At 48.4% G+C, this 56,762-nt stretch overlaps 1 protein-coding gene across 1 annotated transcript; it reads left to right on the forward strand.

The window, feature by feature from the left end:
• The first annotated feature begins 5,884 nt into the window (after nt 1-5,884).
• LOC133350016 (inositol polyphosphate-4-phosphatase type I A-like) lies at nt 5,885-54,209 on the forward strand. Its single transcript, XM_061563967.1, has 24 exons — nt 5,885-5,953; nt 10,270-10,575; nt 19,095-19,139; nt 19,250-19,368; nt 20,662-20,778; nt 21,093-21,172; nt 21,509-21,614; nt 22,067-22,157; nt 23,231-23,378; nt 24,944-25,074; nt 26,233-26,337; nt 27,794-27,902; nt 29,378-29,561; nt 29,702-30,067; nt 31,498-31,657; nt 32,903-32,941; nt 33,561-33,736; nt 35,983-36,106; nt 36,822-36,951; nt 37,781-37,921; nt 38,894-38,991; nt 39,365-39,477; nt 40,019-40,173; nt 49,396-54,209. The coding sequence occupies exons 2-24, from the start codon at nt 10,395-10,397 to the stop codon at nt 49,526-49,528; spliced, it is 3,051 nt and encodes a 1,016-aa protein (XP_061419951.1). The 5' UTR covers nt 5,885-5,953; nt 10,270-10,394; the 3' UTR covers nt 49,529-54,209.
• Nucleotides 54,210-56,762: the final 2,553 nt, after the last annotated feature.

Consider the following 56,762-nt stretch of genomic DNA (forward strand, 5'->3'; position numbering starts at 1 on the left):
CAGGGCCACCTTGAAGGATTTCTCAGAAGTCCTGTGAAAAAAATATCTCTCACGGTCCTTTCTCTGACGCACGGGACATACTGCTGCTTTGTGAGATTTCAGAATGAATACTTTACTCACAACATGATTGCTGATAGCGCAATTGGAATACATTTGGGTAAAAAAGACCCCCCGCCCCCCCGAACAAAACCTGAGTCAGTATTAGTCTGACTACTGGTGACATGTGTTGAGAAAGATCATCCAAGCCCTTAATTATTTAACTTGTATACGTTTTTAATGCTTAATAAAGTCCAAATGAAGAGGGTCTTGCTGAAATGTTGGTTAAAAGTGACTCTCCCTGTTGGGGTATGAACGTAGTTTATTGGCTGCCTGCCGTGCATGTTATCACAAACCTCGCTTTCTGTGATGTAGATAACGAAGGCAAATGTTGTGCTTCAGCTCTCATGCATTATCCCCCATGTCTTAAGTGCCGTCCTCCTTGCTAGAAGGTGATGCTTTGATATGCACGGTATGTATGTAATCGGAGTAAGATTTGGAGGAAAACGTAAAGACGCTTTGACTGTGCTTTTCTTGGTGGAAAGTACTCGTTAAACCCACGGTCAGATACGCAGGCCCACAATTGAATTTCCATTGCATCTTGTCGGTAGAGGGGAAAATTATAACCCATTAGTGGGCGCAAGCACCGGATTTAATATCTGAATTTCCGTCAAAACCACAAAGCGTGAGCCAGCCTGATAAGCAACAGCGTTCGGTGCTGCATAGGGGCAGTTTTCAGTTGGGAGCTGCTGTGCGAGAGGGCATATAATTTCGATTTAAAGCTTTCGTGACTGCAGGGATTCATTTTCTTGGTTTTTTCGGTAAAGTCACGTAGAAGGAAAATAATAAAATAATAAAAATAAAACATAATAAAATAATTCTCACGACGTTTCGGCCACAACGCAAGCACGGCTGCTTGCGTTGTGGCCGAAACGTCGTGAGAATTATTTTATGTTTATTTTTATTATTTTATTATTTTCCTTCTGCGTGACTTTACCGAAAGAACCAAGAAGAGAGCATATAATCTTAGCAGTTGTGGCCTGTGAGCGATACGTGCACATGCAGAGAGGTCTGTTAACATGTACACGCGCGGTGTACAACCCTTTTGTCAATTGCCGCAGGGCGAGGGCCTCCCCACGCCATGTGCGACATCATTGGGCAATGTCTGACAGCACTGGTCAGTGTGGGTTGGTGAAGGGGGAGAGAATAGCTATGGATGCATAGAAGTACTGTACAACATTGCCCTCTCGTAACCACGTCGAGCCTGAAATCCTTGTTTACGAATCGTGATCGCCAATCTCGGCAGTATTCCAGCAACTATATCCAGGTTCAACCCTGGGAGTATATAAGTAGAGTACATAGGTACACAGTACAACAATGCATTTTCCCGCACTGCCCTCTGCTGTGCACCACGTGGTCCTGCAGCCATAGCACGTGCTGTGAATGATCTTCAACCCGTGTCAGCACCAGAGGTCGCAACCGGGTACCCGATACCCGTACCCTACCCGATACCCGGCTACCCGTACCCGGCCAGGTACGGGTACGGGTAGCCGTTTCCGACCTTGGTGCGGCCGGTTACGGGTGCGGGTAGGCCATGAGTCACTGGGGAGTAGCCGTTTGTCACTCATTTCGGGTAGGGTATGGGTAGGGAACGGGTACCCATTTGCGACCCTGGTGCTGCCAGGTACGGGTAAGGAATCAAAACCCGTTTGCGACCTCTGGTCAGCACTCTACAAGCGCTTCATCCAGGCCCAACACCACCTGCCACGTCTAAATATTGACGGGAAATCAACAGCAGGTGGGCAGGCCTTGTTGCCAATAAAAATGCCTCGTGGCATTTCACCTTCCGTCACCTGTCGAGTGACTTGGCGACGCGTTTGTGACGCGGTGGCTGATAGAGATCTGAGCGTCCAGAGGGAGGCACATTTTTACCATTGCTGTTTGCCGGAGGACACAGCCTTCTCGAACATCATTACTCTAGCCAACCATGCTACTGTGACTTAGAACATTCACTTCTCTGTGTTTGTACAAACTGGCCTTTTGACAGACTCGTCCACGATGTACCCGATCTCGGTAAAGCTAAGCTGCTTGGAGCCTGGGTTGTGTTTGTATGGGTGACCATAGTAGTGTATTGTTTTTTTCAACTTACAGAGCGTACATCAGCATGTTGATGCCATGTGGCTTGTGCGATATTTTCCCATACTTCACGCTGGTCAGCGCAGGCTATTGGAGGCAGGGAGAATGGCCATGTGGGGTGGGGCGTGGGGGCACAGTAGAATCGTCGATTTTGCTGTACTGCCCCCTGCTGTCCACCAGACAGCCCTGCAGTATGCACACTTTATACTGGTAGGAACCTCCTGGTTACACCAGCCCACAGGGGATTATTGTGTCCGTCCGTCGTGCATCCAAAAATGGGAGGGGTGGAGAGGGGAGGGGCTGGGTGAGGAGGGGCTGGGTGGGGAGGGGCTGGGTGGGGAGGGGAGGGTGGGGAGGGGCTAGGTGGGGAGGGGCTGCGTGGGGCTGGGTGGGGGATGGGAGGGGTGGGGCTGGGTGGGGAGGGGCTGGTCACCCCGTGGTGCCCTTATAAAACTCAACGTTTAACCTACTCACGCCGGCTTGTGCCCGCCCTCACAGTCGGGCATATTTGCGGAATACACCACGCCACCGTTGACCCTGGCCATTGACCGAGCAACCCAACGTTCCTACCAGCTCCCTCCGCAGAAATGTATTTTTATCGCCAGTTGTATTGCTATGCGGTTCAAGACTTCTCGGGGCATGACCCCTTCGTGCTGCATGGGGTTAATGTTGTGTTGCATGGCACGGCTTTTCTACGACCTGCAATTGGCTGGTTGGTTGACGCACGGCAGTTGTGACGCCTCCACGGCTCTCGCGACGAGGCTCTCGCTGGCCATCATTGCCGGGATTTGAAAGCCCGAAGGCTTGCCCCTTGAACGTCCCCGCGTCGGTGCGAAGCCGGGCAAGGGGAATTGGAACGCAGGCTCGGCTAACTGCGCTGCCAAATTTGCGTTCACGTTAATGGAGCTGCCGTCGGGTAAGGGATAGGTATTGATCTTTGGCGTACATTTAAATCGGTGGTGGTGAGCCTCTTCGGAGGGAAGGAGGCTTCGTGACCTGAGAGCCGATGTATCTTTTCTTCTTTCGGTGCTTTCACCGCATCAGCAGTGCTCGCAGATAACAGCGTACAGTGCCAGTCATGCAATTAATGTTCCTGCTCCTTGGTGTAGATTTGTCCCATTGTTTCGGTGACCAATGATCAATCCGCTGCTGCGTAAAGGGCTTCACCCAAGTGTGCCCTCTGTCTCTCACAGTCTTGTGTGTTGCAACAATCCTCCAGTTAAATTGCGATTTAAAGCTTTCGTGACTGCAGGGATTCATATTCTTGGTTTTTTCGGTAAAGTCACGTAGAAGGGAAATAATAAAATGATAACGATAAAAATCTCACGACGTTTCGGCCACAATGCAAGCAGACGTCCTCAGGTGAAGAACAGAGCTGTCTGAAAGACAGCGTCTTTATATACAGCCCTGTTCTCTGAACCAAGAATATGATCCTGCAGTTGAGCTAATTTTTCATGGCTTCATTTCTGGGTGGTGGACGTGCTCACCGGCATGTTTCCCCTTCTTCGGCAGCCACTCTCTTTTATTCTGATAAATCCAAATTGTGAATGCATTGTGTCCTAAATGTATTTTACTCGTTCACTGATACGCCACGCTCATGCTCATAAGCGATCTCATATAAAGCTAATGCTGTGCCCATTACTCCCCAGAGATTAACGTTTACTCTCGCGATTTCTACCCAACGTGAATGTATTCACTCAGTACCCACCCGCAAGGGTCAACCGGGGCACTTGTCACAATTCACCTCCGCAGAGATTTGATGGATTGCCAAATTTTGGGATGGCGATTTGATTAAAGAAGAAGTATTTTATTCGTCTTCCGTTTACTGTAGCTGCGTTTTTTTTCCTTCGTACATTATTTTTTTTGTGGGATCCTGCCGTGGTGTAATGGGGTTAGCCACACCGGGCTTGGAGTTCAGAGGTCACAAGTTCAATTCATTTGAAAACAATACAAATTCAAATGAGATTTATATGCAGTATATAAAGAGGCTGAACAATCTCATCCGCACCTCCGTGTCCACCCAGCGCACCACCTCTTCCAAGATGTCTGGTCTAGCATAGAGCAGTAGGCCAAATACTCCCTGGATCCCTTTCATTCAACAGTGGGACAAGCAAAGCAATTGCACAGCTGGCGAATTTCCCTTTACCAAGGAGAGTTTTGTTCATGATATGAACGTGACATTTTCTTGAGTTGTAAATGCTGTCGACGATCCTCACTTGTATGAATCCACGCATGTGTCTTGCTCTTAAGAATTTAATTTGAAATGATGAACTGCTTCATTGTTACATGCCTAACCAGCCAGGATGCTTTCCGCCTTACGGCAAAGATTAAATGTTCTTGTTCCAACACGTCAAAAACAGAATAGGTCAAATCGTCTGAGAAAGTTAGTTGAGTAAGGCTTTTCTCAGTAAATAAAGAATTAAGTTAAACAGGCATTAACGCTGTTAATACCTCCTATAATCACCCAGGAATGTCTGTTCTTAATGCTCGTGACGTCACTCCACATGAGCCCCCCCCCCCGCGTGACGTCACTCCACATGAGGCCCACTCCCCCTCATTAATATTCATGAGTGGGTGGATTTTTACACTAATGCAGGTCAAGCTGAATAAAATAATTTATGGCGCATGAGCAGGTGACGTCCTTCACATGGACCTTCCCCCCCCCCCCCATTATTACCGACTATAATGAGCCGAGAGTGTCTGTGTGCAACGCTCGTGACGTCACTCCACGTCGAACAGCCCCCCTCATTAATAATCATGAACAGGTTACGTCCTCCACATGGACCCCCCCCTCATTAATAATCATGAGCAGGTGACGTCACTCCACATCGAACAGCCCCCCTCATTAATAATCATAAGGTGACGTCCTCCAAACGGACACCCCCTCAATTCATAATAATTAGCGGCTGACGTCACTCCACATGGGGGGCGAGGCGCCTCCTCCCCCCTCCTCGGCGTCAACTTACAACCCTCACTACAAAGGCAGAACCCTCACGTCATCACGCGATCTCCGTAACGCTGTTGAGACATCAAAGTAAAAAGGACGTCGTGATGAACAAGGGATTATAACTTTTACATGAAATAGGTCTGTGTCACCGCGCCCTTACAAATTGCACACGCATTGATGCAATGAACATCACGTCGCGGTCTGATTTTCGCTTGCAAGTTTCAGATTTACTGCAATACACCCGTCTTTGGACTGGCAAAAGGCGAGTAAATATGAGTTATGTAATTTTAAGGAGCCGTCACAAGAGGTGGTAAATGCATCTTAAGCTCATGCCGCACGTTTATGCGCACTGAATTGCGTGTAAAGTATTCACATGCACACTTGTACATATCAGCCTATAACCAAGTCACCAGGAATCTGCCCAGTCTTGTCAGATCGCGTAAACTAAGCAGGTTTGACCCCAAGTAGCACATGGATGGGCAACAGCCACCACACACAAAGAGAGCCAAAGTGTTACAAAGGGTTACGTTTTGGGCAGCAGAGAAAGCATCCGTTGCTGCGTTGTCCATCTATGCTGCCCGCCTTCACCAGCCCGCACCGTCGAACGCGGTGAAGCTCGATTGAAATAACCCCCGCGGCATTGACGGCGTGAAGGAAGGCCCGCATCCAGCAGTGGATTGACATAGGGGGCTGAACATGTACGGTGAACATTTTCCGGCTCCACGACTGGTGGCGGCGGGCTCCTAATGCCTCTGTGCTTTGTTCTCAGGGTTCACGCGGATACATCTGACTTCACCGTGAGGGCATGACCCCGGAGGAACAGCCAGAGTCACTGTGAGTTCTCTCCAAAGCAGCGATCGGAAACCTTTACCTTACCGAGGGCCGAATGGGACTTTGACCTTTTGGCGGAGTGACGCATGAACACACACCTGAGCGCTATTTAAGAATCACGTGAACAAATTATTCGGGCTCGCTTTTACGGAGTGCGCCAAATCTAGAAACACAGTATCGACAGGTTGAAAATCTGTCCCTCTAGTACCCGATTAGTGTGGCTAAGATGCTTTGCTGTGACAGGTAAAATTTGGGCCATTTTGTAAGTGGCACACCTCATTTGAATTTATGGGGAGAGACAGTCATGGGCAGAGTTGAACAGAATGGTGTAGAGCCTGGACCTGAATAGGGCCAGGTAGCCGACAGCACGCGTGGCTTGGAGAAGACCACAGCAGAGGCGAATGAGCGACCTCTCACTGAGCGAAGGCTGACCGAGGGCTTCAACAGAAAGCCTTTGGTTGATTGAGCAGAGAATGCATGGAGGAGGGACTGAGAGCGAGATGAAAGAGGGAGAGGTGGCCAGGGGCGTTTGAACAGCAGACGCGGCCAAATGGACGACCGTAGACGAGTAGATGAAAGAATGTGGAGAAATTGCATTTGATTGTAACATTCCCCAAATATAATAATTCCTTGACAATGTAATGGTAATAACGTGCGCACAGGATGACGCATCACAGCTTGACGTGGCGCGCACCATTGACGTGGTGTTGCACAACGGAGACGTGCAGCATGTGTCTGCCAAGCTTGTGTGACTTGGACAGGTCAGAGCATCCAATTACATCGCATAGCACTCACTGTTCAGCAATGTCGTTCAGGCCATTGTGAGACTTTGGCTGTGGGCATTCGATAACAGTGTGATAGATTTTTTTTTTTTTACGGCTCTGGCTGATGCATGGGTGGTGTGTGACTGCCAAATAATTACAGTGTTTGGAAGCAAAGTCGTGTGATGATTTGTAGCTCCTAGTCTGTAATCTCCACGGATATGGTTGAACAAAGTCCAGGATTCACCTGTCAGGGACAAAAGATGCATCCCTTCCCTGTTGCGCTGGGCTGTGTCCCCAACGCATAGTGCCACACTGAATCTGTGTGTCTGAGCTTTTGTGATAATCTCCCACTGTAATGCATCATTAACGGGGTAACGTGCACGCGATTGTGCCGATAAGCACTGTACGGATTTGGATGCACATTCCAGGATACTGTGTACGTACTGTGCTGCACGCCTAACCAGCTCCATTGCCCATGATCAAATCGCCCGCAAATGTGCTCATTCTCGTCAGATCGCGGAAGCTAAGCAGGTTTGAGCCTCGATGGCACATAAGGTTGCCCCCCCCCATAGTGCCGCAGGCTACACGATGGGCAGCAGAGGGCAGTGAAGAAAATTGATTGTTGTGCTGTACTTATATGCTGCCCCGCCTTCACCAACCTGTGCAGCGAGGTGATGAAGTATGTTCAAATAAATCCCATTACTCTGCAAAGTGTGGGGAAGCCCTCATATTAGCATTGGATTTTCAAAGGGCTGTACAAACACATGGAGAGCTCACGAGAACAGAAGTGATGCTCTGCAAGGGAGATGTGCGGCATGATGTGTTGTGTTCCAAACTAAAAATGGCTGCAAACAGTCAACTGAAAGGATTTTTCCAGAAGGCACCGTCAAAATACTTTGCGCTGCCATCCGTTCTCCGATACATTTGGTTGTAGTTGTTGAGTTGTAGTACTGTCCTGCAAAATGTTTCTATATATTCCTCATTTCATGACATTGTGTCGGTAGCAAACTGGGAATAAAATAAAGTGGAAAGACCAATAAGATAAACTAAAAAAATAGGTGCAAAATAAATCGATGGAAGCAAAACGAGATGCAAAACAGTGCAATGATTTGTTTATTTTCAGCATTATCACTATTAAAAGTTTCCTATGTATAGATTGTTTCCTTTCTGTAACCTTCAAATCCCTTCGTAAGAATACATAAAAATGTTTATTCTCAGAGAAATAATTTTGGTAAGTCGTGTTCAATGGAATGAAAGAGTGTGTGTTCTTCTATAGGTTTTATCGCACAGCACACAGTTTGCACTGGTGATGAATTTTGATTGATTCTCACCTCCGTCCTTTGTGCGGATGAACATACAATATTTCTAACGAGATAAAAAATATATACAGTAACCCTTGTTTTAATTCGACACATATGGGGTTCTGGCCTTGCAGAATTATCCAATATTCCGAATTATGTGCAATGGTACTCCCCAGTGACTCCTGCCCAAATAATTTATTTTCTCCCGGCTTTTCTTGATGTCGTAAAAGGTGCTTGATTTTCACACACCATACGCACTGACACACCTGCATTAATTCCAGACTAAGGGATTTATGCTTCAGTCCCTTTCAACTACTTCTCTATGTAGGTGTAGACGACATTTCTGAGAGGGTTGGCTTGCACAGAGTGCATCAACAAGGTAAAGTCCATAAACAAGGTAAAGTCCAAAGCAACGGGTCTGCACTGACGCTCACCACGCGCGCTGCCACGAGACTGAGTCACTGTTTTGGTTGTGGCACGTGGCATCGCTCCACGCGTATGCCGAAATTTGATCATTCAGCATGGCAATTCGGCTCGTGGCGAATTACTAAAACTGTATATATGCCGCAAACGCAGCCGTGCCGAATTATCCACAATTACGAATTGTCAAGTACCAAAATGACGAGGTTTTACTGTCCATTTGAATTAAAGCGTGATACAATGTAAAAATGTGCAACAACAAAAATCCAACACTGCAACGTAGCAGCATTAGGTTGTACCACGGTGTCGCTCGCTTTCCCATGTTTCCCTGCTGTGACGCTCCCTCCCCAAATGTTTATTTTCCTCCCGTATTTCTAAATCGTCGTGAGATGCGATTGCATTTAGTTGCTATTTTAATTGTAAATGGTTGATATAATCAACTAGTTTTTTTGCCCATCCAAGGAAGGGTGTATATTATAGTAAATCTGAAATATTCAAGCGAAAAATTGTTCAGCTCATGATTATTGGGGAGGAGTTCGGCATGTGGAGTGACGTCATCCGCTCATGGTTATTGTGGAGGGGTGCGGCATGTGAAGTGTGTAATGAAGGGGGGGGGGGGGCTCATTTGCAGTGACTTTACGCACGGATGTAGCACTGTGCTGCTTAGATATTTTTTTTAGCGTCACTTTCTGTGAAGCGACTTTGCGCAATTAATTATTGAATTCAGCTCGAACTTCTGAGTGAGTGTAAAATCCACCCACTCATGAATATTAATGAGGGGCGTGGGCCTCATGTGGAGTGACATCACGCGTGGGACAGACAGACATTTCTGGGTGATTATAGCAGGTAATTTTTTTCAAGGGGTCGCAATGGTGGCGAGATGTTAACTACCTCGCCTGGTATGCAGGAAGTCGTGGGTTAGATCCTGATGCATGCTGTATATGTGGAGATTGTTTCTCTCTCATCATCATCACGGTGGCTAGGAGATGTTAACTACCTCGCCTGGTATACAGGAGGTTGTGGGTTCGACCCGAACCCTGACGTCTGTTGTATATTTGGAGTTTGCGTGTGTCTCTCTCTCTCCCCGTGCTTGCGTGGAATTTCTGTGGGTTCTCAGGTTTCCCTCCCCACATTAAGAATCAACGCGCGTTCAGAGTATTTGGCTGCTATAAGTTTCCACACGATAAGCCACTTCGTTGAGCTATCATTTGTGGCCAGGTCGCTCAGTTGGTCTTACCTGGTAAAGGAAAATTAGTTCATAGTTTCATTGATACTAAATATGCAACCGCTAGATTTTCCATTCGCTTGTACAGTGCACATAGTCCTCTAAACAATTGCATGTATTTTTGCCAGTATCAAAGAATGAAAAAACAAGAATAGGTTTCACCCTTTCTGGCAATAAATCAGGAGGTGTTTCGATGTTCAAACGCCAAATATAAACATTTTGCAAGGAATCATGTCTGCATTAACCACACGTAGTTTTGGTGAACGTGCAAACACACATGCTCTGATAATATACTTGCATATTTGAAATGGATTGGCCTATACCAGAGACAGCCTTCTTTATTTTCAAATACAAAGCAAGTATATTATCAGCGCATGTTTTTTTGCATGTTCACCACAAGTAGCGTGTGCCGTTAATGCAGACTTGATTCCTTGCAACAGGGTTCTATTTTGGTGTTTTGAACATCTTAACCACCTCCTGTTTTATCGCCATAAAGGGTAAAAACCTATTCTTATTTTGTCATACACACAGTCGTCTGTTTACAATGTCTCCTCCTCCCTCCCCCTCCGTTGACACGAGCGTTCCCTTCCTGCCCCCTCTACCCGCTAGCCCCTAAAGGTCGACGGACGTGCGGGCGGTCATTCTCGTGACGTTCAGGCCGCCGCCGGCAGCGGCCGGGCGACCCGCCTCGGCCCCCCTCCCCACTCCGGCTGCCCGCAGCAGCGGCCCCCTGCATGGCGGGGGAAGGATCGCAGGGTGGTGGTGGTGGTGGCGGCAGTGGCCTCGGTGGGGGGTGGGAGGAGGTTGGGCTGGGGGCGGCCGCTCCCCTCCGGAGGTCCCCCGTGGGCCGGTCCTCCCTACTGCGGGCGGCCACGGTCGATGTGGCAAGCGAGGCGCGCGGGCTGCCTCTAACGCGTGAGTTGGTACACGCGCAACGCGCACCGCGCACGTACACACACGCACGTACACACACGCACGTGCACAAGGGCAAACACACGCACGTACACACACACACGTACACACACGCGTGCACAAGGACACGCACGTACACGCACGCACGTACACACACGCGTGCACATGGACACACACGCATGTACACACGCGGACACACGCAAGTACACACGCAAGTACACACACGTAACGCGCACGTACACACGCACACACGCGCACGTACACACACGCGTGCACACGGACATGCACACACACCCGAACACACGCACACACAAGGGCAATCATCCCCCCCCCCCAGTGTAGCATTTACAGACTGTTCGGGAAAGTGCTGGTATATATGTAAGTTGAGTGGCCAGGATCACATCCGGCCACCTTTGTTTCCCCGGTGATAATGCCGGCACACTACACTAGCTCTTCATTTAACGCTGGGTCTATCTACGTGGGGAGTGCCAAGACCGATTATTCTGCCTGGGTGAACGGATCATGGCGATCAGCAATTGCACTACCCACACGCCTCACTGCACACACCCAAACCACACACACGGTATTCTTGCTTTTTGCGTTTTGCTTTTTTAGTTCTCCATTCCCCCGCACCTCCGATTATCACGGTTGGCTACGTACGGTGTGACAGAAGTTCGACACACGTATTTACACACATGTGCACATAGCGTAGGGCTAAAGCCTTCCTCAAAGTTTTTCCTTGAAGTGAAAATAAATCTCGCCCACACGTGGTCTGAGAAGCGGCGATGGTAAAATGTCAGGCTATGCAGATGAGTTTTAAAAGAGTGGTATTTTTTCTGTTTTGCTTTAAGGAAATGTTTTTATGCATGCACACCACGTACCAGCACACTTGGCTATTATGATAGTCTGCTATTCTTGTTTCCAGCGAAGCCATTCAATACTTAGCATTTGAATTGGTTTCGTGTCACTATTCCATCGGCGTCCGGCACCCGTGGCTTATGTGTGTTACTGTACCGCTGTGCATGCTTGTAAACACTGTACGTTGAATATCAATGATTAGAACGCCAATCTTTGGCCAGCAGCCTCTTTGTCCAACGGGGAATTTCCCATCAAACTCCGGATGGGTCTTCGTACTGTTCACACATTTCAAAAAGCCACCCTGTTGGTTTGCGACGTTCGTCGTCGCGACGCGGCACCGTTACATTTGTAATGCGGGCGCGGGCGACCTCCCGGATGTGACGTCACGGAGAGGTGGAGTTAGGTGACGTGGGAGGAAAGGTTAAGGTTCTTAAGGGAGGAGACCGGAAGAGGAAGGCAGAACGAGTGGGACTGGACCAGAGTAAGGCCACGTGGGCAAAGCCAAGGGGTGGCAGCGGCGGCCAGCGGTGGCCAGCTAAGGGAGCAGCCAGCGGAGCTGCGAGAGAAGACAGCGGTGGGGCGGCTGGAGAGAAGGCGGACGAGGAGCTGCGGGGAACACAGCCGGCGAGGCTGTGTGTGAGGGAGAGGCTACGAGAGCGACGAGAGGAGAGAGAGGCTGAGAGAACGACGAGGGGAGAAACTGCAGGAGAGCAGTATCAGTGTCAGTATAGAGTCTTATAGAAGGACAGCCGTGCGGGTTAAGAGAGAAGGACCGAATAAAGGACACCAAGCCAGACATCGTGGTCGAGTCCTTTATTACATTGGTGTCGGAAGTGCAACGGCATGTCGAAACAAGTGAGAAAGAAAAATGTTCCAGCGCCGGCATCGGCTTCTTCGTCCGAAGACGAAGACTTCCCTCCAAACATGGATCCTGCCAGGGTGGTGGAGGAGAGCCCTGCTGAAACGAGTGCGGGGACGGGAGTGGAAGATGTAGCCACAGTGTCAGGGCCGCCGACACCATCAGACGCTGATCGGCGATGGCTGCAGGTGGCTGAGCAACTGGAGACTCTCAAGGACGCCCTGGGCCAATTGTGTCATCTCGTCACCCCAAGCACGGCGACGGAGAGAGCGGAGAGTGCTCCACAGGCCGCCACGGGTTCTTCACTCCCGGCGCCATGGGCCACGCGGCAGGAGGCCGCCATCTTGCGCGTGCCGCGGCGGGAATCCGCCATCTTGACCACGCCGCGATTCGACGCCATTTTGAATTTGCCTCCGGAGGAACCATCGGCGGAGGGCGGAGTGAAGCGAAGTCGGAGTCGCCATCTCACCACGGTCAAGGAATTCGCCATTGGGGGCGACTGGAGCGCTTTCGCCTGCAGATTTTTAGCGGCGGTCCGTTCTGCGAGATGGACCGATGCTGAGGCCTTGGAAGTGTTGCCGACTCTTCTGGACGACGAATCTGTTCGTTTTTTTCGCTCCATTAAGGCCGAGAAGAAGAGGACATTATATGGAGTTTTTCAAGAAATGGCCGACGCCTACGAGCCACCTGACGACGCGCATCGGCGATTCGCTCAACGACAACGAGCGCCCGAGGAGTCGCCTGTGGCGTACAGGGGTGCAGTGCTTGATTTGGCTATGGCCGCGTATCCAGATACAACACCTGACCTGCTCGAGCCTCTCATCTTGGGCAAGATGCTCGAGCTGTCGCGGGATCTTGGGATTCCCATGCCGGTGTGCGGGCATGAGAAGCTCACCTCCCGGGCGGCGGCGAAATGTCTGGATGCACAATTCAACCTACGACGATGGAAACAGGTCACGGCGTGGACAGGGGGGCCCGTCGCGGAGGGTGGCGCTCTGGGTTGGGACCCTACGAAGTCGGTATACGTGCCGGATGAGCGGGGCCCTCAGGAGCTGACGGCCGCCTCGGTGCCATGGTCAGGCCGCGGTGGACCGGCCTCTCGTGCTGCACCGCCGATACGCGGGCGGCGCGATGCAAGGCCTGCGCTTCGGCGCAACGACGCCGATTGCTTCCGCTGCGGACGGAAGGGCCACTACGCGAAGGACTGCTGGGCCCGCATCCCGGGTCCGCCACAACAGGAGGCCTCATTACCGGCCAAGCCGCCCAAGGATCCACCGAAACAGGCAAGTCGGCACGCACCAGACACCCGGCAAGGCTTTACACCTCACCCATCACCTTCGTTGTGCGGTCATAGTGTTGTTGTTAAAGAGGGACCTTCGACGGGGCCTTGTCGCTCTGTGACGCAGTGGCGCAAATTGGCACGGAGGGTTGTTGCGGCCGCTACGGGTTCGTCCACCGTGCCGGGGTCTATACAAGGGGTGGACGTGCGCATTTTGGTCGATTCCGGGGCGTCCGCGACTATTATTTCGGATGTCATTTTTCATCTGTTAGGCATCCCACCCGGGGCCGTGCGTCCGGTTTACGGGTCGTGCGTCGCTGCGAACGGGGGTAGTATGGGCATCGTGGGCCAGGTGGACGCTAAAATATCTATTGGGGATGTGTCGGCCTCGGGCGTTGTGTTGATTTCAAGATCCTTGGCAGTTCCCTGTTTATTGGGCACTGATTTTCTGGCTAAGATGCCTATTTTGATCAAAATTAATGAGAATTGTATTGAACTGCCGGGTGGCCGTCAAATTTCGTTTCTGCCGTCGCCCTGGGGGCGACCTGCTTCGGCCGTACAAGTGCAGGCGCTATCCGTGGCATCTGTTGATATTCCACCTGGTTCACAGATGCTTATTCCCCTGCGGTATCGGAAGCCCCTGCCTGGTCGGCTGGGAGCGGTTGGGATCTTGTTGTCACCTTCAGCCTCGATAACGGCCGGATCGGCGCTGGTCGGAGCGCAGACCATCGTCCGGCCAGACCAATTACCGTTTTTGCAGGTGCTCAATGCGGGTACGGAAAATGTCTGTGTCCCAGCCGGCACGGTTGTGGCACATGCCACCACGGCATTTACGGCTCACGATTGTTCGCATAGCCAGGGAGTGGTTGCTGGTGTTTCCGAGCCTGTGGCTTCGGATGACCGCTGGATTGCTAGCTTATGTGACGGAAATTCTTCCCTGTCTGTGGATCAACGGGGTGCGCTTCATAAATTGTTATTGACGTATTCCGATGTGTTTAGCTCCAATGATTTGGATTTGGGACGCACCTCATTGCTTCACCATCACATTGCTACAGGCGACGCTGCCCCTATTCGGTTGAATTCGCACCGAATGAGTCCGGCCGAGCGGGAACACGTTCGGGGGGCAGTGGAGGATATGTTGGCTGCGGATATTATATCGCCGTCGAACAGCCCATGGGGCGCGCCTGTGGTTTTGGTTAAGAAAAAGGATGGCAAATTGCGATTCTGTGTTGACTTTCGAAAATTGAATAAGATATCGGTGGCAGATGCGTATCCCCTGCCGCGTATGGACGACTCCCTCGACGCATTGTCGGGGGCTAAGTATTTCTCTACACTGGACCTCTCTTCGGGATTTTGGCAGCTTCCCCTTGACGAGCCCTCACGGGAGAAGACCGCATTCCGTACGCCGCAGGGGTTGTTTCAATTTAACTGCCTTCCGATGGGGCTGAATGCGGCCCCTGCCACATTTCAAAGGCTCATGGAACTCGTTTTGACGGGGTTGCAGTGGGAGACATGTCTCATATATTTGGACGATATCATCGTCTTCAGCCGCACATTTGATGAACATTTAAGGCGGCTGGAGACGGTGTTCGCGAGGATGCGCTCCGCGAACTTGAAATTTAAACCAAAGAAATGTCACCTACTGCAACGGTCCGTCCGTTATTTGGGGCACATCGTGAGTGCTGAGGGGGTGTCTACGGACCCGGAAAAAACGGCGTGCGTCCGAGATTGGCCGACTCCGGTCACCGTGGGGGATGTACGTCGCTTTCTGGGATTTGCCTCGTATTATCGAAGATTTGTACCGAATTTTGCGACCATCGCGAGGCCCTTGCACCTCCTTACGGGTAAGGGACGTAAGTTTGCGTGGGGACCGCCGGAAGAGGCGGCCTTTCAGAGTCTGCGTAATCTGTTGGCTACCGCCCCAACATTGGATTATCCGGATTTCAATCAACCGTTCATTCTTGATACGGATGCGAGCGACACAGGTATTGGCGCGGTGTTGTCTCAGTCTAAAGGGGGCGTAGAGCGCGTCGTTGCGTATGGTAGCCGGGTCCTGTCGCCCGCGGAAACACGCTACTGTGTCACTCGCAGGGAACTCTTAGCCGTTGTTTTTTTCCTACGTCAGTTTCGACCGTACCTGTACGGCCGTTCCTTTATCGTACGTACGGATCATGCGGCCTTGCAATATGCCCTTAAAATGGATCAACCTTCCGGCCAGCTGTCGCGTTGGTTGGACACGCTGCAAGAATTTTCATTTCAAATTCACCATCGTAAAGGGGTGCGCCATGCGAACGCAGACGCACTTTCTAGGTTGCCGCAGCGCTCCCCTTGCAAATGTGCGTCGGGGACGCAGAGATGTGCGCCCAGCCTACCCCCCCCTCAGCCGGTGGTATTGGCTGTGGAGAAGTCGGATGCTACTGTGGAACCGGGGCCGACTGATGGGGTTTTGAATCTGCCACGGTCTGTTTGGATAAGGGAGCAAATGATGGATGAGTCGTTAGTGTCCTTGCGGAAGCGATCCAAAGTGGAGGTTGGGGGTCCGGTTACGGAGGGTGCGCCGGAAACCGCGGTCCGAGATGGTCTGCTTATGTGGAGGGAAAGTCTCCAGGAACACTGGCGTCTAGTGGTGCCTGCGTCCCTCCGATACGAGTTGATTAGAACTCTCCATTGTGACACGCTATTACATCTGGGTGTGCAGAAGACCTTGTTGACGTTGCAACGTCATTATTTTTGGCACGGCATGTCGACGGATGTCGTGGGGCACGTCCGCGCGTGCCCTGACTGTGCCCGGCGTAAGCCTCCTAAACATCCTTATGTGCCACCCTTACAGTCAATTCGGGTGTCTCGGGTCAATGAATTGGTGGCACTGGACATTTTGGGACCTTTCCCACCTTCGGCGAGGGGTAATAAATATTTGCTGGTCGGGGTTGAGTACCTCTCCCGTTGGCCGATGGCCTGGCCGTTGCCCGATCAATCGGCCGCGGCCATTACCGACGCCTTTTTGTTCGGATATGTTATGGACAAGGGTGCGCCGGAGAGACTCCTTACGGATCAGGGCCGAAATTTTTCTTCGAAATTATTGGCGGAAGTATGCGCGGGCCTAGGGACTAAGAAGGTCCGGACATCCCCATACCATCCGCAAACGGATGGTATGGTTGAGCGGCTAAACCGGACATTGTCTGCCATGCTGTGCCACACGGTGAGTGAGCAACAATCGGATTGGGACCTGCACATCCCGGGGGTGCTTTCGGCGTACAGGATGACTCCTCATGCGGCTACGGGTTATTCGCCATTTTACCTTATGTATGGTCGGGAAAACGTGCCGCCAATGGATGTGCAGATGGGAACCGGTGTGAGGGGACCTTGTAAACCGCTTCCTGACTACATTCGGGACACTGTTCGCCGGGTCTCGGAGGCGCGGGAGAGTGCCCGTGTGGCTACGGCCAAAGCTCAGGCCCGAAATGAGAGGTACGCACGGCGTTCCAAAGGGGAGTGCCCCTGGAAGGTTGGGGACCTGGCCTGGCTCCATTGCCCGCAGGTGCGGCCGGGTACCTCTCCCAAATTTCACAAACCTTGGCGAGGGCCTGTCCGCCTCATTGAGGTTCCTAATCCTCAGTCGGCGCGTGTTCAAATTGGTTCTCGCCGCTGGTTTGTCCACACGTCGCGCTTGAAACCGTATGTTGCTCCCCTACATGATGCATCATCTCCCAATGTTGCCTTGCCGGGGTCTGTTGCTGCCGACTCTCCCCCGCCTGCGTCCATTGATCTTGCTAGAGCGCCTGTCGTACCTGTTCCAGGCAGGCCGGCCTTGACACCGGAGGGGACGAGGCGCTCTGCTCGGAGGGTGCCTGCCAGATCTGCGGGTCCTTCGAGCCCTGCAGCCCTTCCGACCCCGCTGCAGACGCATCCGCGGGACAAGCCCAAGACTGATCCTTCAAGGACACGGGACGTTGGTGGACTTCCAACAGCGACAGGGGGATTTCACCCTGTCGCTCCTCAAACTCAATCACGTTCCCGTTCCGCGGATGGGCCGCCGACCGTCCGGGACGGGCCGGCGACCCGCACACGCTCTAAATCCCTTGTGTTTCGTTGATTGTTATGTTGTATTGTTCTTACTGTGTATTTATTGCCTGCTTCTGCTACGTTATTGATTGTTGAGTTGTGTTGATTGTTCTTACTGTTATATTGCATGCTTGGTGTCCTTTGGTGTGTTACGCTCGGGTTCGCCCGCATTACTGTTGGTGTTGTTCAGCCGAGGTCGGCTGGGTTTTTCTCCACGGGGGAGGGTGGTGTAATGCGGGCGCGGGCGACCTCCCGGATGTGACGTCACGGAGAGGTGGAGTTAGGTGACGTGGGAGGAAAGGTTAAGGTTCTTAAGGGAGGAGACCGGAAGAGGAAGGCAGAACGAGTGGGACTGGACCAGAGTAAGGCCACGTGGGCAAAGCCAAGGGGTGGCAGCGGCGGCCAGCGGTGGCCAGCTAAGGGAGCAGCCAGCGGAGCTGCGAGAGAAGACAGCGGTGGGGCGGCTGGAGAGAAGGCGGACGAGGAGCTGCGGGGAACACAGCCGGCGAGGCTGTGTGTGAGGGAGAGGCTACGAGAGCGACGAGAGGAGAGAGAGGCTGAGAGAACGACGAGGGGAGAAACTGCAGGAGAGCAGTATCAGTGTCAGTATAGAGTCTTATAGAAGGACAGCCGTGCGGGTTAAGAGAGAAGGACCGAATAAAGGACACCAAGCCAGACATCGTGGTCGAGTCCTTTATTACACATTGAACGGGCGGCGCAGTGGCGCAGTGGGATCGCGTCAACTCGCAATTTGTAAGGTCGTACCAGCAGGGGTAAGACTCATAATCGTTATCCTTCCGGATTTGATGAACAAAGCTGTCCTATTAGAGATGCTGGTCTCCGTCTTTGGACCGTGGCATTTCCACCACTGACCGGGGATCGCCAACGCAGAAACGGGTCACTCGTTTTACTCGTGCACTTGCACCGGGTATGGGAGAAATATTGTGACGCTATACGCGGCTGAAAGGCATTGCCTTGCCGTTGTGCCCTGTTTTTAAATTAAAATGGGAACATGTGCAAATATTGGATCAATTTCCATGTTGAAATAATTATATGGATGTCAGAAAAATTAAAAATTCTACAAAATGCAGAAGTTGTACAGTACAAGAAGAAGGACTTTACCGAAAGAACCAAAGAGTAATTCCTGCAGTGACGAAAGCTTCAAATCAAGAAGGAGCAGTTCATGCTCTTTATGTCAGGTTGCACGTTTTTTAAAGAGACATTGTTGCATTTGTCAATACCTTTCTACTGCGCGTCATACCAAAGCAAAACTGTCAAACGTCGACTCTTCCGTTACTTGCAGGCACTTGGATCATTCGTCCTGTTGTGTCTGTGTCCACCATAAAATGACGGTAGCCAAGTTGTTGTGAATTAGCACCGGTGGAGGGTGACACCGTAACCAAGTTTTGCTGACGAATGTAAATAACAATTATGCAGGATAATTATTAACCTTTTGTTTTCCAGCCAACAGCAAAGATCCGGATGAACCAGTTCTGGAGTTCAGTCTTGGTGAGAAGCCAAATGACCGCATTTCTCCTGCACTTTGACCAGTTCTTTGGCAAGTGTCTCAACTCTTAACCACTCACCGTTTAACCCTTTGCCGATTTGCCGGCCGGCAGCGTGCAGCGAAATCGTGACATCGTCGCTGGACCGGCGACCGAGCCTGTTCGTATCCGTGAGCGTCACGACTCCGCCGCAGGCTTTCTGGACCAAGCACGCGCAGACCGAGATCATCGAGGTGAGCGCATAGGGCGCGCAAACCCTCGCCGGAGACGCGTAACGGTGCGGAGGGTGATAGCGGTGGTGGTGATTGTGCCGCCTGGGCCTTACGCGCCCAACTCCTAAACTAACTCGGATTGAAATGGTGACTCTACCTCTCTGGCCTCTCTTTGTGCTGTGAAGAAAGGCAATTGCCTGAAACGTCACCGATGCTCCAGGTTACCCTCTCTTTTATTGCGGTAGATGCATTCCAAATAAAGAGCGCACAAAGCCGAATTGCACAGCATAGACTGCACAGTCACCTAACTGCACAATGCATCACACAAGACAGCTGCCTGCCCAGTAGCGCATACAGCGCACACACAATGTTGTCCCACGTTTCGATCGCGCAGCCGCATATGTTTGAATTCAAACCGCATATCGCGAATTTTGTGTCATGATAAGTTCGCCACATACATATGCAAAATTGCGCAAAAAGAAACTTATATAAAGTGAGGGAAACTTATTTATCTATAAAGGCAGTGGTTATGAAGAATGTGAGTGTTGTTTTTGTGCACTACTGCCAATGCAATACCTCCAAATAATTTGTCTGATTAAAATGATTGGACACGAGGTGGCCATGTGGGTTAATGTGAGATGGTGGGTTTGAATCCAGGCAAACATTGGCTTCTTTTGAGCTGCACTTGAGACAAGCAGCAGCCTGTGTGCATGCGTGCAACTTCATTTCCTACAGAGGGGACAGGGATTGGTTGTTGTGGCTCTTGTGCGATTGCGGTGGGGAAGGGAAGCGCTTTTCACCCATGTCATCGTCGTGGTACGTACTCCTTGTGGTTTAACATTCAAGGGAATGTTAGTGTAAACAAGCGATTTTTTACAAAACGTACTCAGTGTCGAGTGTAACCTGTTTAGTTTTTTTGAATATTGTTTGCCGCTTTTTTCCATCTATGAAAGTTGTCTGCAATTTTTGTTGCATATTTCATCATCGACCGAAAACATTCTTGCTTCCCCCTGCTGCTTTGTAGAAGCAGGAAGTTGACGCTTTCATAATCGTCGCGACATGAAAACGTAGACGAGATATTTTTGTTTATGTTAACGGTCGCCTACATGTACATGCACAGTTCTTCTGTCAATCTACTGCTGGACGGGGAGACAGAGGGATGGCAACAGATATACAGCGTGCGAGTGTGGATGCGAATGGACATGAGAGTTTATTTTTTTAACAAAGGCGGCGAGTCACGCCATTGTAAGTGTGCGCACGCTGTGTGCTGCGTTTCTATCACGTTCCGCCCTTTCCCCCCCTGATGCCTTGCAGGGAACCAGCACTCCTATCTTCCTGAGCAGCATTGCGTTCCTGCCGGACTCGCAGGCCACGCAGCTCACGCGCGTGCGCCTCTCCGTCTACGATGTCAAGGACAGGACCCAGGGAATGGTGCGTGCGTGCGGACGGATGGTGCCAAGTGCCACCCTCCCCACTCTTCGCCCCAAACACAAATAAATTAACCCACAGTCATGAAAAGTCAAGGACGTGTCCAAGACGTGATTCATATTCTCGGTTGCTAAGCACTTTTTAAAAGAGACTCGTGCAAATTGAAAAAAAAACTTCCTCAAGTGTTTGGCGTTTGCAAGTATTTCTGCCTCTCTTTCGTTCTATTGGTGAATAATGGTTAACGATTGACAATGCTGACGATGGTTGTAATGTTTTACTAATGACAGCCTTTGTTCTTTAATGCTGTCGCCTGCTAGATGTACCTACTGGGAACAGCATTGTTTACCATCAAGGACCTTTTGAGTTCCAGAAACCACCGCCTGCATATTACATTAACGTGAGTCCTTCCTTGTCTCTCCTTTCCTTCCGCCTTTCATCCTGTTCACCCTTGACACACACGCCAGCCCAGTTACTACTCCCAACGGACGCCTGTGCCGCTTTGCAGGCGTCCCATGTTTATATTTATAAATTTAGCTCGGCCTCACTCTCGCTCAAATCCCTCGAGAAATCTCAACGGCCCGGCCCTCTCGTGTCAAATTACCACCAGCCGTAACATTTGCGCTCTGGATATAAATATTAAAAAGAAAATCTAAACGGGATTGGCCGCTGCTTGGGGGTTTGGTCCTGCTGATGCTTGGGGGGGCGGTGCCCCGCCGTGTCACCCGCGCCACAGATCGCCGGAGAATGAGCGAGTAGGCAACATCTCAGTACTCGGCTGGCAGATGGAGAGACACGAGGAGTCTCGCTCCGCACACAGGGGCTCTCCCGACAACAGCCGGGTACGTGCGTGTGCGTGTGTGGACGCATGCTCTCGCCGCCATCAGCATCCCACCTCGACGCCTCTGATGGTCAACCACTTTTTCACCGTCGTCATTGCTACTGGTATTATCATCGTTGTCGTCGTCGTCATAGCAGTGGTAGGCATTTTCTCACAGAGCCAAAGTTTGTCAATGTGTCACCTGATCATCGAATGATTGATCTGAAATAAGTCACTCTGGAAGAACCATTGCAGGGTTGTGTAAGACGGACCTGTTGGAGTGATTTTATAAGTACAGTATTACTGGATGTCCTCTTTCAGAGTCGTGGCTTGAGTTGATTTCACGCCCGCTGTGTGGATCTGTAGAAGGAAATTTCTTTGGCCAATAACAGGATTCGGTGCGTTAGGGTTGTGGGTCACGTACTACACTTTGATTGTTATTGTTACCATTGTTGTGATCGCCTGGTCCTACAGACGGTGCTGACTGTGGATGAAAGCTTGGCAGAGTCTATGGGTGTTCGGGCCAAATACTCATCCCTACGCAAAGACACGCTGCTGAAATCTGGTAATTCGTGTGCGTAGAAGAAAGCCAATGAATGATTTAAAGAGAGATGAGTATCATCATAGCTTTGTTTTAAATAAAATTTATAAACTGGAATGTTTACCCCTTTTCAGAGGTCGCAAACGGGTTTTGATTCCTTACCCGTACCCGTACCCAGCCGCACCAGGGTCGCAAATGGATACCCGTACCCGTACCCTACCCGTACCCGGCCGGGTACGGGTAGGGTACGGGTATCGGGTACCCGATTTCGACCTCTGGGATGAAGCCATGTTGCAGGCGCGGGTGGGTTGATTCTAGTAACTTGAATTGTGAGAAGAGACAAGACGTTGGGAAATGAGTGACAAACAGTTACTCACCAGTGATTCACGGCCTACCCGTACCCGTACCCGGCCGCACCAGGGTCGCAAACGGGTACCCGTACCTGTACCCGGCCGGGTACGGTTAGCCGGGTATCGGGTAGGGTACGGGTATCAGGTACCCGGTTGCGACCTCTGCCCCCTTTCCCCGCTCCGAGACGTCTGCAAGTTGTGCAGGGTGGGGTCTCGGAACGCGTAAGCAGTTCGTCGTCAATTTTATTTAGAGAGGCATTGCGCCGTTGTTTTCAAAGACATTGTACTCACCGCAGAGAACTGTCGCGACACGGGCGCACTCTATGATAGCTGGCGCCAAACTGTGCCACACGCTCTCCCGCAATGGCCCCGTGGGAGCCTCGGTACGTCTTCCAACCTGAACAATAATAACAATAACGTGTATTTTATAACTTTGTCATACACGTTTGTCATCGGAATGGGAAAGGGTGCATCCATTTATACTGCTGGGTGGACAGGAGGGGGGGAGGGTGTTATAACAAACTTGGCCATTGTTTCAACTGCCCCACCAGGAGAATTAACCGGTGAACTCTGATAATAACCATTACACCACTGGCAGCATCCCCTTTGTACTTGTTACAAAATACATTTGTACCTAAGTGGTGTCTTTACCTGGGGAGCGTAAGTGAACAACACGATTTTATTTGATTCGTGCAAATGCGTTTGTGCTTTGTTAACGATTTATCAACTTTTTTGCGGGGGCGGCAGTGATCGAGGGCGTGATTTACCGCACGTACCGTCTCCCCACGACGGACGGGAATCAGCTGCGCGTGCACGAGCAGATGGGCGAGACGTTGCTGTCGTTCCACGTACCTCGACAGCTGCTGGCGCTGTACGTGGAGGAGGACAGCGCCCGGTTCGTGAGCGCACGCACGCTGGCTCGCTCGCTCGCCGACACACACGTTTACACGCCTCACCTTTACTCCCGTCTTATCAGAATCGGAGTATTTATTGATGCTGGAGGAATGCGATGAGCTCGAAAGCTCTTTCTCACAGATGTCCAGTAGACGGGTGAGCGAATATGCACCGGCATATTCGCTCGCTCATCTACACACCTAACAGAATACCCACATAACCATGTGTATTCGCATACCCGCTCGCCAATCTGCACACCTAACCACATAACCACACAATTGCGTCACGCACATACTCATCTACACGCCCGACCACATACCTAAGCAACCAATCATGCCCTTACGCACGTACACAGCCTTGTAAACACCCATTCAGGCGATAGCATATTCACCACACACGATGTCTGCTTGTGCACCCAGATAAACACAAGTATGCCTTAGGAAGCATCAAACAAAAGATGCATGGTGTGCGCACACAGATGAATTCCTGTACCAGTGGCAAGCACCTGTGCTGGGTATTAAATCGATATCCGGTCTAATTAGTCACAGGCACAGACGCTGGCTCCAATTCCAAAAAAGTCGCAGCTGTTTAAAAAAAAAAGAATTCCTAACTCCCCCCCTGTGCCCACCCTCCGCCACAGGCACGTGTCACTTCTTGATAGCAGTCCTCTGAGGTTGACGGCTCACAGTTGTTTGGGTTTTTTTTCCCTTCCCTGCAGCCCTTTTGGGATGATTGGAGTTGGGGGCGGGTTTCTATAACCGAGGCTGCAGGGTCATCCTCGTAGGGTTGATGACAGCTGCTCTTGAGCATCTGTGTCCGGTGCCGGCTTGCCCCCGGAGGTCATTGCTGGCTAAAGTCAGCACCGTACCTCATTGGACCTGTGGTTATAATGGCAGTGCCCCGGGGAATTGATGTGGCCGATCTTTTCTTCCGGCCACTTGGCCCCCACACGTGTCCTACTGGCCTTAATTAGTGCCGGCCTTGCCACTGCATTGCCAACAGGGGAAGGGGGGACACTGTGTTATCCGTTGTTCATGTTGATATACAATTACTACTTCTAACTGTCGTGCACACGAAGGTAAGCTATGCCGACAGGAAGATAAACTGTAGAAGCACATTTTACTGTATGTTACAACTGCACGATAGTCAAAGTCTACATTATAATGATTATATTACCAATCGTTAAAGGCGCAGTTGAATCTACTATACAAGTTATGTGAGCACGTGATACTACAGTGGATATGGAGCAGTCGTTAAGTGGTTTGCACACTGCGCTAAGAACCTGGTGACGTGTTCAACAACGGGTCATGGATAACGTCAGTGGCAAGTGCTATCTCAATCTGTCCTGGAGCTGCCGCAGGTTGACTCTGCCTTAAAAGGAGCACCTGGTGCAGTGTATCGGCGTCAGAACCGGGGTAACAAAGACGCTTTAGTGTGTTTCTGGCTACACCGCTTCATTATGTTCTCGCCATCAGCCATGGTCAATCCACTGCTGGATTAAGCGAATAGATCGTGCACCATCAATCGGTGTGGCCGCACTGGTATGTCGTGTCTGCGCGTGTGCAGAGTCTTGGCTTTGGAGGAGCTGGGCGAGTTGTCTCCTCACTGGGAGGGCCTCCGCAGGCAGATGGTCATGCAGTACACGTCCGTCATCAACACCTACCAGGAGAGCCAGCGCGAGCTCAACAGATACAAGGGCACGTATTGCACCCACCGGCGTGCAGCTTGTTACTGACATGACCCTTGTAGAATATACTACTCCATATATGTACACTAGCCCGTACGCCATCCCATACATCGATCCCACACACGTACGCTCTCGCGACACCAGACCACCACACACTGCTCAAAACGTTATCCTGCGCACAAGGACACAGATCCCCTTGTATAGCCTTTAACAGGCTGTTGGGGCACGTGCTATTTGCTAGCACCACGGCACATGATGGGGTCGGTGGCCAACACCACGTGTGGCTGTCTTCGTCTCCCCAGTGGTGATGTTTACACACAGCACCAGATACTCCTTTGAGGCTGAGTCTACCTAGGAGAGGCCCAGGATCTGTTTAGATAATCGTCACGCACTACACACTTGCACATACATTGACCCGCACGATGCCCCCACACATATCAACTCCACCACAGCAGTCGACACGTTATCTAGGGCAGCGGTCACATGGCCGAGCGAGAGCGCGTTTGTCGCTGGCTGCGGTGGTTTGTAATTTCGAGCCCCAAAGCCACGCTGGTTAATACTGCGACTGTGTTAACCAGCGTGTGCTAATCAGCGTGTGCTAACCCAGCGCAAACTGATATGCGCCGTTTGCTTCGCAGTGGGATGTTAACGGTCCTGTGATGTTATTTGAAAAACAAGTGGTGCACCTGTGCTGGCGGTACGGGTCAAATTTTTGCCCATGTTTGAAAAACCACTCGCAAATTACTTTACTTGGGTCAATTCACGTAACAGTGTCACACCTGACTGGCAGGCTGTACCCGTCTGGAATATATGGTGTTTTTCGTGATAGCTGTGCACTATGAGAATGGTGCTAACACGAAATGTATTAAATTATTATGTTTCAACGCACTACCCAACACACCACGAACTACTGATCCTCGTCTCCACACCAAATTGCATAACCACCACGTCACTCAGCACCCCCACAACCTACCCCACTGCACCGCTCGAAACACTGCCCTGTGGCGGCAAGCACGCACCCTCCATGGCAAAGGGGCACGTCCCGCCATGGCCCGGCGTATGAGATTAGCAGCGCTGGCGACGGCAGGCTGAACGCGAGTATCTAAAGCTCCGTGTTGACGTGCTTCTCTCTCTGCCGGCGGCGGCGGTGCCGGCGGTGGCGGAACAGGCCCGTCATTCAAGCCGAGCCGGCTGCGCACGGAGCGAGGCCTGGAATTCGTCCCGGTGAACCTGCACATGCAGCGCATGCGGGTCATGGACGACGTGCACACAGGTGTGCCTCCCCCCGCCTCGCAGTGGCTCGTCCGTTCACACTATACACGTGGTCACCGTCAGCGAACATCATGAAAATTCTAGATTTGAAGCTTTCGTGACTGCAAGAATTCATACTCTTAGGTTTTTTCGGTAAAGTCATGTAGGTAAAAAAATAATAATAATAATATAAATTAAATAATAAATCACGACGTTTCGTTTTGTTGCCTCCGAAACGTCGTGATTTATTATTTTATTTCTATTTTTTTCTTCTATTATTTTATTATTATTTATTTTTATCATTATTTTTTTACCTACGTGACTTTACCGAAAAAACCTAAGAGTATCATGAAAATTCTTCGGCACGTTTTCGTGACGGGTGCTGCAAGATTTGTCCGTGTCCGTCCGGTGCTCGCCGATCTGCATTGGCTACTGGGTTTTCTAAACGAATGCATTGTGAGGTCACACTCATTGCTCACTAAGTGCTTAACGCAAATGAACCACAGTACTTTGCATCAACCATCACGCAAACTCCGGTCACCCTCGCAGCAACTTTTGGCTAACCATCGAACAAAGACGGTCACTGCATCGCGCACTTTCAGATGTGCTTCTGCGGCCATCTGGAACGCTCATGCTTCTGATATTAGGAAGCCATCGGAGCTGTGCACTTTTAAATCTAGATTGAAAACGAATTTCTTTAGAACTGCTCCTTTGTGTTTACTTTGTTGTCCTTCCCCCACACCTTCGATATTAGCACGATTGGCTACGTACTGTGCGAAAGAAGCTCAACATACATACTTCCACGAAGTAAAACAACTTGTCAAAGATCCAAATTGTAGTCGGAGAAACATCACAATCCATACTTAACCAGTTGCCTTATATTAGGGTCGCTTCTAATGTGTCTGTATCACAATTTCCTGTGCGACCACAATGCCCACCCGCACAAAGCTAAACCCTTTCTTTGAAACCGCATCACAGTTCTATCTATGAAATGTGCGTGTGGCATTTCCTTAAAATAAATACATGGCCACTGCTGCGATATGACCGCAGCAGTTTGTGAGGAAATTAATAAATAGAACATGCCACATCGCACAACCATGCTAAACTGTACAGTAATTACTTATTGAAAAGCTTATTACAGTGCACATTTAAAATGGTAAATATGTAGCTAATTGTCATCAAGTTCATAATGTAATTCATGAGGGTCACTGTAGGTTGCTGAAGTTACAGCAGACCACTGTTGACATTGATACAATTCAGTGTAAGGGCCTTTAGCAACTCGTTGAATATCCAAACATTAGTGAGAGGGGAATCATCCCAAGCCGTCTTGCACACCTGCCTTGTTTATGTTTCTCCGTCTCGGCTCAACGCATGCTGCAATATGGTCAAACGATTGTGAATAATTGCACGTGTAAGTAGCTGACGAGAGAGCAGAAGAGCCTCTTTGGCGTTTCATTCTTGCCGTTGTTACATTTCAGACCACACGTATGACATCGTGACGGTGGGAGCGCCTGCAGCTCATGTGCAGGGATTCAAAACCGGGGGCCTGCGGAAGCTCGTGACCAAATTTGAGGAGTCGAAGAAAAGGTGAACGAAACTGGATTGGAAGCGCGCACACATGCACACGCGCACACATGCACAGGCGCTTATACTCGGATATACACATTCGCACACAAAGACAAAGATCCCCCAGCCAAGCTTCAACAAACTGTTGGGGCAAGTACTGTTAGCAAGCACTTGCCAAGGGGAGCAAGGCATACTAGGGAGTGGTGTAGCTATCATCGCACCCAGCAGCCTTTTGTCACTCTAGTGCTGATGTTTGCACACTGGACTGGGCTCACATTTTAAGCTGACCAAGTGTCAAACTGTTGTCACCCGGGTTCGTAGCGCAGTGCCCTCACGCTGCGTCACCGCTGCTCGAATTCGCACACAACGACACGCACGCAAATATACGTAGGCACAGGAAAGCACGCGCACTCCCACGCAGCATAACGCTTTCAAAGTCAGCTGTTTGTATTTCTCCACATTTGCAATGATTTGTTAGTTCACTAAAAATCTATTTAAACTGCAATCATTGAGTGTTAGTTTCCAGCACTGACACCTTCAAATTTACTTTCAAGCAATTCATGATGTGTATATACGACATTTTTAGCAATAGCCCAGTTTACACGGCTGACGTCAGAGGTGAGTGAAATGTAAACTGGTCCCGGGCCCCATTATGCCTTGGCCAGCACGGTGAAACAAGTCGAATGGCTTGGGGAGCCCATTATCCAGCAGTGGATTGGCAAAGGGCTTTAAAAGAAGAAAAAAACTGCCGGGTTGGAGCTATGGTTGTTACACCGTGTTCTGCCTGCTCTGGGTCTGCCAGGCGAGAGTCAATTGACATGGAGCGCACTGGAATGACAAACCACGAGGGCAGGAAGGTCTCGCTGTTAGTCACTTCTGATTAATTCGATTCATCCTAAAAATGCTCCTGCTGTGTTGCACCATGCTCCCAAATACACTCTATTGCATTGCCTGCTTTCCGGTGCGCGTCTGCGGCCATCTGCCACGCACTTCCTTCCAATATTAGGAAGCCACTGGAGCTCCAATTAGCGTGGTTGGCTACATACGAAGTTCAACATACATACAATCAATCCCCATGTGCTTCCCGTATCCCATATTACTCGTCTCTCGCGTATCCCGTATCCCTCATGTTGCCTCCACACGCCTATGTGACTTCAATGAGTGCCTGGTGCAGTGAAATGTTGTTATGCTTGTTTACCCATAAATGAGTCGCTGAGTCTCAAAGCGCTTAGTCCAGAGGATCCTGCAAATTTTTTGCAGTAAGGCTCCATGTTGCTGTGTGCAATCCAATTTGACTAACATGCAGATAATTTTCAGTTTCGTGGATGTTGTGGCCAATACAATTCACGTTGTGTGTGTACATCATAAAACATCACAAACATGAGCACCGGGGAAGACGATGGTAGTCGGGCAGTGAATCTAGCCACACCACTGACGCTCGCCTCCCCTATGCCACGTGTCCCCCCTCGTGTCATCGCTCTTCCCGCCGCGGCCAGCCCGGCGATGGGCTCGCGAGCGAGCGCGTGGCGGCCGCAGGACGTGGTGAAGGCCCGCGAGCTCAACGCACAGATCACGGCGCTGCGCACGCAGGTGGCCTACTACGCCGAGCGGCTCTCCCGCGCCGCTCGCGAGCATTCGGCGTGCGGCCTGGAGCGCACCCTCGCCAGCCTCGCCGACAAGGTGGGGCCCGCGCTCGGCGCACGCGTCGTGCAGAGTGGCCACCGAACGTGGCCGGTTTTTGCCAGGCTGATGACGATAACGATAATGACGATGCCGACGTTTTGTTGTTGCCGCTTCGGCGTCGTCGCGTCTTTGCGCAGACCCGCCAGCTGGTGACGGTGTGCGACTGCAAGCTGCTGGGCGGTGCCGTGCACTCGCTGGCGTCGGCGCGCCCCGACTTTGTCGCCTCCGTGCCGACCCCGCCCGGCGAAGCGAGCGGTAGCAGCGGCAGCCCCAGCGGCAGCGCCGGCGGCAGCAGCTGCGGGGGCGGAGAGGAGGGCGTCGAGGACAGGGACCGCGTCGTCCTGCGCAACGATCGCGACTCGCTGGCGGCTCGCTGGACGGGCCGGGAGAACCGCGCCTCGCTCACCTTGTCCATCGCGTCGTCGTTCGCATCCCTGATGACGGCCGGGAACGCGGCCGGCACTTCGGCGGTGTGCGGCGGCGAGTGGCCCGAGGAAGAGTGGGTGCGTGTGTGTGCAAGTGTGTGCGTGTGTGCGTGTGTGTGTGCGTGTGTGTGCAAGTGTGTGCGTGTGTGTGTACCAGGCCTGGTACAAGCGTCGTGGTGACGTCACTGCCACTTAGTGGCGAATGGCGGTTGTTGTTGTTGTGTGTGCGTGCGTAGTGGGGAACGGTCGTGCAGCGGTTGGTGCGCTGCGCTGTGAACCCGGCGACCCGAGTTCGATTCCCGCTCACGGCCAACACTAGCGACGATTATCTGCATGGGTCCTGGGTCTCTCCCCGAGGTTGACTCAAATGAGTACTTGGTGTGATGTGTAAACATCACCACTGGGGAGACAAAGACGGCCGGGCGTGGTGTTGGCCACCCACCCACTCGCATGCCATACTGGCCTTCATCAGTGCTCGATAACAGCACTTGCCCTAACAGTCTTTATGGCTTTGTGGGGAATCTTTGTCTCTGTGTGTGCGCGTGTGCCTGAGTACATACTTTGCATGTTTTTGTCATGTACCTACGTACATGTTTTGTGTGTATGTGCATGGGTAGCGATGACTTAGTGGTTAGCGTCGTGCACCGTGAACCGATCCTGGGCCTCCCGGAGATTGATTCAGCTTTAACTGAGTGTCTTGTGCGGTGTGTAAACATCAGCGTTGGCCACATCACCAACATTTTACATGAATAAGTTTCATCTTTATATGGGCATCCTGAGAGGTCTATCTATGGGCATCATGAGAACTCTATATATCAATTAATTAATGCATCCAAGCTGAAAACATATCTAAGCAGTAATGTTATCTTTAATGCAGACATTACATTAAATTTGACTTCATGTATATTGATGAGCTAAACATCACAAACTAATCTCACTTCCTTAGTTGCAGGGGAGTGGTGGTATAGTGGTTAGCGCAATGCGCTATGAAACCGGTGATTTGGATTACAATCGCGAGCAAATCAAAATCAGTCGTGATGGGCGAGCGACGAATGCACCACTCCTGGGGTTTCCCTCCCACACACCAGTCGGCACCGACAAGCATGGTGAAGTATGATGGCGTGGGGAGAGGTAATCCTTCATCCAGCAGTGGACTTTTGTCACTCCTGAACATACTTAAACATCTTCTTGGTTCTTTCAGTAAAGTCACGTAGAAGGGAAGTAATAAAATAATAAAAATAAAACATAATAAAATAATTCTCACGACGTTTCGGCCACAACGCAAGCAGCCGTCCTCAGGTGAAGAATGAAACACCACCAAGCTTGGAGCGTATATTTAAGCTGGGTTGGAGGGGGGGGGGTGGGAAGAAGAGCGCCTAGACAAAATGAACACTTGCGACCAATCAAGCGGCTGGATTTGTTGTTGCAGCCGTGGAGCGGTTTGTGAATGAATAAACAAACGGGACGTGCGTGCTGTTTTGCGCCGGTCTTGCCCGCGTGCCCCGCAGAGCAGCGTGTGGCTCAACGTGGACAAAAGCCTGGACTGCATCATCAAGGCGGTGGATCGCCTCCTGCAGCGCGAGCGCCGCTGCGGCCAGGAAGGCCAGGCCAACGCCTCCGACGACGTCTTCTCCTCGGCAGAGCTGTCGGCATCGTCCCGAGTTGGGAGTACGGTGCCCCCCACCTTCCCCCCCCCCCCCCACCTCCGTTTCAAACATTGCGTCAGAGCCGGAATGTAAAAGTTAGAACCAACTGAACTGAACTACGAGCTATTTTTGTGTTACCAAGGCAAGGCCCACTGAGCTATATAGGTCGTTTTCAGAAGCAACCTGAGCACAAAAGATAGCTCAATGAAGTGGCTTATTATGTGGATATTTATAGCAGCCAATACTCTTAAATTCATCTTTCTAAATGTGGAGGGAAAAACCGGAGGACCTGGAGAAAAATCCACACGACCACAGGCATCAGGGGTTGATCCCACGACCTCCTGTATACCAGGCGAGGTAGTTAACATTTCGCCACCGTGGCGCCCCAAAGTGGGGGTTACAAATATTATCATAGCCTTAGCAGGGGTCACTAATATTCTTGAAGTTGGAGCCGTTCTCAAGCAGGTGAGGGAGGCTAGACTTGCTTGGATGGTGTGGCATTGCGTTGGAAAGAAACAAAGAAATGCAATCGGAAGGGCTACGAAGCTCAGAGACCCATAGACTCACACACAGCCCCACACATCAGAAGGGCTACGGAGCTCAGAGACCCATAGACTCACACACAGCCCCACACATCAGAAGGGCTGTGGAGATGCCACCGGTGCAGGCCACAAGAATTGGGAGACTTGAGGGTCAGATGCAGTGGATTGAGAGATTGAGGGCAGTGGGGGACTTTTGGCTTCGAAGAAGTTCAAGGAACATAAGCCACCATCACGTGAAAACTGGTCATCCTCGCAGCGTTTTTTGCCTAGCCATGAGATGTGCTTCTGCGGCTGTCTGGAATACTCTTCCTTCAGATATTAGGAAGACACTGGAGCTATGCACTTATAAATCAAGGTTGAAAACTAATTTCTTAAAAAAAATATTGTCCGTCCCCTGCACCTCCAATGAGCACGGTAAACTATGTATGGTCCAAAAGAAGTTCAACATACTTACAAAGTTTCCAAATGTTGCATTATGGATAGGGTAATGCGTGGCTAACAAGGCCACGTGGGACATCTGGGATAGCCCTGACTGCGGGAATGGTGCAGACTTTGGCAGATACTGTGGAGGTCTGACCTCTGAGCAGACTGGATGAAGGACTGAGAGCACTGAGGGCTGTAGACGAAGCTGTGGGTCCGGCTTGATCAAGTAGGCGCACGCTATAAGAAGAAGATGGCAGCATTGTGTTACCCCCTTCACCCTGTCGCCATTGTGTCTCTTGCAGATGGAGGACTGACATTGGTGGAATTGACACCAACTACTGGTAAGCATCGCACACTGCTGTCTGGGACTGTAGATTCTAGTGTGGCTGGAAATTCAAACAGTGACAAACATTGGGGGAGCTTCGGGGTAGGGTGACACAGGTGTGAATGGCTTTCATGGTTGTGCTTCTGCAAACAAGTGTCTGGAATGCAGTGGTGCTTTGGTTGTATTGTAAATTGAGTGTATACACAACTGCCCACTCCCCGTGTCCTCTCAATGTTTTGTTTTATGTTTACCAAAGACTATTGGCCGATTGTGATTGTGGAAAATGTACGTATGTTGAACTTATTCCGCGCCCGTACGTAGCCAACCGCGCTTACTGGAGGTGCGGGAAAATGTTAGGCTGACGACGACTTCAGGCTCCTTGCTGTAGTTGAAAGGTCACACTCATCTCAAAGCTCGTCATTGGTTCTTTAGAACCTTGACGTCTGTCTGCAGAAAAGCGTTTAGTGACTACGGTTGCACTGTGATCTCTAAGTTGTCCATCGGTGTAGGAGATGGCTGTGTCTGCAGCGCAGCGTACCCCATGCGGTTCAATGCAGACTTTCGATGAATCGACGCGTCGTTACGCGCCCGCCCGTTTGCCTGACCCGCACTCGCGCTTTCGGTGACGGCGGCAGGCGCGGAGTGGAGCGAGACGCTGTACCCGCTGCTCGCCACGCTCACGGACTGCGTGTGCATGCTGAGCGAGCGCGCCCGCCAGGCTGTCACCTTCCTGCTCATGCAGGACGGCGCCGCGTCCGTCGTGCAGGCCCTCGGCCTGCAGCACCGCCGTGACCTCGTCTTCTCGCAGGCCGTAGGCAGCGCACCGCCAACACTCCGTCACGGAGCCTCGCACGACGCTGAGTCACACTACGCTATCATCGGTGCTCTGCTACTTATTGTCCGTCAATACAATACACAATGATGCTGCATTGTTTCATTATGCTGTGCAGCTTATTGTCTGTTGGCACAATACACAATGATGCTGCTGCATTGTTTCATTATGCTGTGCGGCTTATTGTCTGTTGGTACAATACACAATGATGCTGCATTGTTTCATTATGCTGTGCGGCTTATTTTCTGTTGGTACAATACACAATGATGCTGCATTGTTTCATTATGCTGTGCAGCTTATTGTTTGTTGGCACAATACACAATGATGCTGCTGCATTGTTTCATTATGCTGTGCTACTTATTGTCTGTTGGTACAATACACAATGATGCTGCATTGTTTCATTATGCTGTGCGGCTTATTGTCTGTTGGTACAATACACAATGATGCTGCATTGTTTCATTATGCTGTGCGGCTTATTTTCTGTTGGTACAATACACAATGATGCTGCATTGTTTCATTATGCTATGCTACTTATTGTCTGTTGGTACAATACACAATGATGCTGCATTGTTTCATTATGCTGTGCGGCTTATTTTCTGTTGGTACAATACACAATGATGCTGCATTGTTTCATTATGCTGTGCAGCTTATTGTCTGTTGGTACAATACACAATGATGCTGCATTGTTTCATTATGCTGTGCTACTTATTGTCTGTTGGTACAATACACAATGATGCTGCATTGTTTCATTATGCTGTGCTGCTTATTGTCTGTTGGTACAATACACAATGATGCTGCATTGTTTCATTATGCTGTGCGGCTTATTGTCTGTTGGTACAATACACAATGATGCTGCATTGTTTCATTATGCTGTGCGGCTTATTGTCTGTTGGTACAATACACAATGAGGCTGCATTGTTTCATTATGCTGTGCGGCTTATTTTCTGTTGGTACAATACACAATGATGCTGCATTGTTTCATTATGCTGTGCGGCTTATTGTCTGTTGGTACAATACACAATGATGCTGCATTGTTTCATTATGCTGTGCTGCATGGTGTATAATGCTAGGCCACATGATGATACATTCCATTACGCATATCTATAATGCATGTCCTACAGCATGCTGTACTGCACGTCACGTGATGCTTCGCTACACAGTTCCACGGTACACAATAGTACGCAAAGCTGTGTTACACTGCATTTCACCGACGGTAATGCACACGTGTTGACGTACAGTGTGTTCTGGAACACGTTGTTAGACCACGCTACATCACATCGTGATACCTTGCACAATGCTATTTATACACAGTGCTACATTACACTGAGGACATGTATGTGTAGGGGTCCTGGCTATGCACATCTATGGAGGCTTTGATGGTGTGAACATTGTCATTTTAATCGGGCGGTGGTGGTGGTGGTGCATGACTGTAATCTGGGCACTGTGGAGGCAAGGATTGGTGGGTCACGAAAATGTTGTGAAAATGTGGGCATCGAGTAGCCGTAACCCTGTCTTGGCAGGAGAAGGCGGTACATCAAATGTGGACTCTCCTGCCTTATCCACCTGTTTAGTGTTGACCCCATGGGTTTTGACCACTCAGTAATTGGCTAAAAGCATCTTCGTATCTAGGAGGCCGCAGATTTTGAGCAATTGTTGATGCCGGCTCACCGCACAGCTGCTCTTCCCGCTTTTCTGTGGTTGCCCGCGCCCCTGCGTCGTTCTCTCTCTTTGACAGTGAGCGAATTAATACTGCGCGCGTTACAAGTTGAAATTCTCCTTATTTTTTGTATTTCGTTTTTGCAGTGTTGACCCTTGAAATCTTGTAAATAGGCAATTCATAAGTAATATATTCCTCAGCAGGTGCAGATTGCATGAAAGCGTATGCTATTTTGCGAATCATTAAATCACACCTGCAAAGCGCAACCATAAATAAACATCGCGATGCATTCACGTCAATGCAGCTAAAAATGGCCAAGAAAAAATCCTGACATATTCGGCATGAATTTTTTTTTGGTGGTGTTGTTTTGCAAATCATTTAACCTCACCGTATGAGCAGCAAACAACATAAATGCATAGAATTGGTGTGCATTCACATCCATACCTCCTTGCTTTGAGTTGGACAAAGAGGAGAAAAATATTAAACATTATTTCACCTAATTTTTTTTTTACTTTTCCTTGCAACCCTGCCCGGCACCTCGCTCCCCCCTGACCCCGCGTTTCCACAGCTCTCAGCTCTCGTGTGTGGATTCATCGTGAAGCTACGCAGCTGTCTCCATGACGACGGGTTTCTACGGCAACTGCACACCATCGGGCTGCTGGCACAGTTCGAGGGGCTGCTAAGCACCTACGGTTAGAGGCTCGGGGTCACAGGTCGTTGCCTTTGGCATGGACGAATGGCAGAGCAGCATGCCTGAACCCAGTCTGTAATGACATTACCAACGTTGCAACGGTGCTAATTTCGTAAGTGAAATTAGTGATGAAAATATCCGTCAACTAAGTGTTTTTATTTTAGTCACTGATAACGTACGTTCGTTGGTGCGAGGGGATGGTAATTTTCACCCTTCCCCTCTTACTATTATAAGGTCGGCCAATTGGTGAACTGAACCTCCTGGGGCATACATTACATTTGATATGCCGTTGCCAAATGGGTTCAGCTTCAAGAGCCAATACTTAAAATAATTACATCAATACCGTCAAAACGTGGTGATGACTATGACTACTAACCCAAGACGGAAGCTTGACGGACTATGGCGAGATAACATTAACTAATCGGAATGCATTTGTGAGGGGATCTATACTGGATTTTTATCGTTGAAAATATTTACTGAGTTTACTGATCGGCTGACCTGAGAATATTGAGGGTGATAAATTACACGCCCCGCGCACCAACTTGTAAAGAACAGAGAGTGGATTACATTTGTTTGACTGCGTTAGTTGACTGGACTAACCGACTAAAATAAAAAAAAAACATTTTGACTACGTAAGCACTGCAATGGCATTGTGTACTGTTAAATAAAAAACAGTAACAGTCATCGTTCTCATCTGGTGATCACTCTCTTGACAGGCGAGGAGATCGGGATGGTGGAGGACATGAGTGTGGGCATCTCCGACCTTCGCAACGTGACCTTCAAGGTCGTTCCCGCGTCGACCACTGCCTCGGCCGAGGCGATGCTGCCGATCATCGATGGGAATCGGTGCGCGCCGACGCGATTGGGGAAACCTTGGCATTGCTTAGACCGCACCCACCGTAGGTCACGGTGCAGCAGGGCAATTTGAAGGCAATCGTTGCCGCCAATTGTCACCGGCAATGGCTGCCACCGTGGGCTGCCTCCCTGCCCTCACCAACTCACATTGACCGGCACGGTCCCGCACAGCCTTTATCTAGCAGTACAGGAGGTCGTGGGTTCGATTCTGACCCTGACGCAGAGGTCGCAATTGGGTATCCGATACCCGTACCCTACCCGATACCCGGCTACCCGTACCCGGCCGGTTACGAGTACGGGTACCCGTTTGCGACCCTGGTGCGGCCGGGTACGGGTAAGGAATAAAAACCCGTTTGCGACCTCTGCCCTAACGCCTACTGTATATTTGGAGTCGACATGTTGTCCCCGTGGACACATGTTTTTTTCCTCCACATTTAGAAACGTATTTAGAGTATTTGGCTGCGATAAATTTCCACGTGAAAGGCCACTTTGTTGAACTGTCATTTCAAAAAGAGCTCATAGCTCAGTGGGTCTTACCTGGTAACATAGAAATAGAAAAGGGTTGTCCGTGCACATGAGAGCCCATTAAGGATGAAGTGTTTCCCGCAAGGTCGACATGTGGGAGAGACCCGCATGAAGTAGCATTGTGGCATGTTCAGAACAGTACTCGGTGCAAAAAGGCCAGTTGAACGGTCTTACAGAATCATTTTGGTGAAAATCTCTTGTACAGTCAACCGTTGTTGGATACTTTGGGGTAGACGCATTTGTAAAAAGCGTTGGTCTTGCTGTTGACGTCGTCGTTGTCATTTTCTGAATGCAGGGACGGCTTCAACGTGCGCATCCCGTTGCCGGCGGCCATGTTTGACGCGTTGCCGCGGGAGATCCAGAGCGGGATGCTGTTGCGTGTGCAGCCGGTCTTCTTCAACGTCGGCATCAACGAGCAGCAGACGCTCGCCGACAAGTCAGCCTTGCCCTCGCTCACCACACACTCCCATCACACTCCCGCGTTAACACTCCCGCACCTCCGCTGAGCATGGTCGGCTACGTACGGTGTGAAAGAAGTTCAACGTACATGTATACTTCATTACGGCAACAATTGCGGTTGAATGTAACAACGGCAATTCATTTGAACCTTATGGCGGGACCATGGGGTCCCGTAATTAATATATTTATTTTTGGCGACTCCATCCCACCTCGCACATCGACGCCGCAACCCACCAGAAATCAATCCTCTCGTTCTTCACCAAGCACCCGTCGTTGCCAAAATTGCCGTAGTCATAATCAAAACTATTAAACTTTGACTAGCGCATCGTGTAGAGCTCGTCGAGAGGAATAAATAGATTGCCGTATCGTTCGCCTTCAACTGACAAAATGACGTCGCAACGCAGTTGATGCGAGAGCCGGGGGCTTATGGGACCCCGGAGTCCCGCCATAAGGTTCATTGCATGCAGTAAATAGCACCCGCATCTCAGTATACTCTACACATTTGAGGGACTAAATAAGGGAAGAATGGCAGGGGTGGGGGTAGAGTCAGGACAGAAAAACATGACCAAGAAGGGAGAAAGCAACGCGACAGCACAGTCCCACGACCAAGCAATCGGAGCCCAGAAATAACAACTTTGTAACGTATGTATGCATGTTGATTTTTTTTGCACGGTACATAGCAAACCGTGCTAATCGGAGGTACGGGGTGAGGGCAGCAAACTAAACACAAAAGTCAGTTCTCATGAAACGAGTTTTCAATCTAGATTTAAAAGTGCATAGCTCCAGTGGCTTCCTCATAAAACAGCTGCATGACCTAGCAAAACAAATGTGCGGTGGTATGAACGACTTTGGACGTGGTGACCTCCAGAGCTGGCGATCTGTACGGAAATGGTGACGCACTCGAAGGCAGGGTAAAGTGACCCATCTCTCCGCCGCACGCGCACCACAGGTTCGGCGACACGTCGCTGCAGGAGATCATCAACCTGGAGAGTTGGGGTCGCCTCAACTCCTACTACGAGCAGTTCAAGGAGCTTCTCCCTGATGACTGTGAGCCACCGTTTCTTTTGTCGCTTTGCCACCGCCGTTCACCGGACCCGAACCCGCAGCCATGTGGATTTAAAAAATTATTATTACAAGAAACCATGGACGCGGTTAAGAATTACTTAACGGACATTTGGAGTTTGACACTAAAGTTGTAGAACAGCTTACCCAGAAATATTTTCTATGCTTATGGATTGATTTAACAGTGGTTAATCTCGGCTCTGCTCAGGGCTGTAGTCAGGACATGAGCTGGACATCACTTTTGACTTTTGATTTTTTTATCCATGTTGCATGTTCACTAATTACCCTCCATTGATATTGTATTATTGTTTTTTTTATGCTTCCCCTTCACCCGCTCTCTCCCGCTCGTTCTGCGCAGGCCTCCCTCGCTCCCTTAGCCAGACCTGCCTCTCAGAACTGCTGCGTTTCCTCGGGCAGAACGTGCGTGCGCGCAAACCCAAGAACGTGGATATCCTGTGGCAGGCTGCTGAGGTAATGGCCTCCACTTCAGGTCGATGTCTCTTTGCTCACGTGTGTGTGTGTGTGGAGTGCATCGGGTGAAAAGATGAATGCTCGCACCTCCGATTAACACGGTTGGCTACGTACGGTGCGAAAGAGGTTCAACATACATACAGTGGAGCAATCTTGGTCCAATATTCTAAATAACAATTAACTTTTTAGTGGTTTGTTTGTCAAAAAAAACCTCACTATCTCAAGACATTATCCAGAGGTTTGTGCATTGGGATCTTTGGCCGATTTTTTTTTTAAGAAGTCTTACAACATAAATCACAGAATAGTGATATCCATTTCCTTACCCATAAAAGAGAACCCTCTTGAGTCTTACGGCAGTTTTTTTCACTTCCAAGTGTTTTTATTTCATGTGGCATGAAACCGAAGTGACCAAAAGAGTTCATCGTTCTGACACCGGGTAATGAGATCATACCTGCCTGCCTACAGAGTTTATCGGGCGACGGGAGAAAAAAAAACGGCGCGCGATTTTAACCGGCCTTGTTGCGCTGCCTCACCCCCCTAGGCCTGCCGGCGCCTCAACGGCCTGCGGCTCACGAGCTGCAAGAGCGCCAAGGACCGCACGGCCATGTCGGTGACGCTGGAACAGTGCCTGATCCTGCAGCAGGAGCACGGCATGGCGCCGCAGGTCTTCACGCAGACGCTTGACTGCATGCGCAGGTACAGGCATGCACCTGCATGTGCTCAGACGCAGCACGTGCACGCACGCATGCAACAAAGATCTTCCGTATAGCCTTAACAGACTGTTGCGGCAAGTGCTGTTAGCGAGCACCTATGAAGGCCGGCACGGCACACGAGGGGGCTGGTGGCCAGCACCACCTTTGTCTCTATAGTGGCATTGATTACACATTAAATCACATACTTATTTCAGGCTGAATCGACCTAGGGGAGGCCCAGGACTGGTACAGATAATCGTCATTGGTGTATGATAGCTGTGATCGGGAATTGAACTCGTGTCCGTGGATTCGTAGTGCAGCACGCTAACCGCTAGACGACACACACATCCACCCACATCCACGAACAGGTACATTTATACGTATGTGATGGAGCCAGTGGGACAGACGAGGTCTGCATCTCAGCCTTCCTCGTGCATTGAAAATTGATAACCCACAAAATATAAATTAAGTGAATGGAAAACGTCAATTTCTGACTTTATTGCGTAGCCGTCGTCAGTGTGGGTTATCTTGAACAATATTTGTTAGTAGGTTGTCAAGTTTTTACAAGGTACACCTCAATGCAAAGTTGGGAAATTGTAAAAAAAAAATTGGTTTCCTGCTCACATGAGCATCGAGCGGTGTTCATCTCCTGTTTACAGCTCGGAGCCGGTGGTGGACATTATCCATTTCTATGGCGGGAACGAGTCTTTTGTGTCGAACTTTCCACAAATTGATACTTATTTTATTTAACCCCCTGTAGGGGGGTGCAGGGCTCAGTTGACCCCTGACCAGGATTTAACTTTAACTTGTAAAACTTCCACTCGCAAGCGACGTGCTCTAACCACCGTATTGCTTGGCTGGTTTGAGAAATTTAAGGCAGTGACAATTCACTAAATCTTCTTGGTTCTTTCGGTAAAGTCACGTAGAAGGGAAGTAATAAAATAATAAAAATAAAACATAATAAAACAATTCTCACGACGTTTCGGCCACAACGCAAGCAGCCGTCCTCAGGTGAAAACCAGGTCCGTCGAGGCGACAGAGTCTGAATGAAACAGCACACGAGCTTGGAGCATATATATAAGCTGGGCGCATTGACAAAGGAATTTGCATATCAAAAGGAATTTAGCATATTTATGGGAAATGCAGGAATGTGATTAGTCCTGCATATGCATGTGCATTATGCAGGATTAACAGCATCAAAGGGACCTGCAGTTACTGCTGCTGCTGAAATTACTGCTGCTGCTGCAGTTTCTGCTGCTGCTGCAGTTACTGCTGCTGCTGCAGTTGCTGCTGCTGCTGCACTTGCTGCTGCTGCTGCACTTGCTGCTGCTACTGCAGTTGCTGCCTTATCCATTTTAATATAACACTATGTATTATTCTACCCACCCTAATGTGTATCACACTGCTATATGTTTACTATACAATTACGACACCATACATTACTCTGCACACTGCACCATGCCAGTGAGTGGAACGCGGTCTGAAAGTCACCGTAAACGTGAACACAATCAGTTAAGATCCGAAATGGTTTATTACGTCCTTCCAATGATTGCTAAGCCAGAATCCATCTTCTCGGTTGAAATTGTCTCTGTGTTTGTATATGTGGATCGCCTCATGAACGAATCTCTCATGATAGCCAGATGGCTTGCAGAGAACCTCTGTCTTGGAGAAGTCAATGTCATGTGAGCCCACTGAATTGTAACAGTGATCTGCCACGGCTGAGGTGTTTGTCCTACCGTGTTTCAGGTCTGCCTTATGTTCACGGATGCGGTCCGAGACATGTCGTTTGGTTTCCCCAATGTAACTGCTACCACAGAGGCAACTTAGTTTGTAGACGCCAGGGTACTGTATGTCTGGAACCACATCTTTTACAGACGGGACCAGATCACGGATTTTATGTACTGTGTTGAATCGGACCTGGATCTTGTGTTTAATCAGGATTTTGGAGATCTTTTTCATTCAACACAGTACATAAAATCCGTGATCTGGTCCCGTCTGTAAAAGATGTGGTTCCAGACATACAGTACCCTGGCGTCTACAAACTAAGTTTCCTCTGTGGTAGCAGTTACATTGGGGAAACCAAACGACATGTCTCGGACCGCATCCGTGAACATAAGGCAGACCTGAAACACGGTAGGACAAACACCTCAGCCGTGGCAGATCACTGTTACAATTCAGTGGGCTCACATGACATTGACTTCTCCAAGACAGAGGTTCTCTGCAATCCATCTGGCTATCATGAGAGATTCGTTCATGAGGCGATCCACATATACAAACACAGAGACAATTTCAACCGAGAAGATGGATTCTGGCTTAGCAATCATTGGAAGGACGTAATAAACCATTTCGGATCTTAACTGATTGTGTTCACGTTTACGGTGACTTTCAGACCGCGTTCCACTCACTGGCATGGTGCAGTGTGCAGAGTAATGTATGGTGTCGTAATTGTATAGTAAACATATAGCAGTGTGATACACATTAGGGTGGGTAGAATAATACATAGTGTTATATTAAAATGGATAAGGCAGCAACTGCAGTAGCAGCAGCAAGTGCAGCAGCAGCAGCAAGTGCAGCAGCAGCAGCAACTGCAGCAGCAGCAGTAACTGCAGCAGCAGCAGAAACTGCAGCAGCAGCAGTAATTTCAGCAGCAGCAGTAACTGCAGGTCCCTTTGATGCTGTTAATCCTGCATAATGCACATGCATATGCAGGACTAATCACATTCCTGCATTTCCCATAAATATGCTAAATTCCTTTTGATATGCAAATTCCTTTGTCAATGCGCCCAGCTTATATATATGCTCCAAGCTCGTGCCCGTAAAATTAGATATCAAGGAAGGGCTTGCTGAGTCTTAAGACTCTGTTTTTTTTACGGGAGATTTGGCTATTTTCTTAATGGGTATTTTGCTCGTGGGAGTGAACCAGAGTAACAAGAGTAATCCCATGCACGAAAGAGCTGCTGTGGTAATTAAACCACCCACTCGGGTGGAAAATAACTCTGTGACCACTGTTCATGACAAAAAGACAAAGATCCCCCGTATAGCCTAAACAGACCGTTGGGGCAAGTGTTGCTAGTGGGCACCTATGAAGGCCGGCACGGCACACGAGGGGGTGGGTGGTCAACACCATGCCCGGCCGCCTTTGTCTCCCTTGTGTCGATGTTTACTCAGCCTCATTTGAGGCTGAGTCAACCTAGGGGGAGGCCCAGGGCCAGTTCAGATAATTGTTACTGGTGTTGGTGACCGTGAGCGGAAATCGAGCTCGGGTTGCCGGGTTGGTAGCGTGCTAACCGCTGCACTACCGCTGTTCATCACACACACACACGCCTGAGTATTAACAGTAGTCATTCATGGCCTTCGTGCTCAACTCTCTTGGCCAAGTTGTATTTTATAAGATGTTATATATATTTAGAAAACACACTGCATGTCAAAGTCAATAACTAAACGTCTGTTGCGTCTTGTTTGAAATTTTTGTTAAATTAACCAACTAGAGCAGAATATTTTTCTTTCCCGTCTCCCTTCTGATTTTATTTGTTCCCAAATGCACTTGCTTCTTCACTGCAATCAAATTATTATATTTTGCTTCTGCTGAATATCAATTTTTATTTGATTTCAAACCACACAAAGGCATGCCATTTCACCCGAACCACAACAAAACACAACCAAATCCTGCCTACGTTTATTTTTATGCCAATGTTAATCCTCACAAACCATTTGTCTCTACACAATAATGTTTCATGGGGACCCAACTCTATACATTACTTTAATCTTTGTTGATTACTGTACCCTTTGCATTCTGATTCCACGCGACACCTTAAAATTTGCCCTGTCATACTCCTGCCATGTTGTTGTGATCATACTTTCTTACTAAACTTTATTTTGTTGACCGCTGCTTCTGAACCCATTTGGGCTACATTTACGAATCCCTTCTGTGATGTAATCACAAAACTCAATTGAAATTCCTCCAATTTACATAAATCCGTACCGTCACCGATCATCCTTCCGACTAAAAACTGACTTTCATTCAACTCGCCTCCAACCACCGACTCCAAAAAAAACAAATCCAACGATCGTCCGGCACTCCCGCACCACTGCGTCGCGCTGCGGCAGTGTGGGCACGTGCGAGATGGCCGTGTGGAAGAGCGTGAGCGGCGGCGCCACGTGGCGGGAGCTGTGCGTGGACCCTTGCCTCCTGTACTCGCTGCCGCTGCTGGCGCTAAGCCCCCACATGCTGCTGGCGTGGCTGTGCCTCAGCGTGGCGCTGCTGCTCACGCGGTTCCGCTGCCAGTGACTATGGCGCCGCCACCGCCGCCGCCGACACCCCACGGACGATGACGACGACGACGGTTGAGGATGACGATCTTGATGATGACTTTGGCGATGATAACAGCTGTGGTGAATAGGATGACAACTGTGGTGGTGGTGGTGATGGTGATGATGGTGGTGACTGGTGATCGTGGCTGTGATGACTATAGTGGTGATGGTGTCTGGCCACGATGGTGACCATGGTTATGATGGTGACTGTGGTGATGATGATAACAATGAAGGCAATGATGATGATAATGACTGGTGAGAGTGATGATAACAGGGATTGTGATAATGACATAGCGACCATTATGATTGTACCTGGACTCCGTGTTGTCAGAAAGGCAGTTTCTACTGGTATTTAGCAGAAAAGAATGGCTGAACTGATACCAATTTGACATTTTTTCTGCGAAAAAAAAATGATGAAATATGCTCTCCACTGGCACGTGAGTTAGGCATAGCTAATTACAATGAAAGTTCATTATCCAGGAACCAGAGGTTAAATTAAGGTAAAAAAGAGGGCCCTGAAGGAGGTGAGGAGTGACCTCCCCTGGATTCAGTCTGGGAACTGGCATAGTCACCCTTGTTTATGTCCTTGCTGGATTCATCATGGCCATAGCCACAAATCCTCCGGAGCCTGCGAATTTAAACAACCGTAATTAATGTTGACATATAGATGGGAGTTGAAACATGACTTTCCCACGGCCCCACTGCGATGAAGCAACTGGGGACAGGTCCTTGGAAAATTCATATTTCAACAGTCACCATGATGAGATTAAGCGAGGGGCTTAGAAGCAGGAATAAAAGACAGAACCATGTGACAAGGGGCTTTGCGGCGGTGGTGTCGGGAAATCATACTTGCGCTGTTTACAGTAAAAACCCAAGCCATTTTTTCCCCTATTGGTCTCTTTTGTAACATTTTAATAACCTGAGCGAGTGCTTCGTCGAGCAGTGTTATCAGGTTTCCTGCACAAATGTCAGGTTTATTATACATGCTGCTCTGGCTGGAAAGCTAGGCACCTGTGTTTTTAATTCAAGCTTCTGTCAAAGTTTAAAATTCTCAGTCTTAATTATATATCTCCCAAGACTTTTATGCCGTTTAGTTCTAACCTTTATATATGTTTGTCCTATGAAACAGTACAATATTAAAAACGGATTCATTATACTAAATGTATATATACACATACATACGTACTAGCATTTTGCTGGCATTATGCAAGTTAAAAGCTTGGAGCTTAGGCAGACATTGCAGCGAGCGGCGTCCGAATTGTGGGAATTGTTCCTTTCTATCTGTAAATGAACAACAATCGACCGACCGCCGCCTTTGGCCCTGAACAATGGGGGCCAGGACAAATGTGCATTGCAAGCTGAACTGTCAGCAGACCCCCCCCCCCCCCCCCCCGCATGCAGCCAGACTCTTCTCTATTCTCCTGCATCTCAAATCGACTGCATGCCCCGCATGTAAACGTGCCGTCAATTAACGACACCCGAGCGGGGCGAACGTCGCCGGGAGCTTGTTTGTGGCGCGGTTGTGACGTCCTTCAACAATTCGGGGGACCACCTTTTCTTCTTTTCTCGTTAAGTCGGTAGGGCTGATGGATGCAGCATTGTTAGGGCGTGGAATTCCGCCTCGGTGTGCATGGCTATAGGCTGCTTTGCGCGTGCCAAAGAGTGCCGTTAGGGTTCTTCGCGCAGCTCGCCACGGAGCGTTTGGATGGCCGCGTAATGAGCGGCAGTTGGGTGTCCATTTAGTGGCGTTCTCGTGTGGCCGGTACTTCTAGTTGGGCATTGGGAATGCTATGACGTTGGTAATCTGGAAGGGTGAGAGTTTACGGGTGGCGTATTTGCCCCGCGCTCCAAACAAAGGCCCTTCCAAGTGTTTGCAATAACTGGGGAGCAAATGTAAGCAGATGTGGGATTGTTGGGTACTTTATTGAATGTATAAGCGAGCCATGATTTGCGGATGCAGAGTGCTTCATCTCGGCTGCAGCTTGGTCTGTCACTTAAAGTTTGTGCAAATGAAGCAGGCTTCTGGCAGCTAAAGTACTGATTATTGAACGGATTATAGTTAGAAGTCTTTCTGTTTTGTGTGCCACTTTGAAGTGCAATATTGTGTAGTTACCCACAGAATGTGACAAGCATATGCATTGAAGTGACACTTTGTATCAAGGAATCTTGATAGATGAATGTGTGTTGTCTAATTTGATTTGGCATCATTTTAGACCAATGGCTGGCGTGTTAACAATTATTAGGCATGTAATGATGCATCGATTCACAGATTAAAATAGATTCTTATGCGCATGGCACATTAATCGAATCGTGTGTGTGAAAATCCATTTTTTTCTCATCTCTTTTCCAAGATATGACTGATAGTATGCATGAAGTTTATGGTCGAGAACACTTTCCTAAACTCAGCTTATGTGATTGACAGTGGCTATATCGTGGTAGATGATAATATATTGTATGTCATTGGTTCCTGTGACTCGTGCAGTCACCAGACTGGGGAAACATGTTACAGATAAAAAAACAATCTGATCATAACCAAATCATAACCAAATCATCACCTCAAATTGCAACAGTGATTTTATGAACTGGCTGCAAATTGTTACATGCCTAATAATGATGTAGCCTACACTGGGAGTGTGAATCTTCGCGGGATGTTATTGGCCAACGAAACACAAACTTAGGGATACTCCCATCCTTTAGCGGGTACACTAACCCTAATGTCACGCTCGCAGGTTCGAAGACACCCCCCCCCCCCCCCCGTCTGAAAAGCAAAACGATAACTGGCAGTAGTTTGTTCTACCTCTCTCACCCTGCCGAAATAGCGTTTTTCTTATGCAGTTTGCAGCACGGTGGCCTGCATGTTACGCCATCAGCTGTGACTCATTAAGGTCGCGCATTTCAAAGTCGCCGCTGCGTTACGGGTCATTGCGCTGGCGATGTGTGCGTGCGAGCGGGTAGCTGCGTGCAGGTGTGCGCTTGTGAAATGTGAGGCTTGAATGTAGGTACCATAACATGTAATTAGGAATACCATATGCTTTTTTGTTACATAAAAAAGGGAATGTCACGTGATGAAACACAAATGTGTGCCTTTTCATTTTTTTCGGATAGCTATGATTTTTTTTGTGGTGTAACGTCCCGTCAAAAGCATCGGTTTGCAAAACGTGGAAGCCACAGTTTACGATGTTGCTTTTTAAAAAATCCCAATTATGCAATCAATCCATTAAATAGCAGGTCATAATATCGACAAGAGGGGCCTCTCTTGAGCTCCCTAGAGCCTCGTCTAGTGGAGACCCTTCAACCAGGAGTGGCGCACCTCCGATGTTGGCGCCCGCCGTTCACGCTGAAATTAAATTGGATTTCAACCATTTCAACGAGCTCTCTCTCACCCGCTGCGTTGCCAAAGGGATATGGTGTAAATTGCACGGGAGGCAATTGACATTCTAATTGGAGGATTTGAGCGCAATCGGAGAGAGCAACGCTTCATCAACAAACAAAAAACTTGACTGGTAGTTTTCAGGTCGGCTCAGGGTAACATTGAGCCAGCGCTGTTGAGATCCTGAATCGCAATGTGGTTTTGAAGCCTGGTTCCCATGCGTCGTGAATTTAAGGTGTCAGTGACTCTACAAAACCCTATAAAAACACGTAATATTAAATTCGCGTTTATTTTTCTTAATTTGCCTTAAAATAAAAAGTGGTCATCTCTTTAGCAGGGCACATAAGAAAGTGCAGTTCTCGTGTATATAACGGGTGACTTGAATGGATCTCAGGAGCAGTTGTCTGATAATTATTTATCAGCTTTTGCAGGCCGATGGGATAATGCACTCATCTGAGAGACTTGTGAGTGGACTCTTCATCTGAGAACACAGTTGGAACACAATTGTGGAAAAAGACGAAATGTGATTTGATGCAAATTGTTGAGTCTCAGACTTGACACAAATTTTTCATAATGTGCTAAAGTAGGAAGGACTACTTTCATCTCCACCACACGTATCACATTATGACATATTATGGCATATTATGGTATTCACAGGGCCGGATTAACCCATACACCTACTATAATCACTCAGGAATCTCTGCCCTTAACGTGTGTGACGTCACTCCACATCGAACAGCCACCCCCCATTCATAATAATTAGCGGCTGACGTCACTCCACATGGGGGGCCGAGGCGCCTCCTCCCCCCTCCTCGGCGTCAACTTGCAACCCTCACTACAAAGGCAGAACCCTCACGCCACGCGATGTGTGTCACATCAATGATATGGCATCCAGTCATACCTGTACTTGTAATAACGCCTATTAAATAATATCAGGGTATTCAGCTACTCCTCTGTCATACATATGACATACTATGCGACGGAGTTGTAGCACATGTGCATATGCAGGGATGACTTGAAGTTGACCTTTGCCTTTTGGAGAAAGGGCAGAGGAACATCTGTGTGACAGTTCAGGTGGTCATAACAGAGATAACACATGTACAATTCAATGGGGAATAGCTGGACTACCATACCCAGAGAACACCCACTCCATCATTCCATGAAGAATAAAAACCTTAATCCACAACTTCACATCGTTTTGCAGCTGTCATTGCCAAAACGATTGCCGATTGCATTTCAATTCACCAATACGCACAACACCATTTATTGCGGTATCATTTAGTCATTATTTGGTGTAACTTATTTATTTCTCCTGCCATTATTTACTTTTGCAATTCATATATTTTTGCTATTATTTTTTTTTATCCCCCCGCTCCCTTTTGTTTTCCCCACATCCCTTCCGCTGTTTGTACGCGTGCCCGTGCTGCATGCGCACCACGCGATGGCCTGCGCGTGCATGCGTGCGCGCGCGAGTCGTGTGTGTGTGTGTGTGGGCGCGTACGTGGGGCTGTGTGTGTGTGCGCGCGTGTGTCCCCGTGTGTTCAGCGAGGGTTGCCGCCGAGAGAACACCATGAAGAACGTGGGCTGCCGCAAATACGCCTTCAACTGCCTGCAGCTCGTCACCTTCCCCAGACATTACCGCCCGCCCGATGGCACCTTCGGCAAGGTGGACACCTGAAGCCAGTCCGGGCGGCGTGGGTGCACAAACACTGGCGTTCGCATGCATGCATGCGGTGCACGGGCTGGGCATTGGGAAATATTGAGCGGGTTGGATATCAAGGGAAGTCGAACTATCGTAGATCAATATGAAATACAAGTCTAAATTTTACATTGCCACAGTTCCCCCCGCCTCTCTTTCTGTAAGGGGTCCATCAGCGAACATGTTAGATGATATGTTTCAATCGTAAAGTCGTGTTGAGGATGGTAATGTGATTAAAGGTATTTTATTTAGACAGGAAAGCCTTATTGAGTTTCATGACTCTTATCAGCAGGGTTCTGCCTTGACATGTTTGTGTCCCAATTCCAATGTAAGGAGTGTTTTGCGTGTCGGAGTAGATTGGAGTGGCTGCATAAAACTCGCCATACAAGGGCAGAATCACACTCCAAGGTCATCACTGACAGGTCCACAATCTCACGTGTCGGGCTGCTATCTCCTTGCCACCTTCAAATTTCCAGTAAAAGTTTTGTTTTGTTTAACCAGGTTAGAACTAAATATAACAGAACTTCGGTCGCATTTTCAAGAATAACCCGGGTCACCAAATTGACAAAGTATAGCAATGAAGTAAAGAAATGGAAACAAAAAACACTATCATATGAGGAATTAAGCATTGCACAAACCTTAAATCAACGTTAAATCAAAGCTAAATATAAAATTGCCTGCAGTGCCAATCAACTTGGGCAGATTACCTCTAGATCATAGCGCAGTTGCCAAAACTAAGCTGCAGAAACATTAAACATATAGGTTGACTACAGTACTAATATTTAAACAGACAAGGTTATATATCCAAAGCAGCTGCAAGTGGAGTTATAAAGAATCGAGAGTTTATCATCAAGTTGTGATTCAGATGGGAGAGAAAACAAGGATATTTGAAGCGACATTGCCTCCTAGTGGGGCTGGGTGTTTCTCAAATGCGCATGATCCAGAAACTCATACCTGCAAAGTGCTGACATCATGGCCGTATCCCACCACTCCCATGGCAGTTGTGAAGTGTGCTTAGCATTTCATTCTACAGCATTTCCAAGGCAGCCCACAGAGGTTTTAAATGCAATCGTTCCACTTGAGTTCTTAGGGTCTCTGGTAGGCTTGCAAAAATTCACCACATCCACAATTCTATTTTCACAAATCAAGGTGCTGATACTATTCAACAATCTATGTTTATTTTTCCCTTATGATTGGTGTATAATTTATAGTGGATGTAGGGTTTCCATGAATCAATCGCATAAAAGTGTTTTTCCAAATCTAGGTCTGGCGACCCCTCCGCTTTGCAATGATAAACTATCAGGTACGTGCAACATGTAGAGAGGCACAATTTGCATATGAATGGAAAAGATCAGAACTCAAACTGGAGGTCACGAGGACTGCAGTTCGAGAAACACTGGCGTCAAAAAAATATATACATGAATTGGAAATGATCAATTTTCAGACGCACAAATTGATGCGTGTATTGGGAGCTCAAGAATTGATTGTCATCGATTAATTTTACTTGGCAAGCCACGAATAATGCCACTACTGTGTAGGGCTTCATGGTTGTGCGGGTATCGCTTTGTGATGTTTATTTCGGGTTGATGCCCAACGTTTCATTCCACGTACTGGGAGCTACTGCAGGAACTGAACTAAGCCACTCACTTTCTCCCTCGACTATATCGAGTTTCAGGCTGGCTCATTTCAGTGCATGAAGCAGCTACCGTCACGTGGACCAAAACGTCACACGTCATGCTGGAGGGAAGTTACGGTGATTCTCATTTTCTGTGAACACCGACCAAGTCCCATGTATCAGCTATGAGCGGGAAGTACCCGGTGTTTCCCCGGGAGAAAAAGATGTAGCGCCCTCCCGTGGCGGGGTCATTTATCACACCAGACGTGGTTGTTAATACTTGTGCCGTTTGTAATGTGGCTGTTGTGATTTCAAATTTGAGTTCGACTTCTCTATCCCCCCCCCCACATTCCTGAAAGAACACTCACTGTGAACACAATAATGGTACCACTTAATGTCACATAGGGCGCTTGCCACGGGTAGTTCTATTTTAAATGGCATTCAATTCCTCCGTTAGCTCGACATTAACAACACGGATTTTATATATAGTGAAATGTCACCGATTCGCACTTAAATTGCGGTTATATTTTTTTTATATCATTACGATATGCATTATTGCATGGTTTTCGTTACATTAAAATATACAACATTAAAACTAATCTGAGACGTCAATTATGTCAGCAGATTACATTTTATCTTGATTTTATGAGCCGCAGTATGTTCTTACAGCACTTAAGTAGATTATGATGTTATTATGTACATCACGTCAGTGATGCATATCCACAGTTTAGATAATACCACGAGACATATTGGTAGGCTGAAGGTGTTGGCGTTTAACATAAACACCAATTCTATCCACATGTATGCCTACCTGCATGCATTAAAATTATTTGCACATTGCTTAGACAATAAATATTAATCTACAGCGGTCTCCGTGAATTTGGTGCGAATGGATGGGCTTTCACTATACGGCTGCCAACAGCAACAATCTACCAGTATTTTTCACTGTTAGTAAAACAAAAATGTGGAATTATGATTAGTTTCGACACTGAAGTTCACGTTTGTGAGTGCTTGTAACTGCAGTAAGGGCATATTTATTTCAGAGATGGATAATAAAACGCACGTTCAGTGAAACTGAGCCCTGTAATCGTTTTTCCCCCCCATCAGCCTTATTAACCGTGTAGCTTTTATAAACCATATATTTAATATGTTCATTACATGAAGGTTATAAATGAAAAGTGTACTTACTCATTACTGTAGAGTTGTAGTCTGTGGCTGTGTTTTCAGGTCCATGTGGTGAAATATTTACTTCTGAGTCGCTCAATTGAGGCAATGTCAAACGGGCAATGAATGGTTGGATCTGATTTGTGTGTGCACGTGTCTTAGCATTACTTCATATATCATTGTGTAAAATGAACGTGGTATTTAAGTATTTATTAGCAAACAGGGTTCTGTAGACTGTCCATATTCACGTAGAAAAAGAGAAGATATATATTTTAAAACAATGCAACAACTGTCGTGTTTTTGAAGTCATTGCATCGTCGCTTTCTTGTGTTTTCATTTGCCAAGTGGACCATCGCAAGAAGATCATGTGCGTTTTGACTTAATGTCCACTGCCCTGCACTGATAAACTGCTGTATGCCACACTCTTGTTCGTTTCACGGTTAATGTGTAACCAATAGTTCAACATATTCGAGCTAATGTCAGACACGTGTTTTTTTTTGTATATTGTAGAGTTTTAGTTCACTTTGTGTGGCCTTTATGTACCTCCTTGACAACTCTGTAAACAATGCAAATATGATCAACAAAAAAACGAACCCTGTAAGATATGTAGATTTAGCATTTCTCTTTGAATGCTTGAAGACCATATTATGAATCAGAACTTTACTGAACCAAGAATGAAAGTGATCATTTGAATGTATCTGCCAATGCTACACAGGCACACGTACCCATGCATGTATGCCTAAAATATTTCAGGGTGCAAATGTGAGTTGAGCACTCTGTGCACTTTACAGAAACATCTCGCAGGTAGAGAGTTAAGTGTGCCGATAACACTGTTGTCAGATCTCGGAGTCTTTGGGATAAATCATCCCTGACCTGAGATCAACACCACGTGAATCTAACACAGGGTCTGTGGGCCAGATGAGGTATAATATTACATTTTTGAGATTAAAAGGCTTCTTTTTGAGGGACCTCTTAACAATGTTTATTTTGTCATTTAACATCTGCCTTAAGGATTCTATATTTTGTTGTTTTAAGTTAAAATATGTTTTTATTTTATTAGGTAAGGCCCACTGAGCTACATAGTTTTTTTCAGCAGTGACCTGGCCACAAATGATAGCTAAAAAAAGTGGCTTTTGTGGAAATGTATAGCAGCCAGTCCTCTCAACTGATGTTTCTAAATGTGGAGGGAAAAGAACGGAGGACCTGGAGAAAAATCCACGCAGAGACTCCAAATATGCAGGCGTCAGTTGTTGGGATCGAACCTACTGCCTCCTGTATACCAGGCGAAGTAGTTGGCATCTCACCACCGATGCTACAGCATCATTCATTGTTGTACTGTTGAAGATTATTCTATAGCCTGGCTCTGCACTCAGATTTTGTTAAAGCTAATAAGCTACCTTTCTGCATTTGTGAGCACACATTCCTTATTGTGAGATTTAGTACCACCATTCCCCTCTTTACATGACAATTTACAGACAAAACGTGTCGATCTGAAGGCACGTGTCTTAACACAATGCAATACGTTACTTCTGCTTTGCATTTGTTTACATATGATTGATTTTAAAAAGATGTGTTATTGACATAAAAATAATAATGTAATGTTTATTTGTTTGATTGGGTTTGTTTTAATGTGCACCCAGCAACACGAGGATTAATCTTGCTTATGAATATTTTTTAATGCTCGCAGGTCACTTTCCTGCTTAGTAGAAGGCAGCTGGTGGTCACTCGGTTTAGCTTGCATGTCTATAATTGCACTTGCTGAAATGTAATTTGTGCTTGGTGTGCAAATGCCTCTGTAGTATGTTACCAAACAGCCCGAAAACTTAGATGTGATGCCATCGAACGTCGATTGAAATAAAGTTCTGCCTCTTGTGCCCTGAATGGTTTAAGTGTGGACTGTGTCTGTGAAAAGTGACCCCATCGTTTAATTAGTTTTTAAAATCCCATCGTCGGTAAAATTTTCCAGGTGTTTTCTCAGCGGGGGACGAAAAAGCCCTCCTGTACTTTTGAATATATTCTAAGTATGATATCGACCATCTTTTGTCCATCTCCTTCTAGACTGAGGTCTCCTACACACCGTTTTGGGCGTGCAGGTTGGTGAAGGGGAGGCACCCAGGGACCGGATTAGATTCGCCACTCATGTTAGTTGTGGCTGGAAATCAAACCTCGGGTCGTCAGGTTCGTCGTGCCGTGGCTTTGAGCCACACACTGCCGCTGCCAATGATGCACCCATAATGATGACACTTTTGGTAAACAAATATACATGTACTGTATACAGTTTATAATTATGAAAATTATAAATAATTTCACTCAATAATAAGTAGGAGTAACGTCACCACACGTTTTTCATTAACAATCCACTGCTTGATAAAGCTCCCCCCCCAAAATCCACCATCCCTCACGGCCCTGCAAAGCAACAATCCATACAGCACCTACAGCATTCAGAAAAAAACAACTAATTATGGGAAATTAAAGTGCTCGATTGAATAAATAATGCACACAAACGGTGTGTCATGAAGTCACACTCTGCAGTTGACATGGACATGTTGGTGAAATTCAAATTAGATGGTGAAATGTTTCTAAACGTGCATTTTGCAATAACCTAACCTATGGCCAACATTAAACTTGATATAAAACAGAGGTTTCATTTTAAGATTGTTTCCCATCTGTAAGGATATAGGTAGAGAGAGAGAGAGGGGAGGGAAAGCAAAATGTGGGGAGGTCAGGAAGAGACTTGGTATAAAACAGGTTTTCTTTTAAGATTGTTTCCCATCTGTAAGGATATAGGTAGAGAGAGAGAGAGAGGGGAGGGAAAGCAAAATATGGGGGAAGTCAGGAAGAGACTTGGTATAAAACAGGTTTTCTTTTAAGATTGTTTCCCATCTGTAAGGATATAGGTAGAGAGAGAGAGAGAGGGGAGGGAAAGCAAAATATGGGGGAAGTCAGGAAGAGACTTGGTATAAAACAGAGGTTTTCTTTTAAGATTGTTTCCCATCTGTAAGGATATAGGTAGAGAGAGAGAGGGGAGGGAAAGCAAAATGTGGGGAGGTCAGGATGAGACTTGGTATAAAAGAGAGGTTTTCTTTTAAGATTGTTTCCCATCTGTAAGGATATAGGTAGAGAGAGAGGGGAGGGAAAGCAAAATGTGGGGAGGTCAGGAAGAGATGGGACAAGGCGATAAGGTTTGTGTGGTGGGATTTTGGGCAAGGCACCAACATGGCTGTGACCAGTACAAACTGGTCGTGGAATTAAAAGGACAAGCAGGCAAACACTTCACAGGCACACCCCACAACCCTCGCTGGCATCTGCCATCTGTCCCAATTGCCTAGAACAACCCCACGGACCATTGTGCATTAGTCTCGCACGTAAGCTGCCCTCCTAACATCATTATTACTGTCAGACATTGTCTATCCACTGCTCGATGAAGGCATTCTCCAATGTTTCCCACCTTGAGTGGGCACATGTCAATAGAAACACTGATGGCGATGATGATCACGTTGATGCACCACTTTATTTAAACAACAATAGAAATAACAAATTGCAAACGTGGTCCGTTTTTCCCCCATCACGACTCTTGCTTTTAAAGATTCTTACCAAAAATAAACAGCAATCGAGTAAAATAAATTATTTGCAAACCCCCAGCAAGTAACATTCTCATTATGCAGGGAGTGTGCATTACAAAACAAAGCATGCAAACGTGGAGGTTCTTTTTAACGTTTCATTTTAATTTACTTTAACATTGTAAGGGAAACAACGTGAGGAGGAATATTGTGGGAATAACTGGACGGCATCGTCTTGAAGGGGACCGACAATGTTTGTACCGACATTGTGGGGGGGACATTGTGATGATACAACAGCTTGCCACGACTGGGTGGTATGAGGCAAGAGTAATGGGGCAGTGATGAGGGGGAACATTTAATGTATTGGTGAGTGAACGTTATGAGGGGGGCATTGTGAGGGAGCAAATAAGCAGATTGAGGGAGCATTTTAAGAGGACTGAGGGAACGTTGTGATGAAACAGTGAGGGAATATTGTGAAGTGGACAGTGAGAGAATATTTATATTTTAAGAAGGTAAGGGAACTAAGAGATTATAACAGGGCATCGTTGAGGGCACATTACGACAGGATACCGAGGAAGCGAAATGGACGTCTGAGTGAACAGTAAAAAAGGGAACGTTGTGGAGTGAATCTTGAGGGAAAATCCGTGAACAGCAGTGAGGGAGGAACATTTTTAATTAAATTGACGAGGAAAAGTATGAGGGAAACATCGTGCGGGAACTGTAACGTTAACGAGTGAGGGAACACTATAAAGTAAAATTTATGGTGCAATGTAAAGAGTGCACTGTGAAGGCTCATTGTAAGTCGACATTGTGAGGGGCACATTGCATTGTTTCTGCGCGAGAAAGCGGTTGTGGTTGAGATTGTAAAGTTCCT

Source organism: Lethenteron reissneri, chromosome 32, assembly GCF_015708825.2.
Source record: "Lethenteron reissneri isolate LAM-NWPU_2019-01 chromosome 32, ASM1570882v1, whole genome shotgun sequence".
In the NCBI taxonomy this organism is placed as follows: domain Eukaryota; kingdom Metazoa; phylum Chordata; class Hyperoartia; order Petromyzontiformes; family Petromyzontidae; genus Lethenteron; species Lethenteron reissneri.

What these genes read in the sequence shown, in the direction of transcription:
- LOC133350016 (XM_061563967.1), top strand. Translation starts at nt 10,395, where the DNA reads ATGGCGGGGGAAGGATCGCAGGGTGGTGGTGGTGGTGGCGGCAGTGGC. An exon ending in GTGGAGGAGGACAGCGCCCG is followed by an intron (nt 23,379 to 24,943) that starts GTTCGTGAGCGC and finishes GCGCGTGTGCAG; the next exon opens with AGTCTTGGCTTTGGAGGAGC. An exon ending in GGGGCTGCTAAGCACCTACG is followed by an intron (nt 36,107 to 36,821) that starts GTTAGAGGCTCG and finishes CTCTCTTGACAG; the next exon opens with GCGAGGAGATCGGGATGGTG.